This window comes from Triturus cristatus, chromosome 10, assembly GCF_964204655.1.
Source record: "Triturus cristatus chromosome 10, aTriCri1.1, whole genome shotgun sequence".
Lineage (NCBI taxonomy): Eukaryota > Metazoa > Chordata > Amphibia > Caudata > Salamandridae > Triturus > Triturus cristatus.
The window spans coordinates 219,834,724-219,906,812 of NC_140593.1; positions in this window are offsets into that span (position 1 = coordinate 219,834,724).

Here is a 72,089-nt window from a genome sequence, read left to right on the forward strand (position 1 = left end):
ATAGGTTTTGTGAATGACTTCACAATCAGAAAAATTGCTTTCTGATTGTCCTTTGTTGTATTTATTTTCTTGGTAAAAAATTCCTTTTTAGCCAGTTTAATCTGGAGAAAGTAAGCTTTCCTACCTTCCCTAAACATTGTTTTCTGTTCCTCCGTGTATCCCTTTCTCCACTGTCGCTCCAATTGCTTGCAGTGCAGACGTACTTGGGCCATTTGGGGCGTAAACCAGGGAGTGTTTAAGTTCTTAGGTTTTTTTTGGCTTGCTCCCCTTCTCCAAAGGCGCAAGAGTCTTGCAAACATTGGATAACCAGGACTGAAATAGACGAGAATCTATCTCTATGTTGCCTGTCAAAGTTGGTGTAAGAGCTTTAGCCACGGTCGATAAATTAGGGCTTTTTGCAATCTGTGCCCATGATGGCCCCTGCTGAGGTTTATTAAAAAATTTCACCACCTGGGCCTTCAGGGGAATCACGATTCTAAGGGGACTAAAGGTGTGATCGGACCAGATTAAAGGAGAGGGGGTATCTACAGTGAGCTAGGGCAGGTTAGAGCAAACCCCATCAAGAGTATGACCTGCATGGTGGATGGGTTCCTTCACTATTTGTTGTGATGAGAATAAGTCTAAGACTTGAAGGAAATTACCTGTCCCAGTCTCAGAGTTACTCTCTAGGTGAAGATTGAAATCACCCAATAGCGTGAAGTTCGCATATTTAAGCATAAGATAGCTCAGAGAATCGCTAAGTGAGTCAATAAACTTAGTTGTTTGACCAGGAGGCCGATAGATGAGGGCACCTGAGAAGCATAAAGTAGCATTCAGGGAAAGAATGAAACCTAAACATTCATCTTCTGCAATTGTGTCAAGTTCAAAAAAAGTACAGGCAAAAGAGTCACGCAAGATGATAGCCAACCCTCCACCCCTGCCTACCAATCGATCCTTCCTATATATCAGATAGCCAGGTGGGACGGAGTCCGCAACATCAGGACCACTCCAGTCCTTGAGCCAGGTCTCTGTAACAAATAATAGGTCCAATTGAGATTCTAGTATGAGATCTCTAATGTCTTGGCTATGTTTACCCATAGAACGCGCATTAATAAGACCTCCTATAAGCAGGCCCCCACTCCTGGCTTTGAAAAGCCTAGAGTTGAGTTTCTGGTTAATAATCCCAGTCGATGGCTCGAAGGGAAGATCAAGCCTGCATTTATAGCAGGAGCATGCTCCGAAGATAAGATCCGGGGAAATAGAATTTTGGCAGGTAACTTTTATATTGAAATTTTTAAGGACCTCAGCATGATACCTTTTTAAAGTAGGTTGAACAGCACAGCCCGTCCTTGTCCCGTCCTTGGCTCGGATGGGCGCAGACGAGCTAGCCTTTGGCGCGCCTTCGGGGCACCGCCGGCATGCCCGCTGCGCGCGTCCGTTGCGGGTCCGGCCCAGCATGGATTTAAATAGCTGGCCGGCGCGTAAAGCCCCATTCCCCGCCCTTCCTGGAGGGCCGACCAACAAGGATACTGATTGGCTAAAATGTGGAAGGTGTGTCCGCTTCCCTCCAATCGAATGGCAGCAAAGCCGGCGTTGGACCGGGGAAGCGGAGACCGGGTACAAACAAAGACAGTAAGATTACAGATTCGTCATTTCAAATGTACTAAAACATTAAAAGAAAGATATATTTTTGTTTAAAATAGAGGCAACAATCCAATTCTCAAAATGTGCAAAATCGCTCCCAAGATGTGCAAAATCGCAGACTTAAAATTCGCCTTGATATTATTCCCCCCTTAAAAACGAAACGGAACACTGCTCAATGTTTTAAAAGTCTGAATGAGGAATTTCCTCACCGTGCATGACGCTGCGCGTCTGGCCCAGCATGGATTTAAATAGCTGGCCGGCGTGTAAAGCCCTGTTCCCCGCCCTTCCTGGAGGGCCGACCAACAAGTATACTGATTGGCTAAAATGTGGAAGGTGTGTCCGCTTCATTCCAATCAAACGGCAGCAAAGCCGGCGTTGGACCGGGGAAGCGGAGACCGGGTACAAACAAAGACAGTAAGATTACAGATTCATCATTTCAAATGTGCAAAAACATTAAAAGAAAGATATATTTTTGTTTAAAATAGAGGCAACAATCCAATTCTCAAAATGTGCAAAATCGCTCCCAAGATGTGCAAAATCACAGACTTAAAATTCGCCTTGATATTATTCCCCCCTTAAAAGCAGAACGGAACACTGCTCAATGTTTTAAAAGTCTGAATGAGGAATTTCCTCACCGTGCATGACGCTCCAAGAAGTGTTGGCAGCCATCTTGGGACCAATATACATGATAGCACCTCATTAAAAAGCATTTCAGTTAATAGAAGGTTTTAAGACTTTAGTTACATTATAAATCATTTGTTGATGGTACCATACTCATTTTAGGAATTGTGGTGTGTTCTAAGGTGATTTTACCATGTGCAAAAGCCTTCTGCTGTGATATCATGAATCATGTTTGAGAGAAAACTATTTTCTCATGCTTTTCCCACAGAGGTTTGGAAGGTGATCTATAAGCTAAACTGAGAGCATATTTTCTGTAAATTCACATTATCTTTCTCAGTCATGTGAGAATGAAGTCTGACATTATCAGTAAAACATGTATATCCAACAAGGGCAGAGACTGTCAGTTGATTCCTTTGTGTTCTACTGCAGCTTCCCAGGGTGTTCTAAAGAACAACTAGAGCGCTAACAGTCCTACTTATGACAAACATATTGCACACATGAAGCCATCTTGATTGGAATAAAGTGGTAACTCTTAAAACATTTAATTTAAAAAGGAACAAAATGAGGGGGTTTATTTTGCCATAGAAAGTATGATTAGTGCTGCAGAAAGAAAAATTAGGGCACATTTTGACTTCTCAAATCCTCTTCTATTTCATAAAATAATTCTGACATGCAGACTGAAACATGCACTTTGAATACCAGCAGCAGACTTGCCTGGTGAGCAGTAGCTTTACTACAGTGATCTAATGAGCAACTAGAGTGCTAACATTCAGAATTTATGGCAAATGTGTGACACATCTGAATGTCTTCTTGATGGAAACAAAGTAAAAAACTGAAAGTATTTCCTACTGAGGAGACTGCAGTAAATGAGGAAATTAGGAAACTTCATAACAAATAAATCTCCCAAGATGGCCACCAGAGACAAAAGAGCTCAAATGTAGCCCAAATATCACCCTGATGTAGCCCAATTATAACCCAATGACAGAATGTCCCAGAGTGTTCTAACGAACAACTAGTGAGCTAACAGTCTTACTTATCACAAAAGTATGGCACACCTGAAGCCATCTTGATTGGAATAAACTGGTAACACTTAAAACATTTAATTTAAAAAGGAACACAATGAGGGGGTTCATTTTGCCATAGAAAGTATGATTAGTGCTGCAGAAAGAAAAATGAGGGCACATTTTGAGTGACTTCTCAAATCCTCTTCTATTTCATTAAAAAATTCTGACATGCAGACTGAAACATGCACTTTCAATACCAGCAGCAGACTTCCCTGGTGAGCAGTAGCTTTACTACAGTGATCTAATGAGCAGCTAGAGTGCTAACATTCTGAATTTATGGCAAATGTGTGACACATCTGAATGCCTTCTTGATGGAATCAAAGTAAAAAACTGAAAGTATTTCCTACTGAGGAGACTGTAGTAAATGAGGAAATTAGGAAACTTCATAACAAATAAATCTCTCAAAATGGCCACCAGAGACAAAAGAGCCCAAACGTAGCACAAATATCACTCAGATGTAGCCCAAGTATAGCCCAATGACAGAATGTCCCAGAATGTTCTAATGAACAACTAGAGCGCTAACAGTCCTACTTATGACAAAGGTATGGCACACCTGAAGCCATCTTGATTGGAATAAAGTGGTAACACTTAAAACATTTAATTTACAAAGGAACAAAATGAGGGGGTTCATTTTGCCATAGAAATTATGATTAGTGCTGCAGAAAGAAAAATTAGGGCACATTTTAACTTCTCAAATCCTCTTCTATTTCATAAAATAATTCTGACATGCAGACTGAAACATGCACTTTGAATACCAGCAGCAGACTTGCCTGGTGAGCAGTAGCTTTACTACAGTGATCTAATGAGCAACTAGAGTGCTAACATTCAGAATTTATGGCAAATGTGTGACACATCTGAATGTCTTCTTGATGGAAACAAAGTAAAAAACTGAAAGTATTTCCTACTGAGGAGACTGCAGTAAATGAGTAAATTAGGAAACTTCATAACAAATAAATCTCCCAAGATGGCCACCAGAGACAAAAGAGCCCAAATGTAGCCCAAATATCTCCCTGATGTAGCCCAATTATAACCCAATGACAGAATGTCCCAGAGTGTTCTAACGAACAACTAGCGAGCTAACAGTCTTACTTATCACAAAAGTATGGCACACCTGAAGCCATCTTGATTGGAATAAACTGGTAACACTTAAAACATTTAATTTAAAAAGGAACACAATGAGGGGGTTCATTTTGCCATAGAAAGTATGATTAGTGCTGCAGAAAGAAAAATTAGGGCACATTTTGAGTGACTTCTCAAATCCTCTTCTATTTCATTAAAAAATTCTGACATGCAGACTGAAACATGCACTTTCAATACCAGCAGCAGACTTCCCTGGTGAGCAGTAGCTTTACTACAGTGATCTAATGAGCAACTAACATGATTAAATGCTAACATTCTGAATTTATGGCAAATGTGTGACACATCTGAATGCCTTCTTGATGGAATCAAAGTAAACAACTGAAAGCAATTCCTACTGAGGAGACTGCAGTAAATGAGGAAATTAGGAAACTTGATAAAAAATAAATCTCCCAAGATGGCCACCAGAGACAAAAGAGCCCAAATGCAGCACAAATATCACCCAGATGTAGCCCAATGACAGAAGTGTGCAAAACACTTATTTTTTGTGTATTTGCAGTTTTATATAGTGCAGACTTATCAGGAATTGGAGTGCTTTACATGAGCATTGGTAACATCACACAAGATCAAATTCATTTTGGTTATAGACATGGGAGATTAAGTGATTTGACCAGAATCACAGAATGTTGAGCTGAAACAGAAACTCCAACCTGGTTCCCCAGTTGCAAAGTCTGCAGCTCTGGAAGTAACACCACATCCTCTCCCCTAAGTACAACATTTAATCAAGTCCTCAACTGGATAAAAAAACATAAAGATTACAAATAATTTAAAAGTTCTTTGTCGCTATTTGAAAACTCAGAAAATATGTCCTCATTTTAGTTTTTAGAGCTCTAACCATAATTTTGATGCAAATAAGACCCTCTCATATATGTAATTTCTAAAGGAAATGCTCTAGGTATTACAGTTTTGATTACATCAAGATGACGTCAGGCATTCCACACTTTTGTAATAAATATAGAATGTTAGCAATCTAGTTGTTCATTGGGATACTGTTGAGAGGCAGAGGCCAGGGGCACGGACGGAAAATTGAAGGCAGGTAGGAGAGTGCAGAGGCAACAATTTGACCACACTGGGCAGGCAGGAAGGGCAGTGGCAGCACAACAGACTACGGAGGGCAGTGGAAAGGGGGGCAGGGGCAAAAAAACAACAATACAGGACTGGCAAGAGAGGCTGTGGCAATATAATAGACCATTGTGGGCAGAAGGAAGAGGCAGTGGTAGTACAACCATACATGTCAACAGACCCGTTTCAGCCAGGAAACGTCCAATGTTTTTAAGCTCAAATGGGCTTTATTTGATCTGTCTCCTGTCTATAATCTCCTCTTTTTCAATGTAACTCAAAGGGGGAAATCAATACCCCAGTTTTTTTTCAAAATCTCCCTCTTACCAAGTTCAAAATGTTCGCAAGTATGGTACATTGGATCATGGTAGGCAGAAGGAATTGGGGTAGGGACATGGACTTGGATAACAGAGGACAGGAGGGACATCTAGAGGTGCACCAAACTGACCCTACAAGGCAGTCATCAGAGTATGCAGCAGCACAATACACCACACAGGGCATGCGGGACGGGAGTGCAGCACAACAATCCATAGAAAGCAATAGGGAGGGGACAACAGAGAACAGAGGGGAAAGAGGCAATTGTAGCTAGCTGACCATAATGGACAGACAGGAGAGAAAGCTGCAGCATAACAGACCATAAAGGGCAGGAGGGACGGATCAGGGGCATTACAATGGAACAGACAAGCCAGGAGGGAGGGAATAGGGGTCTGCACATGGAAACAGAGGGCTGGGGGCAAGGGGGCAGGGCAGGAGCAGCAAGATGACCATGGAGGTCAGGCAGGATGGGTACTAGAAACAAGACACACCATGGAGAGCAACAGTGAGACTATGATGGCATACACACAGACCATGGAGGGAAGGTGGGAGGGGGTCAGTGGCAGCTAGCTGACCACACAGGGAAGGTGGGAGGGGCTATGGCAGCACAGAAGACCATGCATAGCAAGCGGTAGGGTTAGTGGCACCACAATGGCTATGATGGGCAAGAAGGAGGGTGCGGGGCATGCACAAAGGATCATGGAGGATAGAAGGGAGGGTCAGGACCTGGGCACAGACAAGAGAGTTCAGAGGAAGGGGCCTCACAACAGACCGCGCAGGGAAGGCAGTAGGAGCAGTTGCAGCACAACAGACTAGGGAGGGTAGAAGGGTGTGGCAGTAAAATGGACCATGGAGGACAGGAGGAAGGGCATAGAGGCATGGCATGTGGACAGGCAGGGTGGAGGTGGCAGGGACAGGTTACAGTCATCTGACAATGCTAGGCAGGTGGGAGGGGAGTGGCAGCTCAACAGAACACTCAGTAGATAGGAGTGTCAGGTCCATGGAACATGGTGGGCAAAAAGGATGGAGCGGGGGCATGCACAAAGACATCGGAGGGCAGAGGGAAGGAGAATAGGGGCAGCAAGCTAAGCACAGAGGCTAAGCAGGAGGTCAATGATGGGCCATAGAATTGGGCAATGGAGGGCAGGAGGAGTGGATGGTACATCATGCTAAATGGAGGACAGTGGCAGCACATCAGACCATGCATGGCAGGAGGGAGGAGGCTAGTCCATGGATTCAGACAACAGAGGATAGAGAGGAGGTAGATGGGGCAGCAAGCTAACTGTTCAGAGAAGGTGGATATTAGGATCTTTATTGTTTTTAAAATGTGTGTCTGTGCGAACTACTTAAAATATGAACAAGTATGCAGCATAATCTCACTTTTATTCTGGAAGAAGAGGACGTTTGTGACTGTGGCTCCAGGCTCACTTGGTAGAAACACCCCCTGACCCTCAGCCCCCATCGCAAAATGTAATGCCCGTGAAAAGGGTAGGTGGACGCAGAGTTATATAGAACATAGTCCTGAGAGCACGATTGAAAATGAAAACTAGATATAGTATATGGTATAAACTATGCACCAAAAAGTGTGATATAAGATGAACCGGGGCGTGAAATATAATATGCAATACATTGTGCGCAATGACAGATTCATTGGAGAGCGTGAGATAGCACAGGCACTAGCGCGTGCTATGCGATATGCGCCTTGAAGTGTAATATGCACAGGGCAGTGTTGTGTAACCTAACTAGTCTCTAAAGTTGTAATATAAAATATGTGCTTGGGAGTGTAACGTTGCATATGCACTGTGACAAAGATATGGATCCCAGATTGTAATATGTATGGCATAGCGCTGTGCGTTATAACATAGGCATCAAGGAAGGCACGTTAGATGGGGCAATATAACCCAAGGCAAGTGTGGCATGACATATTCACGGGGTAGTGTTACAGTGCACATGGGCTAGAGAATGTCATAGCATACGCACTAGCTGGTGGAATACAACACAGAGGTGTGTGACACTCAGCGGGCACTGGTGGGTGTAACACAGCATTGGGCTCAGCCAGGAGCACGCTGTGACTCTCAAGTGAGGTTTGTCTCCTTTCCAGAGAGTAAAATAAAAAGTATTACACATCCAGCGATGGATGTGTGTTTTATTAACCGTGAGGGGGGTTTCTTGCTTAGTTTGGTCGACTTTTTGTCGAATCCCCTTTGAATGGCTTGGTGTGGGTGTGTATTAAATGTGCCCATCAATAGCTACCCATGTTTGTATAAATAAACAACAATGGTGTCTACTTGGAGAGTACCCACCGGCGGGGGCGCCGGGATTAGGCACGGTAGTGCGTCAGACACGTCAGAGCTTCACCAGTGGTGTAAATACATTCCACGTGGATTCATTGTATGCATAGTCGCATTTTAATGAATATCACGCAAATCGTCATTGTGATAGGTACATACGGTTTGTCCAGCATGTCCTAGGTGTTTCTATAAATATATATTTTTTTTTTAAATGATAAAAAACAAAGGCCGGCCCCGGGGGATGGGGTCCCCGGGGCCATAAGTGGCCTGAGGAGGGGGGCAACACAGCCCCCTCCTAAAGAATTTTTTTTAAAAAAGGTCGTGACCCGGGAGTTGGGGTCCCCTGGGCCGATTAAGACCTTGGGAGGGGGGCCACGCGCCCCCTTCCACATTAATTTTTTTCAACAAAAAAAATTAGGGTGCAGGCCCTGGGAGATGGGGTCCCCAGGGCCAATAAATTAGAAAAAGAAGTGGGGCCACACAGCCCTCCTTCTTAAAAAAATAAAATAAATAAAAGACCGGCATCGCGCCGGAGGCCTTGCCCCATCCTTGCAGCACTCTGCAAACGCGCCCCCTGGCCAGTTGTAAGTTGGGGAATTAATTCCCCTTCAATACTGAGGGTCCCTGAGGGCCAACTAGCCCAACAGGTATCTCCAGTATGCGCCAGGGAGCTGCATTGTTGACAGGTGTTCTGAGGCCACGCCCCTTTTTACACCTCTATGCAATGCAGCTCTGTGGCACTTACTGGAGGTACCTAGTGGGCTAGTTTGACCCTAGGGACCCTTAGGATTCAAGGGGACTTAATCTCTCAACTTAGAACGGCCACAGGGCACGTTTACACAGTGGTGAAGGGAGGGGACGGGGCCTGAGGTGACGTGTGCAAACACGCCCTGTGGCGCGTTTTAAGTTGGGGAAATAATTCCCTTTCAATCCTGAGGGACCCTGGGGGCCAACTAGCCCACCAGGTGCTTCCAGTAAGCTCCACTTCTCAGCGTTGCAGAGAGGTGGTGCAGGCCGTGCCCCTTTTTACACCTCTCTGCAATGGCGCTTACTGGAAGTACCTAGTGGGCTATTTTGCCCCTAGGGACCCTCAGGATTCAAGGGGACTTAATCTCCCAACTTAAAACGGCCACAGGGCGTGTTTACACAGTGGGGTAGGGACGGGACGGGCCTGAGGTGTCTTGTGCAAACACGCCCTATGGCGCGTTTTAAGTTGGGGAAATAATTCCCCTTCAATCCTGAGGGCCCCTGGGGGCTAACTAGCCGACCAGGTGCTTCCAGTAAGTGCCACTGAGCTGCGTTGCAGAGAGGTGGTCCAGGGCGTGCCACTTTTTACACCTCTCTGTAACGCAGCTCTGTGGCACTTACTGGAGGTACCTAGTGGGCTAGTTGGACCCTAGGGACCCTCAGGATTCAAATGACTTTAATCTCCCAACTAAAAATGGCCACAGGGCGTGTTTACACAGTGGTGAAAGGAGGGGATGGGGCCTCAGTTAACGTGTGTAAACACGCCCTGTGGCGCGTTTTAAGTTGGGGAAATAATTCCCCTTCAATCCTGAGGGACCCTGGGGGCCAACTAGCCCACCAGGTGCTTCAAGTAAGCGCCACTGCACTGCGTTGCAGAGAGGTGGTCTAGGCCGTGCCCCTTTTTACATCTCTCTGCAACGCAGCACTGTGGCGCTTACTGGAGGTACCTAGTGGTCTTGTTGGACCCTAGGGACCCTCAGGATTCAAGGGGACTTAATCTCCCAACTTAAAATGGCCACAGGGCGTGTTTACACAGTGGGGAAGGGAGGGGACGGGGCCTGAGGTGACGTGTGCAAACACGCCCTGTGGCGCGTTTTAAGAGGTAGGTTTAATCCCCTGCCCTATTATATTCTAGGGGCTTACAGAGGAGGTCATGCTAATCACAGGGGGACCCCAACACATAGTGTTCCCTAGTGTATGTAGGTGTTTTCACTGTATTCTGAGTGTCTTTTAACATAGCACTGGCTCTAGGACTGGTTAGTCAGACTCAGTTACCACCAGTATCCGTCTGAAAAAGTTGAGGGTACAGGATGATTTTGCAACAAGGCTTCTTTCTCCTCTTCTGTTTGTTCTTTCTGCACGTTATCCTTCTTCTCCTTTTTTTCTGTGTGTTTTTTCTTCTTTCTTCACATGTCCTATCTCTGTAGGCATAGTTAGAAATTAACATTTAAAAAACCTTTGAAATTCACTGAAAAAACCATAGGTTTCAGGCACATTATAGTTAGGAATTAGCATTTAAAAAACCTTAAAAATTCACTGAAAAAACCATAGGTTTCAGGGGTGTTATAGTTAGCTGGACTTTTCACTCGTACAAAACCATTGAAATTCCCCCGTTCAGCTAACTATAACTTGCGCGCCCGCAATGCACTGCTGATGACGTCACATATTACATCACTCATGACATGGTCAGTGACATCACTCATGACAGCACTGATGACATCTCAAATGACATCACTGATGACATCACTGATGACATCATCCTTGTGATAGAGTGGCATACCTCCTCTTCCCCTAATATAACCTTTGATACACACATTCAAAAATAGAAACTAAAATTTTCAAAACAATGGACATACCAATACCAGATACAACAACCTATTCAGAAATTCTAAGATCCACATACACATCCACTCATTAACCAACAGTCCTATACAGTCACTCATACATGTACTCATACACCTATACATCCTTTTACACAACGCCACTCATCCATAGAGTTACTCACACACATAGTCACTCATGCCAATAAAGAATCAAACATCCATTTACTTGCATATACAGTTATACACGCACCACCACACTTACTTCTACAGAAACTTACACATATTTAGTCTTTTAAACAATCACTTATAGAAACACACACTTATTCATACAGGAACTCTTCCAATCTCTCACTCTCACATATACTCACTTATATACACCAATAGTCACATATACTAGTTTAAAACATATGTAGTTACTCATAAAGACACTATTGAGACAATCATTAACACACCCATGCACACACTCATCCACCCATACAGTCCTGCACACATGCTGTCTTCAACACATACAAACAGTGAGTCACTCATTCATGCACCTATGCACTGCGTAATACCCCCCACCGAATCATACAGACACTCAGACACTCATACTGATACTCAAAAAACCAACTAATAACCTATATAGACACAGTAGGTGAATATATATATATATATTCACTGAAAAAACCATAGAGAGTAAGTATGTGTAAGTTTCTGTAGAAGTAAGTGTGGTAGTGTGCGTATAATTGTATATGCAAGTAAATGGATGTTTGATACTTTGCATGTGTGACTATGTGTGTGAGTAACTATGGATGAGTGACGGTGTGTAACAGGATGTATAGGTGTATGAGTACATATGATTAGTGAGTACATATATAAGTGACTGTATAGGGACTGTTGGTGAATGAGTGGATGTGTGTGTAGATCTTGGAATTACTGAATAGGTGTGTTGTAACTGGTATTGGTATGTCCATTGTTTTGAAAATGTTAGTTTGTATTTTTGAGTGTGTATCAAAGGTTATATTAGGGTGAGAGGAGGTCTGCCACTCTATCACAAGGATGATGTCATCAGTGATGTCATTTGAGATGTCATCAGTGATGTCATGAGTGATGTCACTGACCATATCATGAGTAATGTAATATGTGATGTCATCAGCAGTGCATTGCGGGCGCACAAGTTAAAGTTAGCTGAATTAACTGTAACGGGGGAATTTCTATGGTTTTGTACGAGTGAAATGTCCAACTAACTATAATGCCCCTGAAACCTATGGTTTTTTCAGTGAATTTCTAAGGTTTTTTAAATACTAATTTCTAACTATAACGTGCCTGAAACCTATGTTTTTTTCAGTGAATATATATATATTTATTATACTATGTATACATGTGAAAATGTCTCGGTCTGCCTGTTTGCCTCGCTGGCACAGAAAAAATGGGTGGAACTGTCGTCAGCACGCCGACGAGGTCCTGTTATGGCTCCGATGACCTCATATGGTATCGTGAGCGGAGCCGTGCTATTATGACGTCCTCGTCGACGTGGGAGAGCTAGGAAAGAATTTCCGTGGAATGCTGGTGCATGGGATATTCACCTAAGTGGTCAGGCTAGTCCTTTGGGAGCAACTGTTTATGTTGCCACTCCAGGAACCGTAACCAGTGATCTGAGGGCAGAGGCCTTGCAGATGGCACACGAGGTGGGGTACCCAGTCATGTGCACCGGCGGGGCACTGAAGTGACAAGCACCACAACCCACAAAAAAGGTAACAAGGGCACTGAATAACACAGGATCTTCTCTTTGTATCTGTCAGGAACAACAAAGTTTAAATGCCCTAGTACCAAAATGTAGAATTAGTGCTACAACGGTCTTCAAGAGGAACTACGATGCCGCTTCTGCCTCCTGTACCCTGGAGGCGGCACATGGGTCACGCGGTACGGTCATGTTGCGGTGAGACGCACACTCGTTGACCTCTCATGGCACTGCTCCACACTTCAGGGAGGACTATTTCCATTAGCTATGTTTTCTGATGACATGTAGCGCCAGCCCCGTCCAACAACAGAACTCCTTTAGATCCAAACAGACTCTTCGACTTTCTCACCGGAAGTGAAACCAGGCCACGCGGACACTTTCACAATACAACAGCTGAGAATGCACTTTTCGGTAAAAAAAACACATTCCTTCCTCCTAATTAATCAAATAAACGTGTCACTGAAGAACAGGGGCCAGCTTCGAAGGGTAAACAGCCGTTACAACGACTTTTTTTACTTCGCGATACCATTACAACGCATGCATTACCACGTATGCGTTGTCATTGCGAAGTCATTACTACACATTTTTTTAGAATGCATGGTCATTTACCACGCATGCCTTTACAACAAATTTTGTTGTAAAGTATGTATGGTAAATGATCTTGTATTCTAAAAAACATGTAGACGATCCACATTGTTGTAAGTAAACAGAGGCTGTTCCGTTTCCTCACAACAATGTGCACCCCCCCTCAGAGACGACGTGAAGCAGGAACCACGAGGAGAGAGGAACCACGAGGAGTGAGAGGTAAGGGGATTGGGTATGGGGTGTTTTTTTTCTAGGGTTTAGGGTAGTGCAGTGGTGTTTGGGTAGTGTAGGGGGTCGTGCTGGGGGTAGTGTTTTAGAGTTTAAGGTAGTGCAGTGGTGTTTGGGTACTGTAGGGGGTCGTGCTGTGGTAGTGTTTTAGGGTTTAGGGTAGTGCAGTAGTGTAGGGGGTCGTGCTGGGGGTAGTGCTTTAGGGTTTAGGGTAGTGCAGTGGTGTATGGGTAGTGTAGGAGGTTGTGCTGGGGTAATGTTTTAGGGTTTAGGGTAGTGCAGTGGTGTTTGAGTAGTGTAGGGGGTCATGCTGGTGGTAGTGTTTTAGGGTTTAGGGTAGTGCAGTGGTGTTTGTGTAGTGTAGGGGGTCGTGCTGGGGGTAGTGTTTTATGGTTTAGGATAGTGCAGTGGTGCTTGGGTAGTGTAGGGGGTCGTGCTGGGGGTAGATTTGGGTTTAGGGTAGTGCAGTAGTGTTTGGGTAGTGTAGGGAGTCATGCTGGGGGTAGTGTTTTAGGGTTTAGGGTAGTGCAGTGGGGTTTGTGTAGTATAGGGGGTTGTGCTGGGGATAGTGTTTTAGGGTTTATGGTAGTGCAGTGGTATTTGAGTTGTGTAGGGGTAGTGCTGGGGTAGTGTTTTAGGGTTTAGGGTAGTGCAGTAGTGTTTGTGTAATGTAGGGGGTAGTGCTGGGGGTAGTGTTGTAGGGTTTAGGGTAGTGCAGTGTTGTTTGTGTAGTGTAGGGGGTAGTGTTTTATGGTTTAGGGTAGTACAGTGGTGTTTGTGTACTGTAGGGGGGCGTGCTGGGTTCTAGTGTTTTTGGGTTTAGGGTAGTGCAGTGATGTTTGTGTAGCATAGGGGGTCGTGTTTTAGGGTTTTGGGTCGTGCAGTGGTGTTTGGGTAGTGAAGGGGGTCGTACTGGGGGTAGTGATTTAGGGTTTAGGATAATGCAGTTTTGTTTAGGTAGTGAAGGGGGTCGTGCTGGGGTAGTGTTTTAGGGTTTAGGGTAGTGCAGTGGTGTTTGTGTAGTGTAGGGGGTCATGCTGGGGGTAGATTTAGTGTTTAGGGTAGTGCAGTGGTGTTTGTGTAGTGTAGGGGGTCGTGCTGGGGTAGTGTTTTAGGGTTTAAGGCAGTGCAGTGGTGTTTGGGTAGTGAAGGGGTTGTGCTGGGGGTAGTGTTTTAGGGTTTAGGGTAGTGCAGTGGTGTTTGTGTAGTGTAGGGCGTTGTGCTGGGGTAGATTTAGGGTTTAGGGTAGTGCAGTGGTGTTTGGGTAGTGTAGGGAGTCATGCTGGTGGTAGTGTTTTAGGGTTTAGGGTAGTGCAGTTATGTTTGGGTAATGTAGGGTGTCGTGCTGGGGGCAGTGTTTTAGGGTTTAGGGTAGTGCAGTGGTGTTTGGGTAGTGGAGGGGGTAGTGTTTTAGGGTTTAGGGTAGTGTGCCCAACCAGCCTCAATATCCATGCACAAAGGGGATCCTGACTCTTTTTAACGCTCCGCCAATTGAATAATTTGGGTCAAGGGCCCTACCACGTCCAAGACCTATCAATTCCTTTCTTGGGATCCCTCATATACTTGGAGAAAAAGGTACATAGTTTCTCATCAATTTCAGGCTTGTGTGCCACCTTCCTCTTCAGTGAGGGCCTGGGGCATTCTCCCCTCACCCTATTCCTGACCTCCCTTTCAAGGGGTTGATGGATTTTCCCCACCACATACTCTGCCACTTTGGTGTCAGTGGTCCACTCCGCCGACCTAGGATGGTAAATTTGGGTAGGCTCAAACATGTCCGAGTGGACCCCGTCCCCAAACCGGGACTGAGAGGAGTGGGACTCTGGATGCCAGGGATGCCCCGAGTCCTTATCCTCATCGGAGGAGAAATCATCCTCCAATACACCCTCTCCCTCTAAGGGAAACCCGCCGTCGGGGTCTACTCTTGAGGAACGTCCCTGTAAGTTTATCAAATCCTTCCAAGTGCCCCGCATTATGCTTAACGGCCCTTTTATTCCCTATCTGGGAGCTACTGGGACCCGCCACCACCAGATCTGGGTCACTGAACACCCCAGTGATGCTTTTTGCCAGCTTATCAACCTGATCCCTAAGAGGAGCCAGCACCCTAGAAATAGCCAGAGAGAGGGCTTGGTCCACTGCTGGAGGGAGAAGTTGGGGGGCCATTCCTCCTCCACTTCCTGGTAGGAGGAATAAAAGTGGTCTTCTGGAGAAGACATGATAGCAGAGGGTATGAGCACAGAACAAATGCCCTTAAAATCCTTAAGGCAGCCCCCTCGCTCGTGCTCCAACAGCTGGGCTTTCCCCAAAGCTGTTATAAGAATACACTGAGGTACAATACCAATTATCACCACCAGGTGGTGCTGGTCACTAACGTGGCCATGCGGGGAAATCACCGCTTAGCAGTACCAAAATTAGGCGAGGTTTGGTCGGGAATCCAGCGGACACTAAAGGAGTGACCGGATTCCCAAACGCGAGTAAAGACCAGTGGGGGCGCTAGACGGAGCTGCCTCACTCAGACCAGACACACCTGACAAGATCTCACCGCGAGCAGAGCGCACAGCAGGAGAAACTGCGAGGGGGAGAACGCTCTCGGGCAAGAGCCTGCTGCGCAGGGAATATGAAACAATACCAAGGCAATAATGCTAATAACGTGCACAAGAAACCACTATACAAACAGCAACAATGTCAGATTAAGCCAAGAATGTAAGGAATGCACTTAACTGACGAGCAGTGAAGAAAGAGGAAGCGGAAGGGATGTCACGATATTATATACGATGGACTGTGATATGATTGGACTATAGTTGCCTTGGAGACTACCCCCCTAATGGTTTATGGGTTGTGTAGTCTTTTGTTTAATAATTGTTGTGTTACATTTTCTTTGAACTGCTATGCAAATAAAGTGATTAAAGATGTGCATAATCCTCACCTCCGTCCTGCCACAGAATTCATTAAACGTTATTCGATCTGATTCAGAAACATAGATCATAAAAGTGTACATAAAAACAGTAAATCCTCTTTCCTAATACAATACAGTGAGAATTAATTAAAACCAGTAGGTAAAAACGGGTGTTACAAAGCCCAGTTCAGAGCAACTTCAGGTTAACAGAATCGTAAAGTTCAATGTTTCGCAAGATCAATCTCATGTACTTCGTGCAAAATACGCAATAAGGGGTCCAAGTAAGATGTAATACTCCAATACCTGACCAGTCTGCAAGCTAAAAATAAAAAGTGTTTTGCACACTTCTGTCATTGGGCTATATGTGGGCTACATCTGGGTGATATTTGTGCTACATTTGGGCTCTTTTTTCTCTGGTGGCCATCTTGGGAGACTTATTTGTTATGAAGTTTCCTAATTTCCTCATTTACTGCAGTCTCCTCAGTAGGAAATGCTTTCAGTTTTTTACTTTGATTCCATCAAGAAGGCATTTAGATGTGTCACACATTTGCCATAAATTCAGAATGTTAGCACTCTAGTTGTTCATTAGATCACTGTAGTAAAGCTACTGCTCACCAGGGAGTTAACTGGAAGTCTACTGCTGGTATTGAAAGTGATTGTTTCAGTCTGCATGTCAGAGTTTTGTAATGAAATAGAAGAGGATTTGAGATCTTACTTAAAACATGCCCTGCATTTTCTTTCTGCAGCACTAACCATAATTTCTATGGCAAAATGAAACCCCTCATTTTGTTCCTTTTTAAATTAAATGTTTTAATTGTTACCAGTCTATTCCAATCAAGATGGCTTCAGGTGTGCCATCATTTTGTCATAAGTGAGACTGTTAGCTCTCTAGTTGTTCTTTAAAACACTCTGCGAAGCTAAAGTAGAACACAAAGGCATCAACTGACAGGCTGCTCCTGTTGAAATATAACAGGAAGATATTTGAGATCTCACTTAAAACATGTCCTAATTTTTCTTTCTACAGCACTAACCATAATTTCTACGGCAAAATGAACCCCCTCATTTTGTTCCTTTTTAAATTAAATGTTTTTAGTGTTACCAGTTTATTCCAATCAAGATGGCATCAGGTGTGCCATAATTTTGTCATAAGTAAGACTGTTAGCTCTCTAGTTGTTCTTTAGAACACTCTGGGAAGCTGCAGTAGAACACAAAGGCATTAACTGACAGGCTGCTCCTGTTGAAATATAACAGGAAGATATTTGAGATCACACTTGAAACATGTCCTAATTTTTCTTTCTACAGCACTAACCATCATTTCTATGACAAAATGAACCCCATCATTTTGTCACTTTTTAAATTAAATGTTTTAAGTGTTACCAGTTTATTCCAATCAAGATGGCTTCAGGTGTGTCATACTTTTGACATAAGTAAGGCTGTTAGCGCTCTAGTTGTTCTTTAGAACACTCTGGGAAGATGCAGTAGAACACAAAGGCATCAACTGACAGGCTGCTCCTCTTGAAATATAACAGAAAGATATTTGAGATCGGTTGACAGGGGCTGATGGCTGCGGAACACCACGCCGCGTAGCCTCAGGTGATCTAAGCCCCGCCCCCCCGGCAATGGCGGATTGCTCCTGGCGTGTGTCTGGGAGGCTGCCGTTTTCGTGCTCGGCTTGGTAACTTCGGAAAGCGGATGAATGCGGCTCTCCTTGGAAATCGAGGCAAAGAAAAAACGTGCATTTCTTCCTTGTTTCAGCGACGTGTTGAAACGTTGTTCTTTGGAGCCTTGTTTTGAGCCAAGCATCCGGTTCTATCCGCTCGAACACCCGCTACGAGAAGCTGCATGAAGCCACATGAACTTGCATGAGAGGCTATCAGGCGGGGATTGAGCCTCACATTTTGGGTACACCCACATTTTTTTATCAGCAAAAAACAAGAGGAGGTGAGGAGGATTGGAGTGGTGGAATTGGGGCTGAGGCGTTTTTGAGGAGGAGAAAAAAAAAAGCCTATACAGTCGTGTTTTAACTGCAAAAGTGGGGGAACGATAGGAAAAGAGAAAAAAAAGAAAATACAAAAAACATCCGCAGAATTGGGTCATAGTACCGTTTTCTTTCCTTACTTCCTCGTTCCAGTACTGGTCACTGGAGCAGGTCTGCAATGGGGCGACATAACAAACAGGACAATCCAGCTGGAAGGATTGATGCAGCGACTGGTTTGAAAGCTAAGACTCGCCTGGCACAGGCGCAGGCTAAAGCGCTATCTGCTGGAATAGGAGGAACGGGACTTGTGGGGAGTCGCCTTGATCGGAGTTCTAGTCTCGAAAGCTCCGAAGACGAATTTGTAGCGCAATCTGTTGGTGTAAGCCAGGCATCTAGAACTTCTCCTTCCATATTTTTACCAGAGATTGAACTAAATGGGGGGGATCGTAAGTTGAAAGCGGATAAGAGTGACACTAATGAAAGCAGCAAAGAGGAGGGAAAAAGTGTTAAGGAGTTCCCCCTCTTTACGAAAAAGATAATACAGCCAGCCCTTTTCCAGTCCATGGCACCACAGACAGTGGTGGTGGATCCTCATAGGTTGTCGCAGCTCTCTTTAGATGCCAGCTCTCCTGTAACCTCCACTTCTCCTATCTCTCCAGTACCTCTGTGTGCTCAAAAGTCTACAACTTCGACTCTTTTAACGAATGGGCTCGATGACAGTGCCTTGAATCCTCCTCCTCTATCTGCTGCAGAGGATGGAGCCAAGTTATGCTTCCAGATAGGTCCAAGCCGGACACAGAGCGCCAGTAGTTCAATGCTCTCCTCCGGGCTTTTGGAACAAGATCAATTAGTCCAACTGCATCTTCAAAGTCAGCAAACGCCCATTCATAATAGTCAGAAGGTATCAGATATGGTACAATTTCCAGCGCCCGATATAGCTACTGGTCCGGCTCTAGATATAGCTCAAAATATAATAACTGTTCCTGTGGAGACAAGTTCCATCAAACAATTAGATGTCAAGACTTTGCTTAACCTTATTCTCGAAGAGATTCGCGAAATGAAAAGGTCGCAGGAAAATGAGATTGCCTCTCCTCATATCCGCCTTGGGAAGATTGAAGATGCGGTGGCTTGTCTACCAGTCAAGATACAGGAAGCAGAATCTAGGATCTCTCAGTTGGAGGATCAGATGTCCGGACTATCTACTAAAGTATGCGAGGCCATAAGGGACAGGAGCTTGTTAGAGATCAAGCTTGAGGAGTTGGAAAACCACTCCCGCCGCTCAAACCTACGTATAGGGGGGGTACCTGAGAGAGTGGAAGGTGCCCAGACATCGCAATGGGTGGAATCCTTTATTAAAGAAAAAGTACTTCCCGAGTTTGGAGGGGATCTTACAATTACTAGAGCCCATAGAGTTCCGTTTCATCCTTTGCCAAGCACAAGTGGCCCACGTACCATATTAGTCAACTTTGCAGATTACCGGATAAAAGAGAAGATCCTGGCTAAAGCGATACAACAAAGACAGTTCCCAGTGAATGAGACTTCTAATTGTAGAATTTTCCCAGATATGTCTGCTACTGCAGCTCGGAGACGCAAATAATTTGTTAAATTGCTTTTCTTATTTAGAGCTCAAGGTGCACAGGCATCAATTGCTCAGCAGTCGAAACTCCGGGTTTTAGTCAAGGGGAAATTCCATATGTTTTCCAACTTAGAGGATGCTCAGGACTTTCTTAAAGGAATGTCAGCTTCGTAAGGAATCAATGGATGATTGAGGTTTTTTTTTTTCTTTCTTCTCTTTCTACTCTTCCCTCCCGTTTATATATCTTGAAGGTATAATCGGTATGGGGGTTAGGTAATTAGGTAATTCATTTAAAGTAAATTTGGAAATAGGAGAATCGATGGTCGCAATATTTGGTTTTTTTGACCAGGATATTTGTAGTAATCCATTGCCGAGAGGTGGGGTGGTGGGGTGGTGGGTCATGATGGGTGCAGCTCCATGGCACCCTCTAAGTTAGCAGGGGTGAGGTGGAGGTGGATAGCGTGGTGGGGCACCTCCCCGGAGGGTGGGCTGAGTGGGATGGGGGTGGAAATTAAAACAGATAAAAGAGCAGAAGAAGGGACACTAGTGTATAATTTTTTCCTTTTAAGAAACTCAGGATGGGAAATGTTCATAGTTGTTGTATGCAGTCTGTACTTTTATATGAGTTGCTATGAAGAGCATTTGTGATACTGTTTCCATCAATGTCAATGGGATACTGAATAAATCTAAATATGGAGCCTTAATAAGGTGGCTGGTGTCCTCCTCCCCTCAGGTTGTATTTTTTCAGGAGACACACTTAAAAGCCAACTACCCCAAGCTGTATGGTCCTAGGTTTTTTTCGCATATATTTTTTTGCTGCAGCCAAGTTGGCCAAAAGGGGGGTTGCTATATATTTTTGCTGCACTCTTCCGTGGGAATTCGGCCAAATTTGGAGAGATCCATTGGGACATTGGTTGTGGGTCGAGGCCAGATTAAATGGGATCAATCTAAATTTTATAAATTATTATGGGCCGATAGTAGACGATGCTACATCCTTAAAAGAGATTGCAGAGCTTCTTAGGGGTACCCCGGGACAAATAATTCTTGGTGGCGATTTTAATTTTATTCAAGATCTCAAAAAAGATACGTCAAATAAAAATAAAAAAGAATTGAAACCCCAAACAAAGAAAGTTTTGGAAGCCATAAGGCAGGAATATTTATTAGTTGACCAATGGCGTAAATTTAACCCCAGGTTAATGAAATTCACTTGCTATTCTAAACAATTTCATACGGCCTCCCGGATTGATTTTTTTTTCTCTTCACGCTCTTTGAAAATACTAGATACCACGATAGGGGTTAACCCATTTTCAGATCATTCCCTTATTTCGTTAAAGCTGGAAATTGAAGGGAGGATTAAGACGGAATCCAGGTGGCAGATGGATCGTCTGCTCCTGCAAGATCCTAATTGGGTTACCCAAACTAAAAAGTGGATCATGGAGTTTTTTAGCATAAATGAAGAGACAGCAGATATTTTTTCAGTATGGGGTGGGTTTAAGGCAGCTATGCGGGGGCAGATAATTGCCCATTCAGCTGCTTTGTCGAGAAAAAGGCGGATAAAGATTAACCAACTCCAACAGGCTGTAAGTGATGCCATGAGTTTAAAAGACGCTCAGCCACAGGGGAGTTGAGATGCTGCTATTCAGCTAGAAAAAGCAAAATCAGTCCTTAAAGAATTTTTTTTAATTGAAAAAATTAATAGTTCTAGAACTTTTCAGCAGAAAGTTTATGAGGAGAGCCAAATGGTGGGAAAAATGTTGGCAGGGCAGACAAAATCAAAGCAGAAAAAAGCATTCATCTCTGAAATTATTGACCCTAAGACTCAAAACATCAGCAGAGAGAAGGGTGATATAGCTCAAGTTTTTTTGGAACATTATGCTCAGCTGTATTCTACAAATTTTGTGGTAGGCTCAGATCTTATCAGTAAATACTTTGATTAAGTTAATGTTCCGATTTTGTCTGACCCAATGGTAGATCAACTGGAACGTGAAATTATGGTGGTAGAAATTGTGGACACAATCAAATCAATAGCGGGGGCGAAGGCCTGTGGAACGGATGGGTTTCCAATTGAATTTTTTAAAGTTTTTGTGAACGAGTTGACTCCCGTCTTGGCAAAACTATTTAATGCTGTTAGAATGGGTGGCAATGTTCCTCCGAGTTTTAAGGAGTCCATCATTCTTAGTTTTGTCAAGAAGGGAAAGAATCAGAAGGATGTTAACTTTTACAGGCCGATTAGCTTGCTTAACCCTGATTTTAAAATTCTTATGAAAATATGGGCCCAATGTTTTACTCCAATTGCGCAGTTACTAATACACCCGGACCAGGCTGGTTTTGTGGCAGGAAGGACAATGGCCTCAAATACTGGATTTTTAATTCAGGCTCTTGATTATGTCACTAGTAATAAAATTCCAACTTTAGTTACAATGGTCGATGCCGAGATGGCATTTGACCTGATCAACTGGAAGGCTATTTTTTTTGCAATGCAAAGATTTGGCTTCCCGGCCCGGGTGATTGAAATGTTGAAAAATATTTACCAAGGTTCCCAAGCTCGAGTGGTGATTAACACTAATACGGTAGGGGTAATTGATATGAATCGAGGCAAGGTTGTCCATTGTCCCCTATTTTGTTTACTTTTTTTATTGAGCCACTCGCACCAAGAATTCGTGTCAATCCGGAAATAAAACCACCAATAGAAGGAATGGCGAAAATAAAATTATTCGCTGATGATATAATTTTTTATCTGCAATCAGATAAACTGAATCTTGATATAGCCCTGTCCGAATTTAGTAAATATGAAATGATAGGTGGATATAAAATTAATCAAAATAAAACTGAGGTTCTTGCCTTGAACGTGGACCATAATTTTCTACCATCTAATTTAAAATCTCAAGCTCTAAAAATAGAACCTATTAGATATTTAGGTATTTATGTTTCTAGTCAATTTGAGCAACTATTTAATCTAAATTATTTAGCAATACAAGATAAAATTAAGGGCTTGCTGGAGAGATGGATTTTTTTACCATTGACCTTGATTGGACGTGTAGCACTTATTAAAATGTCGATTCTTCATTTATTGTTTTTTCTTTTTATTAATGTACCGCTAAAAATCAATTCCCATTTTTTTAAAGATATTGAGTCCATGATCAGATTATTTGTATGGAATCGAAAAGCACCTAGGGTCAGGCTACCTATATTGCAGTTAGAAACAACCCAAGGGGGGCTGGCGCTACCAGATATTCGCACTTATTATTTGGTGGCGGTCCTCGATCTTTCAGCACGATTATTAGATCCTAATGGGTGGCCGGATAGGTTTTTTATGACAGAATGATTCAGGAGTCGGGCTCGCAAGTTTCCATTTTTTTTAAAAACAGCTAAACTACCCAAAAAGACCCGTTATAAGACTATTCGGGATTTTTCGGATAGACTCCAGTCGTTCTTTAAACAAGCTGGGTTTGGTGGATTTTATTATCTCAGTTTGGAATAATCTAATGTTCCAGGTGCTCCAAATCCATTTCACTAAATTTAAAAGATGGAAGGACTGTAGTCTAGGTAAACTGGGCTCCTTTTTTGCCGCAGGGAAACTTATTAATTGGCTGGAGGTCTTAGAGAGATCCGAAAATCGTTTAGCAACCGATTTTTTGGAATATCTCCAGATATTGAACTTTATAAATAAATATAATATGTCAACATGTGGGACATTATCTGCTCTGATTAACGCCGTATATAAAACTAAATTAAAAGGTGTGGGAAACTGGTATACTATACTAAGAAAGGGCAAAGAGTCTCCTCTGGTCGAAGAAATTCTCAGTAAAATAACTCCTGAAACTAATTGCTCCTTCACGAGACAGGAGTGGGAACAAATCGCTCAGTTAGGAAGTAAGGCTCTTAGAGCAGCCAATTTTAAAAGGATGTCTTTTTTATCTCGCTGGCTGGCTTATTACACTCCAAAGGTTCTTAATAGATGCTTTTCGGAAGTGGATAATAAATGTTTTCATTGCAAGCTTCAAAATGGGGGATATTTGCTTCATATATTTTATACATGCCCGAAGCTTGAAGCTTTTTAGCGTGAGATTTTTGCAGCAATGAGCTTAGCAATTAGAAAAGAGCTCGAACCTGAAACTGAGGTGGCTCTTTTTGGCTTGATGAGAAAAAGAATGGACTTTTCCAACGCCGAAGAGTCTTACGTGGCCATCTGCTCGTCAGTAGCCCGTTCCTTAATTCTCCAAAATTGGAGATCTGAGGATATACCATTATATTCAAAATGGGTGAATAAAATGCAAAGGATAAAAAGCTATGAAGAGGCCTATGCCAAAAGAGTTGGGGTAATAAAAAGGTTTACCAAAACTTGGAAATTATGGGATAATGATTCATCTATCTATGTCACATAGCACTTTAGTATTTGGGTTTTTATTATTGTTTTCAATTAGATACATTTTTAACATAGGTATTTTTTAGCACTCTAAAAATCTGTTAGCACTTTATTGAATTAGTGATTGTAGTAAGCACTAAGCATTTTTATTTTTCTGTCAGGCCTGAGGCCATGTGAAGTTGAGACTGCAGCGTTCTAGGTGGATTTCTTATAAAGCATATTGATTATGTATATAGGAATTAATGTTCTTGCTTATTTTGCACAACTGAAATTATATGTATAGATAATTAATGCCCTATGGATTGGGAGGCCAGGTTGAATAAGGTAATTATCATAGGCTTCTGGTTACCCTGCTTATTTTTTGCACATTTTGCACTATCTGCATAAATGAAATTATGGATATGTATATCTTTGTCTAAAGTTTGTTGTTTTACAATTATTTTGATCTACTGTTCATGGACTTTGTTCTGTATACTGTGTACTGGCTTTGTTGTTTTCCTGCTCTGCTCAATAAAAAATAAAAAATAAATAAAAAAAAAAAGATATTTGAGATCACACTTGAAACATGTCCTAATTTTTCTTTCTACAGCACTACCCATAATTTCTATGACAAAATGAACCCAATCGTTTTGTTCCTTTTTAAAATAAATGTTTTAAGTGTTACGAGTTTATTCCAATCAAGATGGCTTCAGATGGGCCATACTTTTGTCATAAGTAAGGCTGTTAGCGCTCTAGTTGTTCTTTAGAACACTCTGGAAAGCTGCAGTAGAACACAAAGGAATCAACTGACAGACTCTGCCCTTGTTGGATGTACATGATTTACTGAGAATGACAGACTTCATTCTCACATGACTGAGAAGGATAATGTGAATTTACAGAAAACTATGCTCTCATTTTAGCTTCAGTTTTTTCTCAAACATGATTCATGATATCCCAGCAGAAGGTTTTTCACATGGTAAAATCACCTTAGAACACACCACAATTCCTGAAATTAGTATGGTACCATCAACAAATGAATTCTAATGTAACTAAAGTCTGTTATCACCCTTTATAGTTCTCCCTTTGGTAACCCTCAAAATCATCCATTCACTACAATCCATTTCAATGGGGTACTATCATGTATATTGGTCCCAAGATGGCTGCCAGCAATTCCAGGATGAAGGGCTGACAGCCAATCAGATCTCACGATGAGATGTGTCGTTAGGCTCCTCCCAGATATTGAAACTTTTTCTTTTTCTAATTTCTCATGAACTACTGAACAGATTTACACCATTTAACAAAAAGGGATCTTTCTGAACCAAGGGCTACCTTTTCGCCAAATTTGGTGTAATTCCGTTCAGCATTTCGGGCTGTAGCCGTGTCTAAAGTTTCCTACGGCAATTAACATGGAGAAAACACATTTTGGGACCCCCCTTTTTTCTCGGCCCCCGCTTGCTGAATCACCCCAAAACTTTTAAGATAGGAGCTGACCGGAGCACCCGAAGAGTTTTGAAATATTTGCGAAGATTCGTCAACCAACGCCAAAGTTATTGGGAAAAGAATGTTACAATTTTTCTATGGATAATAGGTCCTAACTATAACTACCTACTGGCGACCGCCAGTAGGTAATATATATATCAAAGCTCCTTAGTACGCCATTAAAATAGGAGCACTCACTGGCAGGTGCCGACAACGCGGTGGTGTTCCGCGTAATAAATCCAAGCTCACAGTTCCTCCTCCCTTCTTTAGGAACACAGCCAGCACTCACGGGGCAATTTGCATCAAGTTTTTACTTCCTTGTCAGCAACAACAAACGCGTTTCGGCTTCCGCCTTCATCGGTGTTAATGCCACGACAGAGGCAGCCGTTTTTAAAGTTGTTTCTCTTTCAATTCATAGACATGTAAAGAGGGATGTTTTCATTTCAAAGTGCAAACACCATCTTTGAATGGATAGATATCATCACATATTTACTACAAATCATATGATACAAGAAGGGGAGAAGTTGATAACATAACTCCTAACTTATATCAGCATATTATTTTGGACTTTATAAAGTTTTAACCAGACATAATTTCAATTTAACCCCATATCGAGTACAACATTGAAAATTGCTCCCGGTTTTTGCCGTGTATCGGCCTCTCACACGCCCATTTTAATGTCTGTTATCCAACTTTTACTTTTATCTTATATCCACATTCATCCCCCATCTGTGATATAATAATAAAAAACACTGTTATCAAATAATTCTATCGTGTATCGATCAAATGTGCTCATAGATTAGACTCTATATTAACAGATATTCACATCAATTACGTCGTATATCGACATTGAGCTCCAGATGTTAAGTTAACCACATTTTTGTATATATTTTATTAAAAGCGTTTCTAACATGTCTACTGCTGCATATATGGACATATTCTAAGCACCACTGTTACGCCATATATCGGCTAGTCTCCCAAATGCACAGCCATTCCTCCCCACTGTTTAAACCTTTCAGGGCTTTTGTTTGGAGGTCAATAATAAAACGGGATTATAATCTGCGTAGCCTCAGGATTCGGTCTCCCCCTCTGATGTTGACTGTGACATGATCCAGGCCTAAAAACGAAAACAGATCTCTGTTGCTGTTATGTGCAATGGCAAAATGTCTTGCAACTGGATATGCTTGATCTTGTTTCACAATTGCCCGCATATGTTCTAGGACATGATTTTTAACTGGGTGAATGGTGCTTCCCACATACCATAGCCCGCACAGGCATACTAAACAATAAACTGCATACACCGTATTGCAGGTTATAAATTTAGTAATTTTTTTTAATTTTTGTTTCTGGTATTGTGTAGCCTAGAACCCTTTTACTTGTTTTGCAGGCCTTACATTTTCCACATGAAAAGACCCCCGTCATTTCTTTAAGAGTCCCCTCCTTAGGAAGATCTCTTGCTTGATGGCTATGTACAACCATATCCTTGATTGCCCTGGCCTTTCTATATGTTACTAATGGCCCTATAGGTATATCTTTGCCAATAATCGCATCTGTTTTTAGAACATGCCAGTTTCTTTTAAGAATTCTTTTCAAAGTTACAGCTTCATCTGTATAGGTAGTAACCATCCTGAATTTGTTAACACTCAAATCTATGTTGTCTCTGCCTTGTTTGGTTCTACATCTGGTGTTGTCACTCAACAGATTATGTCTCGGGATCTGCTTTACCCTTTTCAAGGTTTTCTACAAAAGTGACCCTTCATAACCTCTGTTTTTAAATCTGGCAATACATTCCTGCGCTGCCTTCTCAAAGTCACAATTCCTCGTGCAGTCCCTTTTAAACCTCAAAAGCTCTCCATATGGAATGCTCTGTACTAATTTGGGCGGGTGACTACTCAACACATGAAGCGTCGAGTTTCCAGCCGTAGGCTTTCTGTATAAAGCAGTGTTGATTTTTTCATCACGAATGAACACCCTAAGGTCAAGGTGGTTCACTGCCACTGAACTAACCTCACCCGTAAAGCGTAAATTCAGAGTGTTATCATTTAGGTTTGTTATGTACTCATAGGCTGACTCAGTTGACCCTTTCCAAACCATGAAAAGGTCATCAATGTACCTTTTCCAGGTGATGACCCATGATCCTGACCCATGATCTCCCTGATGCGACCTGGGCACCTGCTCCTCCCACCAGCCAACGAACAGGTTCGCATAGCTGGGAGCGAAGCAAGTGCCCATCGCAGTACCTGAGATCTGTTTGTAGTAGTCCTCTTGGAAGAGAAAAATATTATTAGTCAAACAAAACTCTGTAAATTCTAACAGCATCACATTGTGTGCTGTGTATTTCAGTGGGCGTTTGTTTAAATAATATTGAATGGCCTTCAGTCCGCTAGAGTGTCCTATGCATGTATATAGGCTGGTTATACCTAATACAACCAGTCGATATGATGGATCCCATTCCAAAGCCAATCATGGTTGAGAGGTGGGTAGAGCAAACCCCCCGAAAAAAGCGTAGACAAACCCGCAGTGTGGGCTGGCGCAGGAAGAAACAACACAACTCCCAGAATAACACGCAGTTGGAGAGGCTAGAAGCGGCAATGAACAGTGACAATTTGACAGTGGTCAACCTCACATCAAGGACTCTATTACCATCAGAGGAAGAAGTTCTAAAGTTGGGGCTCACCTTTTGCCCAACAATAAGTTTGAATATACTCAGGCGAGGTTTGACCTCTTCAAATTTGTACCGAAAGTTGAAGCATTATAAATATTTCAAAACCAAACCAATGACTAAGATCAAAAGGAGACCCACAATCTTACAACCGACTGAGATTATCACTGGAGTAGATCTACCACTGTTGAAAACTATGGAACTTCTTCACAGAGAAGGTCCTGATGAAATTAATGACATTGCAGATATCGCACAAAGATCAGAAAATGTGGGCATTGAGCAAGAGATTGAAGAGAGTCCTTTCAAACAAGCCTCACAATTTGTTCCACAGCTGCCCTATTATGCTATTGATGTTTGTTCAGAAGCAGTCAATAGAGATTTTCTCAAAGTAAGAGCTAAAAAACAACATAAGGAAAGTACCATGAATATCACGACAGATCAACGGACAGCCTTAAGAAATCTTGAAAAGGACAGCACAGTAGTGTGTAAGCCTTTGGATAAAGGCGGAAATGTTGTTCTCCAGACTAAAGAACAATACTGCAATGAAGCCAAGAGGCAACTTTCGGATAGTACAAACTACAAAAGATCCAGTAGATTAAAATACAACAAAAGCATTAAAGAATACCATGCATTAATAAAGAAATAGCATGATAAAATCATGTTGGGGACAGAAGTATATTTATTCTTGAGAAACTTGAAACCTACCGTGCCCTCATTTTATCATATTCCAAAACTTCATAAAAATACTCAGAGTCCCCCTGGCAGACCCATAATATCATCTCAAGGGAGCCTCATGGAACACTTGTCTATGTTTAGTGATCATTTTCTGTTTCAGGCAGTGTTACAGTTGAAGTCCTATGTAAAGGACACATTTAAGTTGAAAAAAGTTTTTACATTTTCCCTATACTTTTCCATAGGTGGTGGATATCTCCCTTTGGTAAAGTATACAGAAAATTAAAAACGTTATTACATTTGAAAATAAACAGTTGAAATAGTTTATGTTAAATATTAATGTACAATTATTTACTATATTCATTTAGTTTATGAATAGCATTTTGTTGTGCTGTAGTGGTAATGCGATGCAACTAAATTACTACAAAATGAGGTTTCTGAATAATTTTAGGAATATTGAGCAACATTGGAAAATTCATCAAAGCAAGCCAGCTGCATTCTTAATTATGACCACTTGATGACACCCTAGAATAACAATACGATATCTTGAAACCGTATTCGATATATTTTTAGCTTCTTTGGGTGTTAAATATTGCTTTCTGGATTTTACTGGTAATACTGATCTAGCTGTTTTCGGTGTTCGAACCATTCCATAATATGCTCCTTGGATGCATATTTGCAGTACAATTTTATAACAGCTTTCACATATTTGAAATATATGTGAATATGATATATTAATGTTCATTTTCTAATTTCTTTTCTTAAAAAAAACTACCAGTCTAGTCTGACAGATAAGAGGAAGTGGGTGAAGGCAGTGCCGTAGATTAAGGGAGGGTGTTTCGTGTATGACACTTCCCCCAAATAAATACATTCTTCACTTGGCAGTGGGGCCTGGGGTCTCTGAGTGTGTGTGGCCTGCCGTGTTTGCGCTGCTTTTTCTCGCCATCTGATAAAGCGTCACTTTTCACATTTAAAGGTTTAATTTCCCCTGTAGTTTCCTAGGAGAAGAGGTTCCAACGTGTTCATCTTTGGATCAGGAGTATAAACATATAGAGCGACCAATTTACAAAAATAGTAGTGATCCTGTACTCAAACTATTTTTTTGAATGCACAAACATTGGCAATAGTAACAGAAGCGTTGCTTCGGGTGTGGTGATTGGGGTAGATGCTTAGCGTGTAACATCCCCCAAATAATTGCATTTTTTTTTTTAATAAAACATTTTTTTTTAATATACAGTAAACATAAAATAATAAAATTAAAGTGAACACTTGGGGACATATGTAGAACAGAATGACGTAGTGCGGTGTTACGCCACAATTTGTAACGCTGCGCTCCGACATTCTGGAAACGCAGGGATGTGCCATATTTACAATAATATGGTGCTCACCAGCATTTTCCCTAGCTTTGGTGCTAAATTTAACAGCCTAGCGCCAACGCAAGCACACTTGCACCATAGTGTAAGGGTGCCTGCGTTGCAGGGAAAGATTGTTCATATGAAGGAAGTTGTTCTTTCCTGCACATAAACACTCAATAATGGTGATTTCTAATTTCTATGTGTGCTGCAGGATCCAGCACATATAGAATTTGCAACTCTTCATTTTCTAATGATTGTTTATTGTGCTGGAAGGGACACCTTCCTGCACATGAACAATCACTACTAGTGATTTGCTCTTTCTATGTGTGCTGCAGATTGCAGGACACATAGAAACAGCAACATTTCACCTTTGGAAACTGCTGTAATTCATAGCAACAGCAAAAATGAGGAGAAGTTTATAATGTCTCCTCATTGCACCAGGTTAAGATCAGGATTTCCCTGGTCTTATTTTTGGTGCTGCCCCATATTTACACACCCCTCGTAAATAGAGGCAGCGTCAAAAAGCAAAGGGTGCTGCAGCAGAAGGTCCGCTGCAACTCCCATTGCCCACCCCTTTAACGTAAGTGCTGCGTGAAGGGGGTATTATTTACATTATTTACAAAATGTGACGTTCTGGTCCTTGCAAATATGCCCCTTGGTTACCAGAATCCTAGGGGCAGATTTACAAGCCCCTTGCGACACTTTTGTGACGCAGCGGCGGCGTAAACCATGCGCCACGTTGTGACTTATTTACAACGTGACGCATCTAGGCAGATGCGTCACGTTGTAAAGCCCTGCGCCACATGAAACCTGCGTCAGGTTTCAAGTGGGCGTTCTGTCACAGGGTGGGCGTTCCCTCGCAGGAAAGCCCCGTAAAACTGACGCAGTGAAATCTACAAGATTTTACTGAGTCAGTTTTACGACACTGCTGCGTCAAATCCTTACGCCTGCTTGAAGCAACCGTACGGAGTGACGTACCACGTGAAGTATGGGCGGCCCCTGTGCATTGCAGGAGTTGCGTTGCGCATGCGACGTGACTCCAGCAATGCGCCGCCCGTACGCCACAAGATGCGTCACGCATCTTCCCCTCCTTGCACCATGGTGCGCCGCATTGTAAATGCGACGCATCCATTGTGGCGCAAGGGGGGGATTACGTGACGCATCTGTTCTGGCGCATCCCTGCTGATTTGCAGCGATGCGCCAGAAGTTGTAAATCTGCCCCAAGTGTCTAGCATTCCATAACATTAGACATTCACGTTTCAGACATTTCTTCTAGCAGCCAGGGAATTCTTGAGTGTATCCGTTTAACCTTTTGCCCCCAAAAAGAAGGTATGTTGATGTTATGTCTGCTGTGGGAAGGGAGGGTGTCTTGCGGTCATAATTGAGCCTAATCGATTTATTGTTTGTTCCATCAGTCTATTAAAGACCCTTACTCCCAATTACCACCAAGCCGCCTGGGGATCTCAAGGTGAACATATCCAATTAATTGCAATTATTATCAGGAAGCCCTTTGTTTATAGGTGTATCCGTGTATCACGTCTTTTCTTCTCCGTAGGCAATCAGGGGGAAGACACGGCAAGTCGCACATCTGATCAAGGCAGGTAAGCAGTCACATTGGAAGTTTAGTACTCATTATACAACGCATCCCAGTGCTAAATATAGCCACCGCCGAACCCAACCGGTCTTGAATGTGGAGGGCCATAAACCTTCTGAGTGTCTGTGTGTGTTGAGGGAAGAGACTGAGAAAACCACTTCAGCTTCAGAAAGGACAGGTATTGTATGCAAGGGGGCATTTTACACTTCCACCGGAGAGCCTCCCCCCTCCATCTTCAGTACTTCTATGGATAGTCTCTCAAGAGGCTGGGGAGATGGCACGCTCTGACCCCACCACCCCTGCTACCTAGAACTCTCAGTACTTTGATAGCGAAGGAGCTCGAGCCACTGGTTCCTCCTCTCCAGGGTCGTATTCATGGCCACACAATTCCTCACCGGTGTTGCTCCTCTCCCAGCACTGTGCATCCAGTTTGTCGGGGCACCACTTCAATGGGGTCACACATAGTGGCAAGTCTCATAGCTTTAACCCCACCAATGAATTATATCCCCTGGCACACACTCACGTGGCACCCAGACACCAGCTAGCGACACAACCCTATGGAGTAGTGGGTACAAAGTACAGGGCAAGGGTGGGGATGGGGGGTGAGTGAGGTGGTGAACCACCAGATACAAGAGTACACTGTGTTCCAGACACAACGTTCAGCCTCTCTCATGGCTTATTACTGCATAATTATGTAAAGTTGTGAAGAACAATAATGCTGTAGCAAATACTAAGGCCGGATCACAAGTTTGGCAGTCTCGCAGTGAGCTGCCATGCCAGTGGCCCAGTGCAAGTCTGCCAAACCCATAGTCTGATCGGCCACCAGATTCTGAGTATAATCCAGGTGAGCAGTACTGCTAAGGCTGTCCCATGGTGGTGCCTTTCTAAGGCTCATAGGAGAGACTTATTAAAGGCACTGAAGTAGGAGTGCCGAAGCACGGTCCTGCACAGGCAGAAATGCACACTGTGCCCCCCCTGCATTCACCCCCATGCACAGAGGCCTCGGGGGCCCTATATGGGCTCTCTGAGTTGCCTCACCACCATCCTTTCCATGGCAGGGATCACCGTCGTGGAAAGGGTCGCAGTGAAGCAACTCCTAATATGCTCTGCAGTGCCGCAGAGGAACTGCCAGTATATTGCTGTCTCACACTGCTGCGCCACCACCGCGGGATCAAGGATCCCAGCGGTAGCAGCAGTCCAGTGGGGGCCCAACCACTGTACTTGTAATGCAGCAGGAGGACCGCCACCATGGGTTCAACTCTCCCATGGACCACCAAACTCGTGATCGGGCCCTAAGTATCCATTGGTAAATACTTAACAAGCATGAAATGAGTCAATTTCGGACAGAAATTTGGTTTGTGAATTGGGCTCATTGAGTCTACTTATTTGCAGGAGCAATGTAAATACCAATAGTGCTCTTTTCTGTTTTTCTGGGATGGTGGAGTGTGATGTGGGACAGAAGGGCAAAAGAAGACAACAGCTAAAAAGGGACCTAAAAGGAGCCCTGAAAATATTTTAATCCCAGTCTCTTATTGCACTGAGTGAGCTCAGCTACAGAGTCCCGCCATCTTCAGGAAGGTTTGGGCTATCAACCAACAACAAAATTGTGGCTTAACGTAGTGGGTAAATAATCCAGGTTCAATCCTCGTTTCTTGTATTTGTTCTTTATTTAAAATCCATAATGAGCGGACCCGCAGGAGAGCGGCTGTTGCTCGATACGAAGACAGGCAGAAAAGAACAGAGGGAAAGAGTTCTAGAATTGAGAGAGAAAGAATAGGTAAAAGAGAAAGAAGAAAGACCAGAAAGAGAATGTTACACTTAATGATTCATTTAGTAGCACAATTTCAAAATATACAGGTTTCTGACTTCTCATGTTTTTTTCAAAAAGAACTTCAATTTTAATTTCCTAAAGAACTCAGCAAGTTCACAATGAAGATGGAACCGATCAAGACGGGCAGTTGGAACGAAGCCCAATCCCTTTTCTAGGACTGTTTGTTCTGTCTCGGTCAGCTCTGAAGAAGAGAGATTAAAGATTAAACTCTCTGGTTGCTTGGTCCCGCCTTGCTGCGGGTGTTGTTCCCCACTGCTTCATTGACTATTCCTAGTCATACTGGTCTTCGTGTAAAGTCCTCATTTACACCTCCTCCTCACATGATTCCACCTGAAATTGTTATGTTTGAACAGGCAGTTTACAATGACCTTGAATCATTTCAGGAAACTAACATATTAAAAAACATGAGCACAGCAGAAATCCAAGCATTAAACTCACTACAGTCCAATTCCTCCATTGTTATAAAACCAGCAGACAAGGGAGGCGGGATTGTAAATTAGGATGCGACTGACTATGATAATGAGTGTAGACGTCTTTTGAGTGATCTTAGAAACTATACTCCATTACTTACCGATCCATCCCCTCAATTAAAAACCACCATCATCAGCTTGGTTGACCATGCGGAGTCCGCCGGTTTTATCACTAAACATGAGGCAGATTTTCTGACGACAGGAGCAGGGGTGATTCCCTATTTTTATATCTTACCAAAGATCCATAAAAACAAGACACCTCCACCAGGACGTCCAATAGTCTCGGGCATTGGATCACAATTGGAACCCCTGTCTAAATATTGTGATTTTTTTCAGAAACCCTTGGTTCAAAAGACTTTGACATATCTTAAAGACACAAAACGTTTTTTGGCTCTTTTACATGATCTGAGAGTGGATATGGAATCAACTATCCTGGTGTCTTTAGATATCGAAAGTTTGTATACGAGCATCCCCCAGGATGATACTATCAAGGTTCTGGGAGAAGCTCTGGGGTCAGCATCTTGGGATTTTCGAACTCCAAAACAGTTTGTCATTGAATGTGCAACTCTGGCACTGAAGAAAAAAAAATTTGAATACAAGGGTGCCCTATATTTACAGTCCACCGGTACATCGATGGGGAGCACCTTTGCGCCCAGTGTGGCAGGGCTGTATGTCCATGATTTTGAGTGCAAAAACATCTTGGGACCAGCTAACCCGTTTCTTTCAAACATAATTTTGTGGAAACGATATATAGATGATGTGTTCATCATTTGGCAGGGCTCTGAACGGGTTCTCTTGGATTTCTTTCAATGGATCAATACTTGTGATCCTAATCTGACTTTTACCCACACTTTCAATAAACATGAAATGATTTTTCTTGATGTTGTGATCACTAAGCCTGAGGGTTGCTTACTTACGAAAACTTACTATAAACCAACAACAAAAAACAATCTGTTGACTTTCTCAAGTTTTCATCCTAGACCTCTTAGAGAAAATCTCCCTTACGGACAATTTTTGCGGATACGGCGCAATTGTAGTAAGGTTGAAGATTTCCATACACAATCTAAAGATCTGACTGTAAAATTGCGGAATAGAGGGTATCCGGAGAAAATCTTGAAGAAAAGCTGCAAACGAGCCAGAAACCAACCAAGGGAAGCTCTATTAGAGGATTCACAGAAATCAATTGGAGAAGTCCCTCTGACCTGCGTCACTACGTATAGTATAGCATCTAACGTAGTGTCAAATTCGATCAATAGACACTGGCGTATTCTGACGAGCAACAACTTGAAATGGGATAAACCCATTTTCTCTTATAAAAGAGCGAGAAGTATTAGGGATGCGCTAGTACGTACCAGACCTATGAAGAAAAATTCTGTTGAGGACCCCTCAGTTCTAACTCCTTGGGGTTTGCCTCGTGTGACTGGTCACTTCCCTTGTGGGTCATGTAGCGTTTGCCATCTTACTACAGCTACCAAAACTCTGGCTTTAGAGATAGGCAAGACATGGACTCAGAGATCACACACAAATTGTAACACCAAAAATGTTGTTTATTTGATTACTTGCCCCTGTGCCCTAAGATATGTGGGTATGACTGCTCGCAAAGTTAAACAGCGTATTTGTGAGCATCGCAGCAATGTTCGCTGCAAAAAAAACACAACTAAATTGACAGACCATTTCCTGAAATTCAATCATACACCGAATGACATGCAATGGACAATTATTGAGCAGATCAATACCAATAAATCATGTACACACTTATTGTTTGAAAAAGAGCAACGTTGGATTTATCTGTTATTCACGAACATTCATGGTCTTAATGATAATGTCCCGTGGGGCTCAGTAATGAGACGCTGACTCTTTTAAGTTTTATTACTTTTCCCACTAGTACTTAGACAAGCATCTAATTAACAGAATGCTTTTTTCATGAGGTTGTGGGAACATGTAATTTTCGATTGCCTGTACAGAATTATAACACCTTCAACATCGTGACACCTACTGATGTTGAGACTATTCGCTTTTATTTGAAAGTGGTAGTTTGCTGAGATCGAATGTATTTCATAACTACATCAAAATATTTTTTTTACTAACATTGCCGCATCCTTTGCCTTCAGTCATTGTTCAGGTATTTTATAGTCCATGTGTTCTGTGCTACCGCCGGACCTTTGTTGGGCATTCATCCAACTACTTTCCCGTCTCCGTGTGAATAAAGTTTGTTGAAGACTGCATGCCACCATGGGTTAGCATTCTAGCCTTTTTCCTGGTGGTTCCCATGTTTTGTGATTCGCGCAAACCCGGAAGTACTCTTTGCGCAAACCCGGAAGTGCTCTTCTGACTTTGGCGCGAGCTGAGAGAACCGGGAGAGTATTTTAGTTCTAGTTTGGGAGAGTAGTGCATCTCCAGGTCTGCTGGGACCTTTTAGGTGGAAAGGCTGGCGGTTGACCCTCTGTCAAGTAAGTGCGGACAATAATGGTAGCATAGTGTGATCGTTTCTGCTTACTCAGACACGAATAAGCTTTCCTTCAATTTGCTACCTTCTTAGATTTTTATGAGGCTCCCGCCGCCCGGCAGTACTTAAGGAGCTGAGTCTACACATTTGTAGTGTGAGTTCTTTTGTTCTCCATTATTACTATTTTAATTAATCTGCCATTACTTTGAGCTATTGCATATCAACGCCAATATTTTTATCAAAAAATCAGTGTGGTTCAGAATAACTGCATACTCTACCATTGTAGTAACCTTTGGTATGGAGAGGGCTAGTATCGCCTTATTAGTTAGTAAACATAACATATATTTAGTGTTATGTCTAACAAATCCTAAGTCAGTTTCGATTTGTTTAAAATCTAACTGCCTCATGCTAAGTGAATATATCCCCATTTATCCTTTTCAGACTTTGTGACCTTCCGAGAAGTACTTGAAGGTTTCTACATAAACCGTGAGTTTTGGTACACTACAAACGCCACAGGTTAGGATAAGCCTTAGCGCGCTTATACCGCTGTGGTGTTTTTCCTTTAGGTCCTGATGAAAGCTTCGCTAAAACAATTAATAGAAGCTGAAACATGTTGACCATATGCACTTTGTTTGGATGAAACTGGACAAATTAATTCCAGTTAGGGACATCCATTTTTTCACTTGTTTTTAAACAGGAGCCTTTAATTCCGCTAAATAAAACTGTCGAGTGGATAAAGGTCCCCTCTTTTAAAATTTTCACCACATTTTTTTCACACAACACCTTGGATTCACAACACGCTCCGCTATATTTGAAGCGTCGTAGCACACCAGAGATACATTCGGTATTTCTGGTGGAACCCTATGATGAAGCATGTCATCGACTAGGTCGGTGAGTGAGGGTTCTTTTACTATCCTTTAGTGACTCCTTTTTATGGCATTTTTTCTTCTTAGGACACACTCTTTTGTTGTTATATTTATTTTTAGCCATTCTGCATAGTCACCGACCTCCTGCCACTTTTTCCCTTATTCCGAGATATGGTGCCACACCCTCTGCAACGGATTGAACGCTGGGCGATCCCGCTGCAACATTACCAGATGGAGGTAGTCTACAGGCATGGCTCCAAGAACCCAGCTGACTTCCTTTCCCATCACCCACCAGTCCCTGCAGAAGATGACACTGACAGGCTCAGACGGCGTTCGGCTGCTGATTCCCTCTCTGTCCTGATTATCGTGTGGACATTTTTAAAGTAACTACGAAAAGTCAGCATTCTGGGACCGTAGCATAAAAGTCGGCCAACCTTTATTTTAGACATCCGACTCTCAGTGATATACTATGGTTGTTAGACATTTACTCCTGCTGTGTGTTCTAGAGGACCTGTTACATCTCCACTGCATTGTCCAAGTGACTTCATCCTTTTGAGCATTATCAAACTTTCTTATCTGGCTTTTCCTGATGAAGGCACTCCTGTTCTGAAACGCGCATAGATTCCATCTGGGTTGCAGCCACTGACTGTTACTGAAATGATTTTCAGACTACTTATCAGACTGAATCATTGTCTAACAGAATTTGGCTTCCTGCCATTCATGAAGACAGATTAGATCATCAGGATCGAATATCACTACAAATGAGAAATTAATGGACATCCTTCTATATATTTTGTTTTAGATTATCCATGTATTTTTTTGTCTTTACTGCACAGTATGATGTTACTTATTATCCATATTTATTGTCTTGCCTCAATAAAAGTAAATTTTGTATTTGTTAATAATTCTATGTTTTTTGTCCCTTAATGCGCCAGTTATTAATTATTGTCACGTCACTGATTATGTTTGAGTTGCCCTAGGACTTTGCAATTTCACTGACAAAACAGAGACCTCAGAGGAGTATGTAAGCATGATGTCTCAGGGAGCCTGTCCCCATGAGCTTACCATCAAGGAAGTTAGTGAAGCAACCATAGCTGACCTGGTCATGACAAAAGTCATGGATGTCCTCCAGCAAGGCTCAAAGCATAATTTCTTATGGGATGCCAACAACTGGTATGGCCCGGACAAGGAGCGCCTTGGAAAGATATGAATGGTGCTTGACTACCTAAGTGCCACTGCAAACGGCCTAATACTGCGAGGAGCTTGCATCATAATCCCTGAGCGTCTCCAGCTCCACGTGACAACCCTAGACAATGGAGGCCATAAAGGAACTGTTCGGACTAATTCCCGAATGAAGGAGAAAGTCTGGTTCCCAGGATTAGAAGACGCAGTAGATGACTTTGTGTGACAGTGGCCATCATGTCAGATCACAAGCACCCAAGAAGCCCTGGCACTGATCATCACGAAAGAACCATATATGATCCTATGGTACCAGATAAGCCTCGACCTCGGAAGTTTTCCAGATGAACAAATCACAGCTGTGATAATTTACAGCTACTCCAAACATCCTATAGTCAAAGTAATAGAGTCAACAGTATTCGTGAACGTCACTCCAGTGCTAGAGAAGACTTTTGCCCTATTGGGATTCCCCCAAGAGATAAAGATGGACAACGGACCACCACTTCAAGGGGCTGACTTCAAAGACCTGTTCACAACCCTATGCATAAAACACTGCCGCATCACCCCGCAGTGGCCACAGGCCAATGGTGAGGCTGAACGCTTCATTCATATGCTGCACAAAGCACTCAGAATTGCCATAGCAGAGGGCGCCAACCCTGAGCTCAGCCTGCACCAATTTCCACGGGAATATCGAGAAACACAACACCATACTATGCAATGATCACCCATGGTCCTTGATGCTGAATGAACATCAGCGGAACACCATCCCTGTGTCCAGTCGTGGGCACCAACACTGTACAAACCAGCAGGCGCCGAGGCCCAGCACACCCGGAATAATGAACTTTTCAGCCTGAAAAGGCTTGCTAGATCCCGGCAGCTCCTACCAGGGGACCTCGTGTTAATAAAAGATCGACGCCCAGGATGGAAGTTTTTGGCGCCTTTTGAACCAGGTACATGGCCAGTCTCACACTCGAGTGACACTATGGTTACTGCCAAGCAGGGGCGAGAGGTTATCCCAAGGAATGTGTCATGGTTCCTAAGAGGGGATCATCCTAGCCAAGAAGCCACCCCATCAGGAGATAAAGAAGCTGCCTGGGGTGACCCAAGCCCGCAGTTTGAGTCTGGAGAAAGCCCTACCGCTTGCCCCCAGACTGAGACACTGAGTACAAGGGAAAGTGCAGAGACAGACCCCCAGTTTGAACCAATAGCCGGGGGAGAAAGCAGCCGCTCCTAGATTTGGGGGTCTCTAGTTGGCAGACGTAGGTACCTTTGACCAAACAGGGGCCCCTGCGTCTAGTCAGAGTAAGGGGCTACACTCCTAAAATAACCCCTGCTCACCCCATTGGTAGCTTGGCACGAGCAGGCAGGCTTATCTCAGAGGCAGTGTGTAAAGCATTTGTGAACACATACAGTAATACAGTGACAACACTACAGATGGACACCACACAGGTTGTGTTATAAAAATAAGTATTTTTATATAGACTTAACACAAGACCCAAATGACAAAAATCCACAATACAGTACTTAAAATATGCTGGAAAATAGGTTATTCACGTAAATGCAGTTTCTAGCAACAAATAACTCCACCTTGAGTTATTTCGACATCGTGACAGAAGAAATCCCAAAGTACGGCACCGACCGCGAGGTGCGCAGCAATGGGCCTGGAGTCAACAGACCCCCAAAGAACAGTACCTTGGAAAAGTGATGAAAAACAAAGTCAGCTCACGGCGTTGGGGCGGTGCGGCTTCATTGGCGCTGTGCGGCGTTGGTTCCTTACGACCCCAGGGGATGTGTAGACTCGGTTCCTTACTGCAGCGCAGGGGAGGTGAGACGACGGTTCCTTAATGCGTCGGGGAGGTTAACGTCATGATGGCGCCGAGACCACGATTCTTTAAGATGTCGAGTTGTCGATGGATCCTTGTCACCCACGTAGATGATCGTCTCTGCGAGGGTGATGTCGGCTTGGGAGTCGCTGCGGCACAGCAGCAGGCGTCGGGCCCACTGCACAAGTTGGAGCAGCGCTCACAGACCACGGCACAAGTCTGAGCAGCTCTCAGGGCTTCGGGCAGGTTACGGCCTCGCTCACTGACGTCGAGGTGGCACGGCAGCCGGCGTCGGGTCTACTTTGCAAGCCAGAACAGCGCTCATGGCTTCGTGTAGAATACGGCGTCGCTCTCCGGCGTTGGTGTTGCAATTTCCTTCTGTAGCAGCTAAAACCGCAGTTCTAGATGCAGGCAATCAGAAGGGGTGAAGTCTTGTATCCCTGAGACTTCAGGTAGGAGGCAAGCTCAAGTTCTATCCCTTGGAGATCTTACTCAAGATGATGAAAGCACACTTAGTCCTTTTCTCCTTTCTTTGGCAATAAAGTAACCACTGCAGGCCAACCTCAACACCACGCAGCATAGGGGTAGTCCTCCTTCAGTTTCCTAGTTCTTCTCCTCAGCAAAGGTTTGTCTTGATTCCCAGAAGGGATCTAAAGTTCTGGGGTCTGGGTCCCCCTTTTTATACACACAAATCCTTTGTCTCTGAAGGCAGAGAGTGTCAGTACCTAGTCCAAACCAGTTCTGGGTGCATTCTGCCAGTGCACAACTTCTTCCTTTGTCAGAGTGGGCCAGGGTCATCAGACGCACCACAGGAAGTGGAGCCAGCATTGTGGAAGGCAGGCACAGCCCTATTCAGGCCCAGGTGCTACTCCTCCCACCACTCCCAATGCAGATAGGTCTATTCAGCCTAGTGCTGACTCATCCTGTCTCCTGGAGCCACCCCAGCCCCTGTCACTCACAAACCAGACTTGGAATACACAACCTAGCAGAGGCAGGCTTGGATGGTTAGGCAAGAAAATTCCTACTTTCTAAAAGTGGTATTATCAAACACAGAATGTTAAAACCAACTTCACTAAAAGATGTATTTTACCATTTTGAATTCAGACATGCTAAATTCGCTTTTCTACCACGTTCCCTGGGTCAGTTATGATTATAAATTGTTATAATCAAACTGCTCATTCTGGCCTATGGGGACAGGTAGCCTTGCAATAGTGAAACACAAAAATGGCTGTAACTCACTATCAGGACATGCCACACACATCAGGGTATGTCCTACCTTTTACATACAATGCACCCTGTCCTTGGGCCTTCCTTAGGTGCGGCCAGCATGTAGAAAAGGGAAGGTTTAGGGACTGGCAAGTGGGTACACTTACCAAGTCAACATGGCAGTACTGGAATGCGCGCAGGCTCTGCAATGGCAGGCCTGAGACACACTTTACAAGCTGCTTCTGTGTGTGGCACAACCAGTGCTGCAAGCCCACCAGCAGTATTTGATTTACAAGCCCTGGGCACACACGGGGCATTGTACTAGGGTCTGACAAGTAAACCAAATAAGTCAATCATGGAGTCACTAATCCATTACATCAATTTACCATAGGGAGCACTTGCGCTGTGGCACTGAATAGCAGTGGCACAGTGCCCAAAGCATCCACACCAGCAAAACATATCAAAAACACAGGAGCCAACAGCAAAAAATGGAAGGGAGACCCACGCCAATGGTGCCAGGTCTAACACCCCCAGTCTGAGACACTGAGTACAAGGGAAAATGCAGAGACAAACCCCCAGTATGAACCAAAGGCCAGGGGAGAGCAGCCACTCCCAATCCCGATGTTAGGTCAGCCTCTGCGGTGCTGAATCGCCCCAGAAGCTGTGCCCTGTAACACCCTCTGGCTAGACGTGGCCAGAGAGGATATAATAAAGGGGTGAGGACCGCACAGGTTCTGTGGCCCACACCCTGACTATTGGTGTGTGTGTTTTCTCATTGTCTGCTCCTTCCACCCTTCAGCAGCGGCCTCGCCTTTGAGGCACATCACACACATCACATACATGCCACTAAGAAGAACTGCAAAGGAGTTACATAAAGGCCATTGCATATAGTGAATCACTACAAGGAGCAATGCAGAAAAATAGACTCAAACAAAAAGCCCACATTGTATTCTAATCATGGACCTTCGTTATTAACTGTGTTTTTAACTGGGCTTATGCATTGTATTTTTTTTGATCTGTACTTTTATGGTCTATGACTGAAATAAAGTTTGACTGACTGACTCACACAAAAAGGCAGTTGTAACACCAAATTGCACGCAACAGGTGTGACAACACCAGCACAACAGCCACCTTAAACATAACATAAAGGCACAGAAACTGGTAAACATTTCTAAAAATGCAAATAAAAATAATAGGTCACTAATTAAATTTGACAGAATGATGAGCAACGAAAACATGTATATGCCGAATTATTAAGGAAATGAAGTATTGCATTCACATATGCTAACAGGTCAATTCTTATTAGAAAATTGTAAGTCGTTGGCCGAGTCCAATAACATGCAGAAGATCACGAAGCAGGGGGTGAGAAAATTGTTGACAACACCTACACCACATCTAAACCACTTTTCTGCTAGAAAGCAGCCTAAAACGTTTGAAACAATTCTCAATATATTTCATCATTGCTCACTTTGGTGGCCACCTGAGCTGAATCCCCCTCCAGTCCTGGTGGACTCAGCCAGGAATCTTGGCAAAATTTTCCCTTTTCTCCCTCTGGAATCTTGCCGGACCATTATTCATACCCTGATTACTTCACATCTGGTTTATGCGAACAGTCTGTATGCTGGGGCGCCAGCCTACTTGACTAAACGCCTACAGATTGTGCAGAATGTGGCGGCAAGAATGATCTATAATATTCCATATCGTCACTCAATCTCACCACACTAAAAGAAGTTACACTGGCTCCCTGTGACTAGACGCATTCAGTTTAAATCACTGGTCTTGGCGTTTAGAGCTATGCAGGGTCAGGGTGCAGCCTATCTCACAGCTAGACTTAAGCATGCTCAGTCCAACCGTTCACTCAGATCGAATCACCTTCGCCTCTTGAGGACTCCCCGGTTTCGTCACTCCAGAATGGGGGCAGAGCTTTTGCAGTAATTACTGCTCAAACTTGGAACAGCTTACCCCTGTCTCTACATATGAAAGAATCTGAATTTATATTTTGACGCAACTTGAAGACTTGGCTGTTTACCAACTCTTAGCCACTTAGTGATACCTACAACTGCCTAGTGCCGGGACACCCCCGTTGAGGGTAGCTGGGCACTATATAATTTAAAAAAAATAATTTAAAAAAATCATGGTTTCATTCTGTTTACAAAATGTGTTAATTTCTGCAAGTTCTGAAACGATTCTCTGTATAATAGTTCAAGAATGAATAATGAGCTATTGAACACTCTTTAAAAAATTGTAAAAAAAGCTGAGAAACAAATGCTGGGGTGGGTTACTGGATGCTCTCTCTTGTCTTTAGCTAGAAGGGTTAAATGCTCACTTTGAGGCGAAAAACCAGACTCGGTATATAAGTGATTAGTGGGAAGAAGTAAAGTTTTTCATCATTTGTTTATAAACCTTTTCAAATTCAGTCATTGTAAAAGCTACAACAATAAACTAACTTTAACTTTACTACATTGATGCTAGGGAACACAGTGCTCATTTCGCCCAAATGTTATGCTGCATCCGTAGCCAAAGACAGTAACTGGAAATTGGAGCCCTCGGAGAGAGACCAGGGAAGGAGGACATACAATTACTCTTCCTGAAAACCCAAATACAGACAGGCCAACATAACATTCTCATTATGTGATAACGGGCAGGTCCTAGAGAGGGGCAGGGCGTCAGCTCTCACTGCTTAAACAAGCCAGGAGGAGCAATTTAGGGGGCGGGGCAGCACCGAGGAGATAGGGCTTAGTGCCCATTGTTGCATAAGAAGCCACTCTTTCACACCTTCAAAATACAAAAAAAAGCTTCTGAGCCCATATAGATACAAATTTGCGACAAGTAGGAGACTAACTCGGGGGCATATTATCAAGGACGGCGTTAAAATTTTGGCCGCTTTAGTGGCAGAAAACTGCCGCTAAAGCGGCGATAATGGACTTGATATTATGCCCTGGAGAATTCCAATAGAAGCCCATGTTGACACCAGAACATGGGCTTCTATTGGAATTCTCAAGGGAATATATTATCGAACCCATTATCGCTGCTTTAGCGGCAGAAAACTGCCGCTAAACCGGCAATAATTTAGTTATTTAAAAAAAAAAAATTCATTTCAAAAGTTTTTTATTGGTTGTTTCCAAATAAGACAATACATACAATATTGTAAATGAGGAACGTACAAAATAGACATACAAAAATAAACAATGAGGATAAAACAATAATTAAATGGCCAGCAGAAGTCATTAATAACCAGAATGACATGGCGTTACATCACAGATTAAGCATATGTAGTATCAGTGTAGTGCCCCACAGGCGATTAAATCCGATATCGATAAAATGAGAGGTATCCAAATGATCAGCAGGGAGAGTTCTAGCAAAAAGTACAGACCTTAGGGGATATGGCTCACTACTGGCACTAGGACGCTGTCACATTATAAGCGAGCCTTAGAGTAAGTAGAACTTGGGATGGGATCGTGACTATAAGCAGTGAGGTTCATGGTGGTAAAGTGGAGGTCAAGAGTGTCTCAAATATGTCTGGTAGGAGATTTCCACGGTGAGTTCTGGAGTGTTACATTATCAGCCCCTCATAGATTGATGACCCAGTTTAGCCAGCAATTATAGGAAGCTTTGCGTGTGTCCTTCCAATTGCTGAGAATAATCTTGACCGCCGCAATTAGGAGTGGATATAGGAGCGCCCTATCATTTTCATTGAGTGACTCAGCTTTGAGGAAGCCGAATGCTAGTGTAGATAGATCCCTACTAGGAGAGTATGAGAAAAGTTTAGATATGAATTCAAAGACCTTATCCCAAAAGGGCATCACACATTCGCACTGGATCAATAGGTGTTCTAGGTCGCCTACTTTGTCGTTGCAATTCCAACAGATGGAATCCTCCCTGATTTTTTGTGAGAGAAGTCACGCTGGTGTCCAAAAGGCCCTATGTAGCAACCAGAATTTCGTCTGGTAGAGTGCTGGGCTAATCTTATTTCTTTTTTTTATTACATTTTTATTGAGCAGAGAAAAGTGGGTGCAATGTACATGTTTTCAAGCATTCCATCTGAATGACAACTGAAGATATGTAAACAAGAAAAGAGGAAAAGGAAAAAAAAAAAAACAATCAACTTGGAATGGGAAATGCAAGATAATTCCTAAAATCGATGCTATTGACATTTCATTCTATTATATCAAACAATGAATCTATATTAAAGTGCAGTGCAGGATATAACAACTCCATGGCATGTATATATCTGGTTAAATATTCGATCTTGCATCCATTAAAGACACAAGAGAAAAATGCTACTCATGTCTTCAAATACAATTTTTAAAATCCCCAAATAATGTGCAAATGCAGTAGCAGCAAACCATTACCTTGATAGAATACAGTACAATAAGCATTGCACACGAAGATTAATTCCACATAAAGTGCAAATACAATATCAGCAAATAATTATGTCAAAAGAGTACAGTACTTAAGGGTGGGCGTAGTTTGCGAAGTAGCACTTTGCGAAGCTACGCAAAGTGAAGTTCGCACTACGCGAGTACGCGTAGCACTTCGCGAACTGCGTAGTAACATGTTCGCACTGTGCAAGATGTTGTTTTCAATGATTGCACAGTGCGGACAAGCAACCGGCACTGTGCAATCATTGAAAATGGCATCTTGCACAGTGCGAGCTGTAGTTTTCTGCTGCTCGAGTAGATTTTTACTCGAGCGGCAGCTTTCTCAGCGCGAACTGGTAGTTTCTCATCGCGAGCGGTCGCGAGCATACGCGACCCCTCGCAATGAGAAACCTGACCTCCTCGCATTGGGAATCTCGCCGGGAGGTTTATTTTCCATGCTTGCGATCGCCAACTTGATGTTGCTGATCGCGAACAAGGAAAAAGTCTCGCCGGGATGTCATTTTGCTTGCTCGCGGTCGCCAACTTGACGTTGAGGACCGCGAGCAAGCAAAAAATGACCGTAGCACTACGCAACACTACGCTACGCGTGTTCGCACTGTGCTACGTGCAGTTCGCGTAGTGCGAAGTAGCGCGAACTTCGCAGACTACGCGAGCGTAGCGTAGTGCTTCGCCCAGGCTTAACTTAAATCCTAAAGTACAGAGCATGGAATGGAGCAACTAAAGTGCATATGCAAATAGCAACCAATAAATATCATTGTAAATTCACCTTCAGGGAATAAAACCTTTTTCCCCCGGCAGCACCCCCCGAAACTTTCTAAATCATAGTTAAACAAATAAAGGCACACTACCCCCAATCAATATATCAAAACATACAGATCTAAACAATTACAAATAATCCTAAATCGTTAGACCCCATTAAAATTCTAAGAATCACCGAGAACCAATAGATCCGCAACTGTCCTTAAATACGAGCAATTCCCTAAACCCCTTCCAATTTTTGTCAAAATTCATTATTCCCCCGACTGTCCTAGCATAGGCCTCTTCAAATCTACAAATTCTTTTCATTTTATTAAACCAAGTAAGATGGTTTGGTATCTCCTTTGATTTCCAATTTTGAAGTATCAGGGAGCGAGCCACCATACAGGAGATTGCTACAAAAGCTTTGTCAGCGCTGGATAGAATAGCTTCGTCCCTCACACCCCCAAACAATGCAGTTTCAGTTTGAGGAGAGAAACACAAATCCAAAGGCAATGCCCATATCAGTAAATATTTCTCCCCAAAACTGGTCCAATAGTGGACAGGAGTAAAAAATATGATGCCAACCACCTTCATCCTCCTGATGACACCGAAAACACCTATTCACACAATCGGGGAATTTTTTCTGTAATATGGACGGTGTCCAATAGGCAAACCACCTTGATAGAAAGGACATTCTTTTAAAGTTAGCAGCACGTAAGGCCCTATAGCCTAAGAGGGAGATTTTCTCCCACTCCTGGAGACTAAACCTACAACCAGTTTCCCGAACTATTTTCTCCAGATGATTTAATATAACTTTATCCTGGGCTTGATTCCTCAGTATAGAGTACCACTTACCCAACCCACAAAAATTAGAGGCATATAAATCTATCATAATTTTGTGTGGAGTATTTAACATGCCCGCCGTATTAGATATAAAGTGGACTATCCGTAAATATTCGAGAAACGTGGGTTTTCTATGACCTTCTGCTCTTGTGCTAATTTCTTGCCAGGACAGAACTCTATTTTGAACAATAAAGTGCTTGAATTGAAAAAAAAACACATTCTTCTCATATATCAATATGTCTAGATTGAAGGTGTAGGCCGATGTTGTTACACTCCCTCAATGTAACATATTGAAAACCAGAGGAGCTCGTTTTCTTAAAGACTACCTGAAGCCTAAACAATAATTCTCGAAGAGACTTGTAGCGGGTCTTTTTCGATAATTTAGATGTTTTTAGAAAAAAGGAAGATTGAACTCCTGCTTCTAGGATCATTTTATCTAGAAAAAAACTATCAAAGTTGCGCTTGTAGTATAAAATTTCGACCACAAAATTTAACAAAGCAGCCTCATAGTATGTCCGTACCTGCGGGAGCGCTAGACCCCCTTGGATTATGGGTAATTGCACTATAGCTAATTTTACTCTGGGGGCTTTTTTTCCCCATATAAATTCCCTAAAGAAAGTGTCTAATTCATTAAAATATAATTGGTTAATACAAATGGGGACATTTAAAAATAAAAATGTTAAAAGAGGAAGGATAGACATCTTAATCATAGAGACTCTCCCTATAATAGTAAGAGGGAGCACAGACCATTGTTCTAATAAGCTTTTTATCTTCTGCTTAGTCCTCAGATAGTTCAATTCGAATAATTTATGGTACTGATTCGTGACATAAATGCCCAAATATCTTATTGGATCTAATTTCCTGGCTTGAGCCCTGAGATTAATAGGAAATAAGTTGGGGTCCGAATTGAGATCTAAATTCTCTTTTTCCGGGGTTAGGTACAAAATAATATCGTCAGCAAATAGCTTGACTTTAGACATCGCAGGTATTGGAGGAGTAATAGCAACATTATTTCAAATTTTTAAAACCAAAGGTTCGATAAAAAAAGTGAAAAGTAGAGGGGAAAGCGGGCATCCCTGCCTCGTTCCCCGTTTTATTGCCACTTCCCCTATCTGTTCTTGATTAATGACCACCTTAGCACTCGCACTCTGATAGATATTTCGAAGCATATTAATTACTTGTTGTGGGACGCCAAAATGATCTAAAGTAAGAAATAATGTTTGCCAATTTTCCAAATCAAAGGCTTTTTCTGCGTCGACCATTATAACTGCCACAGGGATTTTGTTAGTGCTAAAAAAATCTAAGGCATGTATTAGGAATTGCGTGTTTATAGCCATTGATCGACCTGCGATAAATCCTGTTTGATCCCTGTGAATTACTTCTTGAGCCACAGGGAGAAAACGCAGGGCCCACAGCTTCATCAGGATCTTGTAATCAGAGTTGAGTAGGCTTATTGGTCTAAACGAGTTGACATCTTCCGGGTTTTTATCTTTTTTTACAAATGATATTATAATGGATTCTTTAAACTCGCTTGATACCATTCCACCCTTTCTAATATTATTAAAAAGTCTCTTTAATGGGGATGCCAATTCTTTCATAAAAACCTTATAAAATTCCAGTGGGAACCCGTCCTGACCACACGCCTTGCCCCCAGCCATTGATTTAATTGCTTTTATTATTTCCTCCTCCCCTATATCCTCGTCCAACTCTCTAATTTTATTCTCGGAAAGCCTGGGAATATCTATGTCTGAAAGATACACCTGAATTTGTTCATTACCAGTAGGATATTCTGTTGAATAAAGCTGCCCATAATGTTGAAGAAAGATCCGTGCAATATTATCCCTGTCTACTATAACATGATCAGAAACCGGATCCCTAAGTGAGACAATCAAGGAGGATTCTGTTTTTTTTCTCATGGAGTTAGCTAATAACTTTCCAATCAGCTGGCTCTCCTCATAGATTTTTTGTTGAAAGATTTTAGAATTGCAAATTTCCTCCAAGATAAAAAATTCCCTTAATTCCAAGCTAGTTTCATTATAGTGGTTAGCCCGATGCTGGATCAATAAGGCATATTCTTGATTAACCTTATTCTGTATGTCCTCTATTTTCAGTCTCCGAGTTTTGGACTGACCGGCCCTCACTGCTATTATTTGGCCCCGAGCTGATGCCTTGAACCCCCCCAAATAGCAAAAGGGGCAGCAGTATTATCATTGACCAAAAAATATCACAGGATCCATTCCCTAAACCCTGAAATCCATTCTGTGTTTTGTAGGAGAAGACGATCAATCTGCCATCTAGGTCGTTCCCTAGCCCTCCTCCCTAAGACTAGGGATATCCCTACAAACGCATGATCTGAAAAAGGATTGGCACTGATCCATGCATTTGAGACTTGTAAAGACCTAGATATTAAGAAATAATCTATCCGGGAGGCTGAGTGGAACCGGTGAGAATAGAAAGTAAAATATTCTATATCTTGGTGGAGTTGCCGCCAAGGGTCTACCAGCGAAAATTCCTCTTGAATTGCTCTCATTATTTTTTTAGTATTTGGTTTTAGTTGTTTTTTATTTTTGTTAGTAGTATCCTTCCTAATATCTAAGATGTAGTTAAAGTCCCCCCCTAAAATAATTTTTCTGGGGGAGCCAATCAACATTTCATAAATCTGATTCAGGGGTACTACATTATCAATAATTGGACCATAATAATTTATAAAATTTAACCTTATACCCTTGACTACAGTTATTACCCAAATCCATCTCCCGAAAGTGTCTCTGTGAACCTGCAAAAATTCCCAATCTATTTTGCTAGAAAAATAAATTGCGACCCCTCTCATTGCTACCCCTGCAGAGGCAAAAAAAGCTGTAGAAATTTTTGGGGGGATATATAAATTGGGGGAATTAGATTTAAGATGTGTTTCCTGCAGAAAAAGAACATGGGGATCCAATGAGGAAGCCCATCTAATAAGTGCACCATATTTTTTTTATTCAATAAGACGTTGGTGTTTAACGACAGGATCTGTAATCTACCACTTGCCATGTTTGATCACTAGAAATAGCATTCCATGAACCTTTTTCTCTGCTCCTTTTTTTCTGCAATACCCCTTCCCCTAGCCCCCAAGACCCTCGACACAAACCCCCCCTGGAAATGTTGAACCACCTCTCCTGCAACCAAGCTATCCACATCCTCCTCCCCCCCCACCATCTATCCTGGGTGGCATGTTATTGCACCCTTTGTAGCGGCCAAAAATGGCCACCCCCTCCCCTAAAAAAAACAGAAAACAACAAGATAAAAGAAATCAGGAGGAAAAGAAGCAGGAAAAAAAAGGTCTAAGAAAAACAGGGGAGAGAAAAAAAAAAGAGAAAATATAAACAAAAAATGACCTATTTAGAGGACCTTTACAAGACTGTCCTGTGCGTTTTCACCACTAAGATTCTGCTGAGGGTCTAGAGAGCTCTTTCAAAAAGATCTGGTCCTCCTCTAGGTCCGAAAACATAAAGAACTTCCCCTTCACCAGGACCCGTAGCTTGGACTGCTGTGCAATCGAGGCCTGGGCACCATGTGCCTTAAATAAATGCAGCATCTTAACAAACTCCTTTCTACGAGCTGCTACCGCAGTCATGTCTGAAAAAATTTGACACTTCTGAGTCTCATTAATCAAAAACTGGCGTTGGTGAATAGCCTTTGACAGAATTTTCTCTTTTATTCTATAGTCGACGAAGTTCAGGAGAATCGTCCGCGGGAATGGGAAATTGGGGAAAGGCTAAGCTGGAACACGATGTGCCCTAGTAATGGAGAGATCCCCCTCATGTTCCGGCAAAACTTGCTGTTTTATAAACGAGTTGACCCATTGGAGAGTTTGTGAGCCCTCGATCCCTTCAGGTACTCCTACTATCCGGAGATTGGATCTCCTAGAGTGGCTCTCTAATTCCTCGACCTTATTCTCGAGATATCTTCTCCTTTTAACGGCCTCCTTTGACTCGGACAGAACAGAGCTCATTTGATCCTCGATTGTGGATATTCTAGTCTCAGCCTCGGTGACTCTACAAGGGAGACCATAAATCGCGTCTTCAATTTTGTCTAACCGCTGATTTAGAGTGCTAATCTCCGTTTGCTGTATTTTCTTCATATCCCTTATTTCTCCCAAAATCAAATTTAGCATATCCCTAATATCTACTTGAAAAGTTCCCGGATTTTCAATACTACAATTGGCTAGGGATATATTTTTAGAATAAGTTGGTGGCGTCATGGAGGATAGGGGCCCTGGTTCTGCTGGCGGCTCTTGTATAGAAGACTGCAAAGACGGCACCGAAGCCTGGAGGGGCTCAACAGTTATTCCTGGTGCCCCTAGAGCCCCATGCACCACAGAATCATCAACGTGTTTTACTATATCGACCCCAGGGGATAAATCAAAGGTCTTTTCCTTCCCTGTTGATTTTGTAGGTTCCAGGAGATAAGGATCCTCCTGCAGGGTTAGATTCTCGCAGCCAGTCAGGGTCACAGGCGAGATTGATAAAGATGCTGTAGAGCCTACTAGCTGAGGTTGTGAAGGTTGCTGAGGAGGCTGGGGAGATTGTAAAGATTGTTTTTTGGTAAATAACGGGAATTTTTTAACCCCCGTTGGAGCATTGCTTGTTGCATTAGAGTCATGATTAATACAGGAAGAGGCAGGCGTAACCCCACCCAGATTACTTTTCTCTCGAGGCACAGACAGATCAGCCAGAGATGTTCTATCTTCGCCAATATCCACTATCATGTCCGGGGAGGTATCGTCTTCTGAGCTTTCTAGCATACTAGGACTCTCTGGTGAGGATAAAACCACTCCCCTTTCACTTTTGCCAACCGCTTGACGCGCCATTTTTGTAAGGGCACGGCGCGTTTTCTCAACTTTTTGAGCTTCAGTTCTAGTGGTTTTTGCATTTGCCGCTCCCTCTTTCTGGGGTCTCACCATGCTTATTTATATATTTTTTTCCCTTTTTTCCCCCCCTCCCCCTCCCCTTCTCCTTTTTTTTTTTTCTCTTTAGACTCCAAGTGTTGCTCAGGTTGCTTTCTCCCCAGTTTAATAGTCTCTCAAACAAATTATCACCTCAGCTCAGCTCCCCCACCACCATTTCCTCCTTACGTGTTACAGCAGGACTGTGCAGGATTCAGGTGCCGCTCTGCATCCCTGATGCCGTACTTGCGTTGCAGGTTTCAGCTATCAATAGCAATGAAGCCTGTTAGAGCCTGAGCCTAATCAAGAATAAAGCTGTAGAGCCTCATGCTGTTTTCCATCGCATCAGCGTTGGAGCCCGTTTTTCTCTCTTTCTTTCTGCTTCCATCACGTATTATAGCTGGTATTTATGCCTTTTGCCGGCTTCTGGCAGCTCAAACGGTATTCAGTCCCTCGCCGCCGCCATCCGCCGCCATCTGTGTCTGCTTCGTCCTTCGTCCTGCTACAAGCGAGAAGGGGGCGGGGCCATTGACGCGCTAGCGGCGTAGAGGCGTGGTGCTCCTACTCGCCGGCATCCCCTCAGGAACCTTGCAAATAATTCGGCTAATCTTATATCTCATGGTTGATTTCCAAGATTTGGTCCATTCCAACGCCGAGATCGGAAAAGAGGCGTGTGACTCCCAGAAATATGTGAGCTGCTTATTGAGGGTAGAATGTTGTGGGCGTATTAATTTATAGAACCAGGAAACCTGGTGGCCTAACTTATTTAGTTTTGATAGGTAACTTGGGAGGGAAGGGGGCATTGGGGAAAGTTTCGCTTTAGTAACTGCTGACTTTTTCTAGTGAATCTAGGTTGTATCTGGATTGAATATCTGTGAAGGAGAGAGGGTAGGCACCGTTAAACATTTGTTGGGGGAAATAGATACCTTTATTAACCCATAAGTCGTTATGTAAGGTTTTCCCTTTTTAGAGTATTTTATGATTGTACCGGAGAGAGTCAAGATTAGACCGCTTAATACTAATGTCTAAGAGTTTGTCAATCTTTAACAGAGCGGATTTTGTGTTCTTGAATAGGGGTTTTGAGCAGGTGACCGTGTTTAGACTTGCAGTTAGGAGTGCCGCTGGGGTAAGATTCATAAGAAGTGATTTCTCCATGTCTAGCCATACAGAGGTGTAGTCGGCGGATGGCACCAGCCAGGAGGAGCCTTGATTTGACAGAAATGCCGTCTGATATAGCTCAAAGTCCGCCAGGTTGACTCCTATCAAAGATTTATCTATTTGAAGTTTTTTCATACTAATTCTTGCTTTTTTCCCCTTCCATAAGAATTTTGAGATTAAGATGTCCAGTTTATGGTGGAAGTCCTCAGACAGCATGAGGGGCAGCATAGTAATTAGATAGTTCACTAGTGGAGAGATCATCATCTTGATGGCCTCGACCCTACCCCACCATGTTATAAACCTTGGTGACCATCAATCCAGGAGGGTTTTAATTTTCTCTAGGGTGTTGGCTTCGTTGCGCTGGAGCGTCTCTAATAGTGTGCTGCCAAATTCAATCCCTAGCTACTTAATGTATCCTGGTTACCATGAAAGCCCATAGTCACCCAGCATGTCCCGATTGCTGAAAATATTCAAAGGTTTGACTTCGGACTTATCTCGGTTCAATTTATATCCGGAGTGGATAGAGTATCTTTTCTATGGTGGTCATGAGAGCCTTGATAGAGTCGCCCGGGTTCTCTGTAACCACGAGGATATCATCCGCATATGCAGCAAGTTTCACATGAGTTTCTCCGAATTTCACTCCCATAATTTCGTCGTTGCGCTTGATATCTGTGATTAGAGGTTCTGAAGCCAAGAGGAATAGTGCAGGCGAGAGAGGGCAACCCTGCCTGGTGCCTTTTTGTAAACGGAATGAGTCCGACAAGGTACCTTTTATAGCAATCCGGGCAGTAGGGTTTGAGTAAAGTTCCATCACCATATTAATGTATGTCTCACAAAGATTAAAAGATAGCATGCATTGTTTTAAGAAGGACCGTGATACCCTGTCGAGCGCTTTTTCCGCGTCCAGGGTAATGGCAATAGAGGGGGTAGCCAATATTTTAGCTTCCTCTAGAATATGACACAGTAATCTAGTGTTGTCATTAGACATGCGATATTTGAGGAATCCCACCAGTGAGTTGCTGATCAGTTTTGGAAGGATCGCGTTGAGTCTGTTGGCTAGGATTTTTGCATAGATCTTGCAGTTTAAGTTGATGAGTGAGATCGGTCTATAATTTTTTGTTAAGAGGGGGTCTTTTCCCTCTTTCGGAATGACAATAATATTGGCTTCTCCCATTGATTTGGATATACAGCCTTCCTTGGCAATAGAGTTGAATAATTTTAGTAGGGTAGGGCTTAGAGATTTATCAAACTCCTTATAAAAGCCAGCCGAGAAGCCGTCTGGGCCTGGCGCTTTATTGTTTTTGAGGGATTTAATAGAGATCGAGAGTTCTTTTTCAGTAATGGGGGTCCCTAGTGCAGATCTATCAGTTTCTGTTAGTTTGGGTAGATTCAGTGACTCTAGGTATTTAAAGCAATCCTCCGGGTCCAATGTTTGTTTGTTTTTATACAGGTCCTCGTCGAAGGCATGGAACGTACTCAGTATCTTATTTTGTTTGGTTTGGATGTCATTCCTGGAATCTTTAATCAATCAATCAATCAATCAAGTAATTTGTAAAGCACACTACTAACCCGTGAGGGTTTCAAGGCGCTGGAGGGGGGTGCTGCTGCTATTGGTCGAAGAGCCAGGTCTTGAGTTGTCTCCTGACGGTCATCAGGTCTTCGGTTTGTCGAGGATATAGTAAATTGTTTCTGCTTATTCTTGAGATATGACGCTAGTAGTTTCCCTGCCTTGTTTCCCTCACATAACTTGAGTGCCTTGAATTTATTTATCCACACTCCGGCACGTTTGCTCACTATTTTATTGTATTCGTATTTCCTCTTAACTAGTTCGTCAAGGGTGTCTTTGTTGTCTGTATTCGCGGAATGAGATATTTTGAGTGATTTGATTTCTTTCTTTAGCGCTTCAAGTTCTAGGTTTAGTTTTTTGGTGACCTGTGCTTTGATACCGATAATGACACCTCTAACGGTCATTTTGTGTGCATCCCATAGAGTTGTGGTGCTTATATCGGGGAGGTCATTTAGTGTGATGTATTCCTGAATTGCGTTTTCAATCTTCAGTTTGTGTGTTGGATCAGAGAGTATGTCGTCGTTAATTCGCCATCTTTTTGGGGGTAGGATGGTGTGGATACCTACGAGTTTGGTGCTGATGCAGGAATGGTCGGAAACTAGTTTGGGAGCTATATCTGTTTCATCTATGAGATGTGTGAACGAACTTGAGAGTAGGATGTAGTCAATCCTAGAGTAGGAGTTATGTGGTACTGAATAAAATGTGTAATCCCTCACATCTGGGTGTTGGAGCCGCCATGAGTCCCTTAAGTTAAATTTGGAGCATATTCTTTTGAGGACCTCATGTGAACGAGAGGATTGGTATTTGCATTTAGACTGCCGGTCTATATTAGGGTCCATCGGAAGGTTGAAGTCACCGCCAACTATAATGAGATCTTCCTGAGGAAGACTCTTGAGAATATTTGAGACTTTCTCCCAGAAATCGGGATCGTCGGCGTTAGGCCCATAGATGTTTACTACATGGATGGGGTCGTCACCTCTCAGTAGATGTGTGACTAAAAGCCTTCCATCATCATCGTGAGTGTGTGCGGTAGTAGTAAGGTTGGATTTTTTGGAAATAAGGGTGATCACACCTTTTTTCTTGAGGTCGGCCGGGGAGCATAGAACATGAGAGATCCAGTTTTGTTTTATGAACCATACATCTTCTTCTGAGAGTTTTGTTTCCTGGAGAAGAATGATATCTCCTTTAGATTTTGCTAAGTACTCAAAGATTTTTCTGTGCTTCACCGGGTGGTTAAGTCCTTTAACGTTCAGAGATACAATAGTAAGGTTTTCTGCTAGGGTTTTAGTCTGAGCCATCTAGGGGCATGTTGTCGCTATAGGTGTGATGAGCTCTGTGGTAGGTGTATGTGTGTAGGTGTTGTCCCTGAGTAGTTACGATAGGATAATCGCGTGTAACGGGTCATGGATATAAGCATTAGTGGGATATTTCTCATGATGGTATATGAGTGGGGTTTGACTCTGAGCAAACGTACAGTATAGAGCATATCTGATACTACAGCAGAATTTGGGTTAACATGTAGACATAAATGGAATAAAAACATAAAGGAAACAGCCAAATGTACATATACCCCCCGTCCCTGCCTCCCCCCCTCCTCCCCTAGCCCTCCCTTCCCTCCCGCCCTCCCTGAAGAACTCGAACTCAGGAGCTGCGACGGCAGGTCCGTCTGAAGGCAACACGGAGAGGTTTGATTGAACATTGTCTCATCAGGAGAAACATTTGTAAGAGAACTATGAGAGAACTCTGAGAGATAATTCATAAGAGGAGAGTTGCAAGTGCCACTGCAGACTGGAAGAATAATTGTGGCACGTGTACACTACTAGGTGCATGAGTACAGCAGTTTTGACCATGTTGGGTTAGCGTAGAACGTATATGAGCGTGTATGAACTGTAGAACAGATAGACTCATAAGAAGAGAGTTGTGAGTACCACTGCAGATTGGAAGAACATTTTGTGGCACGTGGTTAATACTAGATAGATGAGTTCAACTGTTTTGACCATGTGGGGTTAGTGTAGAACGTATGTGAGCGGGTATGAGCTGTATAACAGATAGACTCGCAGAGTCTCTAGTGAGCATTAAGGTGTTTCGAGTAGAGTGACCAGCAAGGTCTTGGGGGTTTGCTGGGCAGTATCCCAAATTGTAATGAGCCCTCATACAGTGAGAACAGAAACACTCTCCAAAGGTAAAAGAACAATTGTTTAACATATGAGTATGCATAACTGTGAAGCGGCACCTATTGTGGGGCTTCTCTGAGTAACTATTAATTCAGGAGCCAATGTAGTGATGTAAGAGTTAAGTGGCTTCAAACAGAACAAAGCATATAATTTCAAAAGGATGTCAGGATCACCAATGGTACAAACAGATCGAGGAATAACAGTTCAAAGGATATCAGATTTTCCGTTTGTTGGAGGATCCTCCAGATAGATCCATCTCTTGGGAAGGAGACTCCTCCAGGTGTCATGAGAGGTCCTGGGGGTTTGTAAAGACATGTGTTCTGCCATTCTCCACAATCCTAAACTTTGACGGACCTGAAAAAGAAAATTGAACGTTCTTCATCCTCAGTTTGTCTCTCAGTTGTAGGAAGCCTTTTCTTGTGTCAACTGTCTTGTGGTAAATAATTTAATTACCGGGACTTAATTTGATACAGAAACATAATAAAATAGCTCAGTAAATAAGAGGCAGAATCCGTGGTATTAGAGGTTCGGAATGGGCTTTATTCCAATGAACGATTATAATCGGTTGCTCCAAGTTCCGTCACCACGAAGGTTCAGGAAGTGAAGTACATACATGATTGACAAGAAATGACTTTTATAGAACATACAATACAATGAAGCAAATGCGGTAGGCGTAACAATTGATAAGGAAGATGACGATTCACCTGCGTAACCGAAAATGGGCGTAATGAGGAGTAAAAAGGAACATAATTGGTTATGATGTCATATATAGGTGGATCTATAAGATTATACTTGGCATAGATGCGTGCGCAGCAGCATGACGTGTGATTGACGTGCAACTAGGGGGTGAAGGGGACTTGACATTTAGCTCTACATGTGGAGACAAGAAGTCTGGAGGGTCAAGTCAACCTAATCCCAAATCATATCTAACATCCTATGTTTAAAGAACTATGTTATCCACAAAGGGAAGCCTCTTGGACAAAATCTATTCTATACTGACTGTGTGTGTGTGCACAAGCGTCTAAGTGTCTAAGTGTCTATATGAGATGCAAGGGGCAGAAACCTTCCATGGTAACAGGGCTATGAATTACTTGCATGAGGACAGAGAAGTCGGGCCTTTGCTTGGTAGCTGGAAGAATGTTTACTTAAACTACTAGACAGGAATGCATCGGGCAGGGAACGGAGCAGATAATTTCGAAGGTGAAATACAGTTCTTGGCAGGCAGCAAGCTGATGTCAGGCTTCGTGAGCCGCGCAGAGAATGAGGCAAAGTTCATGGTCACGGTTGCAGGCTCAGACTGGAGCTTTCAGAGGCAGAAGGCAAAAAGAGTTTGATGGCAGAATCAGGGCCTACTTGCCTGGACTGTAAAATGGCATAAGTGAACCATATAAAGCCGGTGGCCTTTCATACTTTAAGAATGGAATATCCGGCCTATTCATGGCGGATCTGACAAAGGACATGTTGGCGGTGGACGCACATGTGTTTGCGTCTTCATAACTAGAACTGGAGGGAACATACATGTACTTGTGATTCATACATGGAACCGTTGGGGTCCAAGATAGGGGACATAACTGATCAGAAAAATCCATATTTCCACATTCCCTCCTTGTCCCCTACTCGCCCGTTAAGAGATATCAATCTTCATCAATCCATTGATCTGTTCATATAACATCATTTGTTCTTCTTTCTTCTTCCGTGACGAATGAATTCTTGGTGGTGGAATACACGATGTGGCACACAGACCACAGATCGCTGGTCCACATTGTAGACATAGACAGCAACTGAATAGTATGAGAAGGCCAATACCTAGGAAAGATAGGACCTTCCATCCAAAGGTAGATAATATACTCCAAAACCAACCGGACCAAGTCCAGGTGCCTGGGTTCTGGTGTATCTGGCTTACAATCTTATGAAGGCGAGTTATGGCCTTATATACAGATGGCGAATTTTCTGGTATGAAAATGCAACAGCTTGATCCGATGACCCTACAAGCTCCGCCCCTATCAGCCAGGATGACGTCAAGGACAAGACGATTTTGAAGCACAACAATCCGCATAGCAGACTGCTCTTCTGTTAAATTGCCTAAAACGGAAATAGTTTCATTCACTACTGCTTCAAGGGTTCTAGTTAATCTACGTATCAGCTTACTATTAGTAACAGTACCTATATAGGGAAAGAGACCTTTATTGAAATCTGTGTATTTTTCCCATGCTGTTTCAGTGTAATCGACTATTGGGAGATCTCTCCTTTCTCTATTGTGTACTAAATGAGTATTTCTGTGATAATCAGGAGGAGCTAGAAAAACAGGTGGCAAAAGGAATCCAATGTAGCAGGTACCATCCCAATCTAGAGGCAAACGTACATATGCCGTCTGACCACATATAAAATAGGAATGGCGGGAAGCTCTAAATGTAGACTTGCCTTGATCACTAAATTCTACTACAGTGGTGCATCTACTATGGCCCATATGTATGGAACCATTCTTTCTTACACATAATTCACCTTTTACTGGAAATATTGACATAGCGGGCAAAATTGGAGTAGCTTCGGATTCGACATTTAGGATCATAAGATTAAGCGTGAAATTACCTAATCCATACACTTCATTTTCTAGATCAGTTCCTGTTCTCTGGGGAAGTCCCTCCTTGTTGGGGTAGCAGACCTTAAGTAAAACTAAGTTCAGGTTTCCCCATACCCAGTTGTCTTGATAAACTGCGGAATTCGAATCTAGAGAATTAATTAAACTAAACCATGCTCCACAGGAGCCGTTGTGTGTGAACGGGTATGGAAAGAGAGGTAAAATTCCTTTATAATTCTGATAGGGAGGGAGTCGGCCACATATCCAACAATTTGTAGCATTGCTAACCTGATGGGAATGATGTAACATACTAATAAAAGTGTTATTGCGCAGCGCAAATCTGTATGACAATTCAAGCGGAGGTAATTCACTAAAAGAATGTTCAGCAGCAACATTGTAAACAGGTCTAGAAATAGGATAATATATGTGCAACAATATACTTGCAGTAATTATTAAAAGACTTGAGAAAAACAAAATTAATAACGTCATTATGCAATGGCTACGCAATGATTTACAGTACGCATGTCGCTTCAACATTTTTCGCGTGCTTTCTCTATTCAGGTCCAAGGGATACATGTCAGGGACAATTCAACCGCTTCACCTTGGAGAGGACTTAAACAATCAAATTGCTCGACTCATTGGGCCTGAGCTTTAATTTATAAAGTTCCTGACTGTTGGCCTCAGCCAAAGGTAGTTTTGAGTCAATGGGTGAAGACACACGAGGTGGGCTATTCACATCCGAAGGAAGTCCATGAAATTTCTTGATATGACTTGAATGCACCCATCCTTTTCTGCCTTCGATCTTCACGGCTGTCCTTGTGGTGAGCAGGACCAATTTGGGTGATCTCCACCTGGGCTCCAGCTGAGTCTTTCGGTCGAAATTCCTCACAAGAACGAGGTCCCCCGGAACTACGTCAAGGGGTTTCACCTCAGTGTTGTCGGGAAAAGCTGCAGCTACCTGTGAACGACAAGATTGTAGTGCAGACATCAAGGAAGCTAAGTAATCTGTCAGCATATTACAGTCAATATCAGTTATTTTTCGTGGCATAGGCGTCCCCCACATATTTGGTGGTCTGCCGAAGATCACTTCATACGGGGATAGCCCTGTTCGAGAGTGTGCTACCATTCTTGTGTAAAAGAGTGCAACTGGTAGTGCTACTACCCAGTCGACACCTTTCTCCCTGCATATTTTGGACAATCTAATTTTCAGGGTCTGATTATGTCTTTCTACGAGACCTGCTGCCTCAGGGTGTCGGACACAGTGGAATTTCCACTGATAGCCTAACAAAAGTGAAACATGTTTCATTAATTCGGATGAGAACGGCTGGCCGTTATCTGAGTGAACAACACGTGGTAAACCGTATCGTGGGAAGAATTCTCGAACCAACTGTTTGGCAGTAGTCGGGGCAGTGTAATCTGAAACCGGGTATGCCTCCGTCCAACGGGAAAGAGCACAAACAACTACGAGAACGTATTTGAATCCTCGACATCGTTCCATCTGGATATAATCCATCTGGAGGACTTCAAAAGGGTGATCAGGAGGATGAAATCCACCCTGTTCTACGGGAACGCTTTTTCCTGGGTTGAACTGACAACAGATCATACAGGTACGGACCTTTTGTTTGGTTGCTGCTCGTAAATGTTTATTGAACCAAATGTGTTGAATGCTATCTAGCATAGCTTTTTCTCCTAGATGTGCTGGACTATGTATAGTGTTAATTATAACGTGGACCATTGAATCAGGAAGGAACCACACAGACTTTTCCTTCATAATCCATCCTTGATCCGTTTGGATCCCTCCTAATTCAGTCCATTTCTTTATTTCTTCTGATGTAGCATGTGTCTGTATATCAATTACATCAAGAGTAGGATCTTTAACCGTCATACAATGTGTTGGCGTCTGGACTATTGTCTTTGTCATGTCGGATGTTTGAGTTTGGGCAGTCTGTTTAGCTGTTCTGTCAGCTAAATCATTGCCTTGAGAAATGATATCAGTAACTTTCGTATGTGCTTTGCATTTCATAATCGATATTGCAATCGGTAGATGTATCGCATCTAATAAAGCATGAATGAGGGGTCCGTGTTGAATGTGGGCACCGTGGGAAGTTAAATAACCTCTCTCTCGCCACAGCACGCCGAAGTCATGTACAACTCCGAATGCATAACGTGAATCAGTGTATATGTTGACTTTTTTATTTGTGGCTTGAATACAGGCTTGTGTCAGAGCGACGAGCTCTGCTGCTTGAGCGGACAAAGTATTTATATGATTTGTTTCAATGACTTCAGTATCTGTTGTGACTGCGTAAGCAGCCACTAACTCTCCTGTATTTGTTCTCATACATGAACCATCTACATACAATGTCAGGTCTGGATCTGACAACGGGACATCGGTTAAATCTTGTCTGGGTTTCGTCGTTATAGTAATAACTTCAATACAGTCATGGGCTAGTGGGTCTGTTCCGATTACTGGCAAAAGTGTGGCAGGATTCAATGTGTTACAGCGTCTGATTTCTATATGTGGCTGGAACAATGTAAGTTCGTACCCTGTAAGTCGCGCTATAGTCAAGTGTTGTGTTTGCGTTCTATTTACAAGAACCTCTACCGCATGTGGTACTTGAACTGTCAATGGATGTCCTAACACTATGGCATCGCTTTGTCGTATTGCTAAAGCTGTCGCTGCCACTGATTTCAGGCACGCAGGAAGAGCCTGAGCTACTGGATCTAATGTACTAGAAAAATAAGCACATGGTTTGTGTGCTCCTGCTTGTTCCTGTGTGAGTACTGACAAGGCAGTACCTTCGCGCTCTGTAACAAAGAGTGTAAACTGTTTTCTGTAACATGGCGTTGCTAAAACAGGTGCTTGACATAAAGCTTTCTTTAGGCTTTCAAAAGCTTGTGTATGTTCCTGAGTCCAAGGGAGAACAGTCGATGTGGCTGCCTCCTGGGTTGTCAACTGAATGAGCGATTTTGCTAGAAATGCATATTGGGGGATCCACTGTCTACAGTATGAAGTGAGGCCTATGAAAGCCCGCACCTCCTTTTGTGTCTTGGGTATTTGCATGTTAGCTATTAACTGAATGCGGTCGGGTGTAAGCTGCCTTCCCTCCTTGGACAGCGAGTGTCCAAGATAAATAACTCGCTGGACACAGAATTGCAGCTTAGAAGGGGACACCTTGTGTCCCTTTTCAGCTAGAAATTGTAAAACTGTCAGTGATGCTTTCTCACATTCGGGTTCGCTTCTAGCGGTGATCAACAGATCATCGACATATTGAAGCAAGGCAGTGTTAACTGGCATGTGGATACTGTCGAGTTCTCGTTTCAGTGCTTGGCTATAGATGCTGGGGCTTTCTGTAAATCCTTGAGGTGCGCGTGAGAATTTAAAGCTACGTCCATTTAAACTAAATCCGAACAAATATTGACTTTCCGGATCTATTGGGACGCTGAAAAAGGCGTTTTTAAGATCAATTACGGTAAAGAATGTTGCTTCGGAATCAATGGCTGTCAATAATGACGAGATATCGGGGACCACAGGGAATTGTGGCACAATGCACTTATTTAATTCGCGCAGATCAATAACCAATCGATATACTGGCGGGGCCTTTGGATCTGTTCGTTTAAGAATCGGAATTATTGGTGAATTACATACATTGGAGTCTGTTTCCACAACCACTCCTTGGGCAATGAGCTCGTCAATGATTTGCAGCAAAGCCACTACAGCATCTGGGGGTAACTTGTATTGTCGCATTCGTGGTAGTACCACTCCTGCCTTTAATGTGACTCGATATGGTGTAATATTCATGCAACCAACATCAGTAGGGCCTTGTGCCCATAGATGTGTAGGTAAAGTCTGCAGTCGGGGATCCATGTCTCTAGATACATAGTGACCTTTAAAATCACGTAAAAACAATCTTACTCCTTCCGGAGAACAACATATTATAGCTCCTAGAGCTTTCAGTGTTTTTATTCCTGACAGATTTTCTGGACATGATTTAGTAAGCAATAAATCGGTAGTTCGGGTCAAAGGTCCTATCGTAAGTGGAAGAGGTTGTGACACTTCATTAACAATAGGTTTTCCTGAAAAACCAAGGGAAATATTCTGAGAGCCTGAGAGGGGTGCCCCTGGAACTTCACTACGTTTTATGGTCGTTCGACTTGCCCCTGTATCGAGTAAAAATTTTCTGTCTTGGCCTAATAATTCACTATGTACATAAGGTCCTTCTTGATCTACAGGGATCTCGATAAGGGGTAAGTCAACTTCCCTCTCTAGGCTGGTTCATGCGTATCGTTGGTAATCAGGATAGTCGTACTGTGCGGTCTGGTACAGTTGTCGTGTCGTGGTTTGTGTGGCAGCAACGGGCAGCGCTGGTGCAGCTGGCACAAACTGTATAGTCTGTTGTGGAGCTGGCATGGACTGTGCATGCTGCAAGGCTCCTTGTTCATTCTGATCCTGTCTAGGTGGCCGTGGTCTTTCTTTTGTATTACCTATGGCGATATTATGTTTCAAAACTGGACAATCGTGTACGTAATGACCTGGCTTTTTACAATAATTGCATGTCCCTTTTACGGGTCCTGCTGAATCACCGGAATGTGTCATACCCTTTTTATGTCCTTCAGCTGGAACTGTCTGAGAAACTAGCATTTTCATTTTTGTGTCTTTCATGCGTCTGTGTTCATGTTCTTGTTCCTCTCTAATTCTATTGTGATGGTACTGTAACATTTGTAACATTTGTGATGGAGTGTTACCTTGCCAGGTACTCTCGAATTTTAATACTCTATTCTTTACTTGGGGCAGGGCATTTTCTACTAATTTTGTTACAAACAGATGTGGGTATGATTCGCTACTTGCTTTTATGCCACTATTTATACCAAAACATTTTTCAAATCGGGCATAGTAATCACTAGTGTCTTCATCTTGCTTCTGTTTACAGGCTGAAATTGTACCACAATCTTCCTTTTTCGTAGTTAATAAACGTGGCAGTACCTGTACTAATAAACCTGGTAGTGCTTTAGTTTTATCCCCAAGTCCTGCTCCTGCAGTTCGGGCCTTTTCTTCTGTTTCTAATACTGACCATTCTATCTTTTGGTCTCCTACCTCCCACTCTTTTTCCCTGAGTTTCTCATAAATGCCAGCAGGCATTAATACCTTTAATATTGTCATAATGTCGGGATAGGTATACTCTCCCATGAGTAACATGTCTTTAATTTCTCGGTGAAAACCCGCTGGATCTTTGTCATGACTGGGTACCACTTTCTTCATTTCTAACAATTCTATTTTTGATATGGGCGTGTATACAAATACGCGTTTAAACTCATTGTCCTCGCCCTTTATTGGGTGCACTTCTCGTAAGGGATTCTGTCTGTCCATGTAATACGTGGTTCTTTCCTTAATGGGTAGTGAAACATGTTCTGAACATACAAAAAGAAGGTATTGCTTTCTTGATTCTAGTATTTCTTTAATTAATTTAGTACCTGAACCTCTCCATCTATTCATGAGTAATTCAGTCAATATATCAGGTAAGGGACCAGGGTCCGAATGCTGACTCTGATACAGTATAAGGAGTTGTTGAATCATATAAATCCCAGCTAAACGCTGTTCATCTGGGGTGAGATTCAAAAATGTGCGTGCTACTGTATCATCACTGTATTTTCCGGGACTGTCAACCCAATGGACAGCTGACCTGGCTAATTCTTGTTCATCCATAGAATCGAGAAAATGATAACCCCTTCGTTCTCGGAGTAATTTGTCAGCTGCTTGGAACGAATGTTCGTTAGACCTTATATGGACTATGGGTGTTGGGAAACTCCTGTTATTGTCTGGACATATCGGACGTATCGGGTCAATAAGACATCTATTACTATTACAAGATCTTCCTCTACCTACATAGGCTATAGTGTCTGACTGTCCTGTGGGCAGTCCTGATCCTTCTTCCTCGCTTTGTTCGAACTGGTCTACCGCTAATCTTTCTTCGTGTAGGCGTTCTATTTCTTTTCGGATTTTTCGGCACATGGCTATTATACAATTCTGCTTATCATGTCTTCCTTCTGATATATTCTGACTCCATCTGGTAAGAATTTGCATTGCTTCCGGGTCTACCCCTGGTCGGTCTTGATTTCTGATCACACAATTTATGAGGAAACGTAACAGTTCCCCCTGTATCTCCACTTTCTGATATTCCATAGCTCTGTTAATACATTCAGAATCTCGCCCTGTTTGAACAAAATGATATATATTATCTAGATGCGCAGTCATTCCTGGTAACTTCCCTAGATACACCGCGGCTCGTCTGATACGTAATGATGCCAGGGTCATTTCGTCCTCTTTGCCGGGCACAGGGTCATATCTACAATCTACAAGAAGTTCCTTAAGCGTGCGGGCATTTATGAGTTTGGGTGTACGTGAATGTCCTGATTCTTGAAAAGTAAGTTTATTTATTCTGGGCGGCGTAGAAAAAGTGTTGCTAGTACCTCCCGTAGCCCCATCTGGGGTGTCGGGCGTGAAAGGATTCGTTGAACGCGATACAGCAACTATAGGTGTGGACACAGCTATAGAAGTATCTGCAGGGACAGATGTAGAAACAGATGTGCTTGCCGGAACTCGTTGCTGTAGAGATACGGGTACCGGATCTTGGCGTTGAACCTCCCTGACAGGCGGTCTATGTGGGGCGGATTTAGCATACTCGGGAGCTGCGTCATCTAAATATGAGGAAAGAAAAACATCTTCTGCGGTTCTAGGATGCCCCTTAGGATGTACCTTTATTGGAAATAATGGGGTTGGCAAGTCTTTCGGTATCTCTGGAGTAGCCTTAGGTAATCCTTCGGCCAGAAGGGGATACATACCATTCATAAGGGCATTTCTTTGTCTGTCTACTTGTTCTGATTTCACTCGGATACCTTCCTCAATTAATAGATTTTCTCGAACTTTATTTGAACTCTCTTTATTCTTCTCTTCCTGTCGGAGTGCTTTTTCTGTACGTCTATGAGATTCTTTACGCCATAACTCAACGGCATCTTTCTGTGACTGTCTGACTTTCCTTTTCCATAACTCTTCCTCGACTTTCATGATGCACTCTGCATCCCAGGTCCCCGCTGCGGGCCACCTCTGACTTTCTGGTAATTCCTTGGTGTAGTCTACCCATAAATCAAGAAATAATATAGCGTCTAAGCCATGTTTATGATACATGAAGTACCCTGGAGTGTCCCTAGGAGGAATAGGAACGGCTTCTTCGAGTACCCCTTTTCTTGTTGTGATCTGTCTTAATTTTGAAAAGAGCGGCATATTGAGAACTAATCTGATACTTGATTTAAAACAAAACTTAATACAGTAACCACGATAATGAACAGTCATTCATACCACAATATGCAGAACGTACTTAAAACATTTAACATTTAACATTTACCTGAACAATCAATAATGATGATGATCTAAGGAAAACTTAAATCACTAAACATAATACTCGACATTAACTGAATTATATACTTGATATACTGCTAAACAGTACAGATACACTGCTGAAACAGTGCAGACCGGATTTGTGTACCCAAACCCGTCTTGACCGGCACAAACTATGTGCACGTCAGAAAGCCTCCCCAGTAATGGTACTCACCGGGTAGCTCGGAAACGGAAGGCCTCGGAAACTGGACTGAACTTGAACCGGGCTGGACTCGACTCGAACACTGCGGAGACTGGACTCGACTTGGGACTTCGGAAACTGGTGGGCCTCTGTATACCTCGGATCTTGCTCTCTCAGCTAGGCTCTGGTCGGGATACTTCGCACTTCTCACCGCCTCGTCTGGGTGTTGATCGCAGCCTCAGTCGCCCCCGCTTGACCGGAGGGAGATACAGGAAATCCTGCTGGTACGCGTTATTGTCCGTCCAGCTGTGGCAGGAGACCGGGCCTGCAACGCACCACCGGCGCGTGAGATGAGAAAGTGTCCCTGTTAGGCGCCATTCATGTGGTAAATAATTTAATTACCGGGACTTAATTTGATACAGAAACATAATAAAATAGCTCAGTAAATAAGAGGCAGAATCCGTGGTATTAGAGGTTCGGAATGGGCTTTATTCCAATGAACGATTATAATCGGTTGCTCCAAGTTCCGTCACCACGAAGGTTCAGGAAGTGAAGTACATACATGATTGACAAGAAATGACTTTTATAGAACATACAATACAATGAAGCGAATGCGGTAGGCGTAACAATTGATAAGGAAGATGACGATTCACCTGCGTAACCGAAAATGGGCGTAATGAGGAGTAAAAAGGAACATAATTGGTTATGATGTCATATATAGGTGGATCTATAAGATTATACTTGGCATAGATGCGTGCGCAGCAGCATGACGTGTGATTGACGTGCAACTAGGGGGTGAAGGGGACTTGACATTTAGCTCTACATGTGGAGACAAGAAGTCTGGAGGGTCAAGTCAACCTAATCCCAAATCATATCTAACATCCTATGTTTAAAGAACTATGTTATCCACAAAGGGAAGCCTCTTGGACAAAATCTATTCTATACTGACTGTGTGTGTGTGCACAAGCGTCTAAGTGTCTAAGTGTCTATATGAGATGCAAGGGGCAGAAACCTTCCATGGTAACAGGGCTATGAATTACTTGCATGAGGACAGAGAAGTCGGGCCTTTGCTTGGTAGCTGGAAGAATGTTTACTTAAACTACTAGACAGGAATGCATCGGGCAGGGAACGGAGCAGATAATTTCGAAGGTGAAATACAGTTCTTGGCAGGCAGCAAGCTGATGTCAGGCTTCGTGAGCCGCGCAGAGAATGAGGCAAAGTTCATGGTCACGGTTGCAGGCTCAGACTGGAGCTTTCAGAGGCAGAAGGCAAAAAGAGTTTGATGGCAGAATCAGGGCCTACTTGCCTGGACTGTAAAATGGCATAAGTGAACCATATAAAGCCGGTGGCCTTTCATACTTTAAGAATGGAATATCCGGCCTATTCATGGCGGATCTGACAAAGGACATGTTGGCGGTGGACGCACATGTGTTTGCGTCTTCATAACTAGAACTGGAGGGAACATACATGTACTTGTGATTCATACATGGAACCGTTGGGGTCCAAGATAGGGGACATAACTGATCAGAAAAATCCATATTTCCACATATGTCCTGTGTGAAGATTATCCGATGGTCTTCCCAGGTGACGTGGTGATTTTTCCTGGCGAATTGTAAGATGGCTTCTGCGTGCTGATAACGGAGTGGTTTACATATCATGGGGCGAGGTCTTTTTCTAACTGAAGCGTTGATCATTGGGATTCTGTGCGCTCTGTCTAATTCCAAGCCGTGGTTGAATTTTATCCCAGTTATCATCGGTATCTAGACCTCAAGGAAGGCCGCGCATGAACCCGCATCTGTCTCTGATCCTTCCGGAATGCCAAAGATGTGTACGTTTCCTCTTCTGTTTCGATCCTCCAATTCTGCGTTTTGTTTCTTGAGTTCACTTGTGACGACCTGGAGGCGTTTGATTTCTCTGGAGGCTTGGGAGGTCATGTCTTCAACATCGCTTAATCTTTGTTCTGCTTCACAAATGCTCTTGTTCATAGTGCTCATATCTGCGCGAATTGCTGTAAGTTCCAGCTGCATAGAGTCTGTGTTATGTTTTATAGATTTAGCCAGGACATGGACCTCCGCTAGCTTTTTTAATATCATATCCATCGTGCTGTTCAGGTCTGGTTTGGCCTTTATTGGTGAGTCCGATGTGGCCGGCTCCGGTCTTACTTTCTTGTAGGTGGTTCTACTTTCCTTATCCGCCATTGTCGAGCAGCGTTGAAGAGGTGGAGGCGGTTAACTGGTAGGCTCAAACCCTCTTTTGGTGGGCCTTCATAGGCAGACTCTCCCTTATTGGATTTTAAATCACAGACTCTATTAGTGTGGATAGTGCAGGGATGTGGTATAGAGCCTCTGTAGGGTAGGTGGTACTAGGTAATGTGAGACTCTTACTGTCATGCAGACTATATGCGTGCGTAGGCTACGTGGAATCAGGAGCACAGTGCAGCACTGGGGCGGTGAGCGATGACTGCGAGTGGGTGCAATGACCCGGCACTGAGATTTGTTGTGGTTCTGCGGTGGTCATTTTAACGTCGTTTCTTGATAATATGCCCCTCAGTTCTATGTTCCCAAATCCAGAGTTCAATAGCATCTGAATACGATATTGTGGAGTTGCATTGAGATGGCAATGCACAGAACTACAGAACCAGGGCTTTAAGATTCTTATTTAACGTTCATTTTGTGTGTGTTAATTTCCATATGTAATAATGGTTTAGTAAATGAAATGACAACCAAGATTTTGACCTCCCAACTTAGAATAGAAAGCAAAACAATGTGGGATGCGCTTCAGGCTATATTTTTTAAGAACTGGCTTTGGTTGTGATTTTCTGAAATTAAACTGTCGTGATTTGTTTTTGAAATACTGAAATATGAACTGTGGTCCCAAAAATAATTATTTTTATCATTGGTAGTTCCTGTATAGTGAAGCAATGCCTAAATGTAAACATTTAAAAACATTCCAGCCAGGGCCTGCTCTAGGGCGGTGCCTCCGGTGCCGCCGCACCGGGTGCTGGCTTCCTGGGGACTTCGTGTTCTCAACTTTAGTATGTTTTTCAAGCACCTGCTGCAGCGTTTCTTTCCGCCAGCAACTACCAGGCCTCACAAAAATGTCAAAATAACTTGTGTGATTAATTATCTTCCTGGAGAGAGATCAGCGCTTTGTATAGTTGAGGTTTTGACTTATGTGAAGTTAGTGCAGAGGGTTAATATGCCTGCTGCAAATAACGTGTACCAAGTAAATTACAGAGTGCATATCATGTAAACAGATCAGCAGGTTACTGCTTTTAAAAGAGACATCCTTTTGTTACTTGCAATTTATAACTTAAAGTCCTAATATTCAATAGTGAGCTATTACCTTTCATCATAGAACTGCATACACACTGCACAGTACACATTAGTACATTGATTAATGTTGCATAAAGGGTTAATTTGGCTAGAAAGCGATTCTTATTATTAAAGAAAACTCCCAACTATGCTGTTTCTTTTTCAACTCTGAGTTTGTGCTTCTCCACACCAAGCACTCTTAAACTATACTGCCTACCAGTATGGATGACATGTGACTCCTACACTTTTAGTCCTTTGGCTTATGTAACATTTCCTATACAGTGATTTACACATGTATGATTGATTGTCTATGTGTAATGTGTGTGGGATGCAAAGTGCTCTGACACCCTACACTGGCATGAGTGGCGCTATATAACTAGTTCAATGCATCTGAGAGAGTGTGGTTACAGAGACTTGGTCACCGTTAAAGGGTGCTAGTGAGAGAATCCGTGGTGGAGGTGGTCATTGGGGGGGGCGCCAATAAACATTGTCGCACAGGGCGCCACCAGCGCTAAAGCCGGCCCTTATTCCAACCATTATGTCGTTTCTACATGTTTGCATTGAAAATTGGATTTCGGTCTGATTTTGCAATACATTTGTGCAACACTTTGTCATATTACTACCGATTATATTAAAGTTTTCCCTCCTTAAGGAGGTGAAAATGTAAATGTTTATAATCACCCTCCTGAAAAGGTCAGAAGATTTATAAAGTAGAGATAATTTGTCATGGAAAAAACTGTTGATGCACGCAGTAGTGTTAGGCTGGAAACTTTCATGATAATCGAGTTATATGTTGTAAAAGTGCAAAGAGAATTAGTTAAAATGGGATTTGTAGTCCAATCTCTGCTAGAAAACTATTGATGTTTTACTTGTTTTCTAAATGAAACTGTGGATAAAATTCTCACACTTTTGGGATGTCACTTTAATTCTAGTTTAAAATCTTGAAAAACATAACTGTACTAATATAAACAAAACAACTATGCAGCTTTATTACAATGGTGTAACCTAAAACATGTAAAACTACCACTCTCTTGCGAATCTATGTTGCCACTCGTATACCATGAGTAGGGCAAATGCAAAAGTGAACAATAGCACACGCCAACGATAAGATCAGCAGATAAAGCTGGCTACAAGCATTTGTTATGAAAAAGAAGCCGACATATCAAACAAGTTTAGGATAACAATTATCGTGATGCATTATTTGTATGCTCTTAAGTTATAAATAAATTGAATCACAGAAGGCTGTATT